This window comes from Candoia aspera, chromosome 2, assembly GCF_035149785.1.
Source record: "Candoia aspera isolate rCanAsp1 chromosome 2, rCanAsp1.hap2, whole genome shotgun sequence".
Classification (NCBI taxonomy): Eukaryota; Metazoa; Chordata; class Lepidosauria; order Squamata; family Boidae; genus Candoia; species Candoia aspera.
In genome coordinates this window covers 182,358,851-182,419,798 of record NC_086154.1, presented here as the reverse complement: position 1 = coordinate 182,419,798, position 60,948 = coordinate 182,358,851, and the positions used below count along the sequence as shown (strand labels likewise).

At 38.6% G+C, this 60,948-nt stretch overlaps 1 protein-coding gene across 1 annotated transcript; it reads right to left on the bottom strand.

The window, feature by feature from the left end:
- Positions 1–472: 472 nt before the first annotated feature.
- On the bottom strand, positions 473–15,301 carry C9orf72 (C9orf72-SMCR8 complex subunit). Its single transcript, XM_063294994.1, has 11 exons — positions 15,193–15,301; positions 11,658–12,144; positions 9,439–9,498; positions 8,632–8,727; positions 6,051–6,115; positions 5,121–5,193; positions 4,354–4,470; positions 3,886–4,121; positions 2,968–3,025; positions 1,621–1,730; positions 473–1,518 (listed from the first exon to the last, which is right to left on the bottom strand). The coding sequence occupies exons 2-11, from the start codon at positions 12,099–12,101 to the stop codon at positions 1,332–1,334; spliced, it is 1,446 nt and encodes a 481-aa protein (XP_063151064.1). The 5' UTR covers positions 12,102–12,144; positions 15,193–15,301; the 3' UTR covers positions 473–1,331.
- Positions 15,302–60,948: the final 45,647 nt, after the last annotated feature.

The following is a 60,948-nucleotide window of genomic DNA, read 5'->3' as shown; positions in this document are numbered from 1 at the left end:
TGACATCCACAGATTGACAGAGATTGTCTTGCTGATTTCCTTAACAGGAAAAGTTTGGCACTCACAATTTCCCAAGATGCAAAAGTTAATGTGGGAAACTTTTTCTAATAGCTCTATGTATTCATTTCAGCCATCATACATAAGCTATACCTACCAGATCAGGAAAACTAATAGGTTCCCCTGAAAACACCAGTTCATACTATAGAATGCTGAAAAATAGCATTAAAACTTGACCTTATAAGTGCATTTCCCAAATCATGTTAAACACACACATATTGCACTTAAACATAGCTGCCTTTGGCAACCTCCTTTCACTATAATTAAATTAAAAAAACATGCACTGAAACACATAATTACAGATATTTAGATTTTTTTACTTTATGAAACCTGCATAATAAAATCAATATAAATATTCAATATCATGCAGACATGAAGACTAGAAAACAAGCTGAAGCGGATGTCATTGTTATTACCATCATCAATTCGTAAATATAGAATAAGTAGATTTATTTGGCTTTCATTCAGGGCACAAAAGAGCTACTTAGCTGCTGGCTTTACCAAAAGCCTAGCTTTTGTATTTATTTTGTCCTCTAAATATGTACAACTATTGTCAGTCATTGAACAGTGTGGCATCCATTATAATCTAACAGAATCAGCAACAGAATGGATTTGCTGGGCCCTAGTATGGTTGGTGATATCCTACTAACCTACAAATACTCTGCAGGGTCATGTCCAATTCCAGTCATGTCCAATTCTACCTATTCTAAGAAGTCATTTTCTAAGCATAGTGTTTTATAGCTATATTTAAATAGTTAGATACCACCACAAGTTTCTGACAGCTGTTGAAAAGTATGGAAAGAGGAAGAAAAGATAGTTGGTACTATCTAAACTGGATACCCATTGGAAATTATAGTCTTCAGTTGACATTAGACATTTGTTTATGGTCTAGTATCTCCCAAGAGAGAAGGGGGAAATGTCTCATTCTGCCCAATGCCAAAAGCAAGAACGAAAAAGATAAAGCCAGTGTGCTCTAACAAAAACTATTTAAAAATTTGCTTTGTTGTTCTGAAAACTCTGGTTAGCATTTTGACCACACATAATGATATTTACTCTTACTATAAACAAAACAGAGCCTTTGATGCCTGCCTAAGTTGAATAGTTGATTTGACAGCAAATTGTACTCCCTCTTCCTCTTTCTACAGGTTGTAGTGTAACTTTACATTCAGTTGCAGTGGAGAGCAGCATGTGATTACAAAGAGAAACCTTGCATTCCCTTTACAAAAACCTTTGAATAGTATCATGAGGCTGTACCACTCCTCATTAAAAGATCTTTAAAATGACATTAGGACATCGTGTTCCTGCACGCTGGTGTAGAAAGGTTGGCCAAAAAGAAACGAATGTAATCCAGGCTTGAGCTTCTCAGCAAAAGCCATTATTATGTTAAGATCGCCCTCTGCTGTTAAGTCCAGGTCTATCTTCAGGTTACGGAGAGATTTAAAAGGTTTTTTGCCTTTTTGCCTGTAAGTTGGAGGATAAAGATGTGGTTAACCAGAAAACTTTAAAACTATGCCAAGATAAAAGATACCCAACCCCGCTGTTCCGTTTAAATTTACAACTCACGTATCATCCTCGATGTATTTGATGAGAGTTAAGGCTTTTCTGTGAAGGACTAAGAGGAACTGTGCAAGAAACACGCTCCTTAGAGACAATCCAGGTTTTAAATGAAAGACCTGTTAAGAATTGCCACACATAAAAATTGCACAATGAAAAATCTCCTTTAACTGGAATTCTCTCAGTGCTCCCCAATTTTCCTGCATACTGTCCTGACTAGGCAAGAACCATGCTGAGACGAGGAAGAAGTCTCTAGTGCTTTTTTTTTGCTACAGTAGACAGAAAATCCTACCAAACTGAAGAAGCATGGGAAACCCCAGACAGATAAACCCCCAAAAGTCAAGGCAGGTCTGTTCTGTGTCTCTCTGGATGACAGCTCAAACTCTCTAAACTACGCTTGCGTTTTCGCCCCTGGATAGTGGCCCCCTCCTGCTCACCATCAGTACTCATGACACATACATTGCCTTTATACAGGTCTATGGGCAGTTAACACCCTTCACATTAAATTGTAATATAAAATAAATAATAAAATAAATAAATAATAAAATAAAATAAAATAAATAATAAAAAGGCTGGGTGACCTTGGGCCAATCACTCTCTCTCAGCTCAACTCACCTCACAGGGTTGGTGTTGTAGGGAAAATAGGAGGAAGGAGGAGTATTAGGTATGTTCACTGCCTTGAGTTATTTATAAAAATAATAAAGGCGGGATAGAAAATGAAATGAAATGAAATAAGTATGTTGAGATTTAATAAGCAAATACAGTATATGTATTACACAGTAAACTTAAAAGAGTTGAATATAAGTTAGGAAGGAGCTCCTTATTCCATTTCAGAATTGCCACTGAAATTAGAGTTTTGGGGATTACTATACTATCACCCTTAAACTATTTAAGATATTTTAAAGACCAGGTAGTCACAATGGCTGGGGATAAAAGGAGGCATCATCTACACATCTGGAGGGTATTAAATTGCGGAAGGCTGGAATAATCAAGGTGTATGGACTCTTGATTGATATCCTCTGTATGGACATCATTTAATTTCCCTTCATTTTCTCAGTACAAATCTAAAGTAACACAGTCACACTTGATTTAATTTAGGATTGGAGTAGGCAATCTATTGTTTTTAAAATATTTTGGACTACACCTCCAATAAGCCAAAACAAGCATGGCCAATGACCAGGGATTAATAAAGCCTATCCCCAAATACCTGGAGAATTACCCAGCTTTCCTTTATATACCCTAAATACATGATTAATCATTACACATCTTTCAAAATCACTTTCATGGAAAAGGAAAAGGAATATTTAATAAACAATTTGCCACGTACTTATTAATTTTAACTAGAATCATAGTTACCTGATCCAAGAAAGCTTTTACTAAAGTATCTTGGTGCTGAACATCTTGGAAAACATTCCTGCAGAAATACAGAGGAACAAAATAAGGCATAAAGAGAGAAAATTCTAGAACATTGGGGACTCTTTCAGCTTACAAAAAAAGGCGAAGGAGGGGGGACATAATCAAAATGGTTAAAAAAACATGCATAATATGGAGCAAGCTCATCCAATGAAGCTAAATGTAGGGAGGTTTAGAACAAAGAAAACTTGTTCACATAGTACAGAATGAACTGTTGGAGTTCATTACAAGAAAAAGTGATAGCTACTAATCTGGAAAGCTTTAAAAAAGAATTAGATACTGTAAATTCACAAAGGACAGGTCTATCAGGGACTATTAGTCTTAGGAATCAAATACTATCTCCAAATTGGGGGCAAGTTATCTCCAATTCCAGAGGAACATTGGTGGAAAAGGAGTATGTCTCCATTACTTGCTTGTAAACACTTCAGAGGCATCTTGTCGCTTATGTGAGAAACAAGGTACTGAACCAAGGTGGGCCTTGGCCTGATCTAGCACAGCTATTAACATGGAAAAGGAAGAGAGAAATCAACAACAGAAACATAAATGTCTCTTAGCAAAATGTGTTCAGTCAATTCTTTGGATAGGATGAGAAAATATACATTAAAATATATGACCTTACTCATGAAAAAAAAAGTGATGCTGGCTTTCAACAATTACTTTCATGATTTGGCAAACATCAGTGATAATTTGGTGTCAAGAGAACCTGAAAGTAAATAGATAGGCAAAAAGGATACAGATACTACATCTGAATCATGATGACGTCCAACATAAAAATGCAGATCTATATTCAAATGCCTGCTGTATTTACTCACAGAGGATGGTACTGAGTAACTCTTTTGTAAACTCCACAAGAATACATACAAGTCAGGAGTAAAGCTTTCATCTGTATGGATAATGGTATCTTGAGGCATTTCTTCATCCAAAGTAGCTCTCCAAAATGCTGTTAGTTCAGATCTCATGTACCGCCGTTGATTATAAATATGTTCATGGCATGGAGGCATCTGTTTCACTGTGTTGACATCTACATCTATGTGTGTGGTAGGGTATGGGGCATACATCACTTGACGGAAAGGCAACACAAAGCTTCCAGTCACATCCTGCCACAATGAAGTTTCAAAAATTAAAGAATGCAAAATGTTATTTTGAACATAACATACGAATGAATGTAACCATTTACTTTAATAAAAGCAGGAAACAATTACCCTATTTTCCATAGAAATATCACTTCAAATAGTGCAAATTCGAATAATGCAACCATTTCATTGGATACATTATCAGCACTAATCGAGACCTATCTGTATGCAAGAGGAAAGAAAGAAAATATCTTACCTTCAGCAGCCCTTGGACAAAAAGACCTGACTCATACTTAAAAGAGGTTTCATTTCTACAAAGGCGAGAACATTTTCGCTCTGCTGAAGTGAGAAAGAGGCATAGTGTCCGTACTATCTGTAAATAAAAATATATATGCAGTATATATACTGTAATACTATAGGAAAACATTATAGATTGATGGTTCTATTGTACAGCGACTGGGCCATTCTTATTTGTCATTTTATAAACTTACTTTTGAGTCCTATATGGCACAGTTACAAAAGTAATTTGCAGTCGCTTTCTTCAAGGGTTTTTTTTTTTCCAACTTGCCAATCTAATTTACCACCCTGGATTTCCTAGAAGATTCTCCATATACATACTAAGAGGGCTAAACCATGTTAGTTTTCTAGATCAACCCTTAAAGGGTGGTTGTTCTGGGGAAAATGTTTGCCGCCTTGAGTTCTTGAATGAAAGGCAGAATATAAATCAAATATGTAAATAGTACTACTATCCAAATCTTGTGCATGACTTTTCTGTAACAGGACCACATTATATAAATTTATTGCATTTCAAACTCAAGACAAAATCTGGAAACTGCAGATTTCCATGTGCAAATTGGATAAATCCATACTAAAAATTGAACTAAATATATTTCTCCTTCATCCCTAGCTTCTGCCAAGGTATTCAATATTTCTGAAGACAAAAAAGAAATTATTACTTCTATGATTTTAATTAAAACACCTTACCTGGGAAATGTTTCCCATCCACTTATAGGGAACACATACCTTATTAACTTTTTCTGCGCTACTTCCGATAACAACTGAGCAACCACAGGTCTGCAGATGTGAACTTATGGCCCTGAATATTAAACACAGAGATGAATAAAGTGATATTTTTAAAACATCAGTTTTACAAGCTGGCACAAATTTTACATATTCCAAAATCTCATTTTTTAAAATTAGATAGCTAATTAAAATTAGAAAGCCATACATCTAAAATCTGAGACTTCACACATATTCATATGCAAAACAAAACTTGAAAACAAATTTCGAGAGTACATATGTAGAAGAAAACCAGGTAAAAAGAATAGCTTGCCATACTCCTGGAAATGACCCAGATTTCCTACATTCAACTCTGTTACCACACTTAGGTTCATAATATCATTATGATCAAATCTCGTTTTTAAAAAATCCTTTCATAAGGTTATCCTCAATTCCATTAATTATATTTTACAGTTAGTCTGAAATGAGAATTTTAAAAAGAAAAACTACAAAAAAGAAAATACCCCCAAGCTCCTGCTTGTTGCACATCTAAGCTCTACCAGAAGTACTACATCAGAAGTAAAGTTAGCCTGATTATACCTTTCCATTTCTTTGTGCCCCCCCACCATAGGAAGCAATTATGAAGTAAGAAACTGCAAAGCCAGCCAATATAGTTGTTATTCCTTCTCTTAAGTAACGTCATTTAGCATACCCCCTTTGCATTTTACACCATACACAACCTTCCATATTTATGTCTTTTGTGTAAACAAAGTTTACCAATATTTGCTTGAACAATTCAGGCTCTCTTTAAAAACCAGCTTCGAGTATCTGACACATGTCAGAAAAGCCAATCAGTAGACTTTTTATCCCAACAAGTCCCCTATCTACTGGGTCTACCATTAAATCTCCACTTTCAATGGATTTTCATAAAAGTGTAATAGAAACAGAACATACTTAAGTAGGAAACTTTCATGACAACTATCACCAATGTCATCATCACTAAGCACTGTATCACTTATCTGGAATATAATGAAAACAAGGAGAAGAGGATTTGTTTATTATGAAAATGATCAGATATGAACATATTATTGATTACAATAAAATTTTAAAAGATCTCAACATCTTCTGAAAATTTGTTGTAGTAGAATGTTAAAAATAATACCCTGCAGCCAGCGTTAATAAGCATTTCTGCCAGCCTAGGAAGCATACTGTCAGTCAAATTTCTTATTCAACCCAAATTTTGCAGATGTACTGTTCTATCCCTTTCTTGCTAATATAGCACATGACATTTCAAACCTGATATGCCATTATGGCTGCAGCTGAAGTCTGATTAAGGAAGGTAGAATAAAAATTATATGGAAGATAGAGAGGGATACAGTAGACTCTCAGTTAACCGCACCCATGCAGATTGGTAGATGCTGGATAAATGTAATTTCTGGTTGCTTGAGAGTTACTATTAAAAATAGGCCTAACTAATACTATACCCCATGGGTGTCCAACCTTTTGGCTTCCCTGGGCCACACTGAGTGATGAGGAATTATCTTGGGCCACACATAAAATATAGGTGGGATAAATAAATAAATAAATAAATGCTGGACCGTGCCTTTTAATACACCCCTAGACCCCCCACCTTCTCTTATGCCCCTCCCCCACCAAACTCAGCAGTGGCCCCAAAAAACGTGTGAGCCCGCCTCCCAATTCACAGGACCGCAGCTCCCACAGTCCAGATGCAGCCCCCTAAGTGCTCCGAAAGCCAAGCAGTGGGTGAAGGCCTCCTCTCTCCAAGGATAGGCACGCGGGGCAAGGCGGTGCAGTGCAGCAGGCGTGGGCTTGACGGGCCATCGTCGCAGCCACATGCGCTTCCTCCTGGTGGCCAGGAAGGGAAGGAGGGACGGTGGTGGCCAGGGAGGGAAGGAGGGAGGGTTTGCGCTCTGCCTGCCCCGTACTGGGCCAGCCCCCCATCTGCACGCCCACCTTCCTCTTCCTCCTCCACTCACTCGCTCGCTAGGGCCTTGTGCATGAAGGAGAAAGAGCAGCAGCAGCAGCTCCCCGCCCAGGGGAGGAGGCTCAGCCGCCTGCTCTTCTTTCCCTACCCTGCTCACCCCCCAGGAAGCGGCTTGCTCTGTGCTCCGCTCTCTCTGCCTCGTTTTCACTTTCCGCCCCTTTTTCCTTCCCCCTTTTTCTTTTTTTCTCCCACTTTCGGCTGCGCTTGGCTTTCACTCCCAGGCAGCGACGGTGAGAACAGCAACTCCAACAATAGGCGCTGGCAGTTTGAAAAAAATGCTGTTCAGGGCCACATGTGGCCTGTGGGCCGCGAGTTGGACACACCTGATTTAAAGTATTATTTCAATTTTTCTGCCGGTTGCTTGAGAGTGCCGGTTGCTTGAGTTCTGGTTAACTGAGAGTCTACTGTATGCTATAATACAACCAATTTCCTGGAACTAAAAAACAAACAAACAACATAAAACCCCACGTATCGGAAAGGAAGTTTTGCATTACTAAACATAAATGTTTGTACCCTTATACACTTTTTATCATATCTATATCAATATACTTGTTTCACTGATATCTTCATAAACGAGTAGAAAATATTGTGAGCTTCCCAGAGCCATTTGGGAGTCGGGTGATGCCTAAACTGAATACATAAATAAATATTTCAACACTCTAAAGCAGTGTTTCTCAACCTTGGCACCTTGAAGATGTGTGGACTTGCTGGCTGGGGAATTCTGGGAGTTGAAGTCCACACATCTTCAAGTTACCAAGGCTGAGAAACACTGCTCTAAAGATACACCAGGATTCTCTCCTAGAATTAAAACTTCTACCAATTTATAATGAATTGCACTTTGATAAAACTGTGCATCCTAAATATTCACATGTTCAAAGGTGGACTAAAAATGGCATCTAGTGCTACTCAAAAAGAAAAAGGACAAAGTGGTGGAGATTGCATCCATGCACTCTTCTTGGCAGTGTAAACAGCCTGCCACTGCCTTCTTTCAGGATTTTTTTCTTTTAATTTTCCAATCTAGTTAATAGGCTTGGAATTCTCAGGTTGTTCACCACCTAAGCACCAACCAGGTTTGACCTGGCTTAGTTTCAGATATAACCAAGGTCAGCCACCTGCTGGGACTTGAAAAGACATGCTTCAACTTTAAATCTATACATTCTACATTTCTAAGCAGGCAGAGGTATAAACTGTACTTTGTACATTGATATTTGCCTAAATATAGTTCAAAATAGTGAAAAGAACAAAAGGAGTCAGCTGCTTCCTTTCACGATGTGTGTGTTTTGTGTCAGTCTTGACTCCTGGTGACTGCCTGGACAAATCCCTGCAGTTTTCTTGGCAAGATTTTGGAAGTGGTTTGCCATTGCCTCCTTCCTAGGGCTGAGAAGGAGTGATTGGCCCAAGGTCACCCAGCTGGCTCTGTGCCCAAGGTGGGACTAGAACTCACAGACTCCTGGTTTCTAGCCTGATGTCTTAACCACTACACCAAACTGGCTCTCCTCCTTTCATGATGTATTTCACATAAAGGCTTACATCTATTTCTTCTGGAACACTGTGTGATTTCATAGATGATAGGAGTTCCATTACAGGAATAACTTCCCCTGTCAGCATTGGAATGATACTCTGGCCCTGTGGAATAAATACACGTTTTATCAAATAAGAAGTTGAATTTAACAAAATTGTAAGAAAGACTGAGAAAGAGACTGAATGGTTTTTGAAGAAGAGAAATTATAGGTTATTTGGGAAAATTATTTTTTTTGATTTATTCCAAAATAATCATTAAAGAAATAAGAAACCAAGCGTATGAAACTGTATAGGTTTCACACCGGTGGGTTAATGGAATTGAGTTGGTGTGAAGAAATCTGATCTAGGACTGAGGCAAGCTAAAGAAATCAAATGCAATTAACATATAACTGTACTTTACAGTCAACAGATTATAAAGAGAAAAGTTTTAGGCTTCATTTCTTGTTAAATATAATGTAGTAAATCTCAGCTAAGTATAATTCAACATTCACATTGGCAATTCTTTTTCTGATAGATGAATGACATGGTAAAATCTTCTATTTTGATAGATGGTTCTACTTTGTCAGGAAATGACTTCTAAAGACACTCACAATTCATCTTAATTGTTTCTGTGGAATAAATATATAAAAGTATTTAGATTTCCACTTTGCTCCAAAATACAGAGTAGAGAATAAAAAAAATATGTTCTTTGATTTATTTGGATTTCTTAACATAACTTCATATTGCTTTTTTATCCAAATATTCCAGAAGAATCTACAGGAGCAAATGGAACTTTAAATTATACTCATTTTTTTTTGCTATATGTGTTTTTCTTACTTGGTCTTCCACTCTTTCTGCACCTTCCATAATAGACTTCTGGAAATGTTCTTGTCTTTCCTAAAATAGAAAATATTTTGTTTTCAAAAATAATAAAGAGTTTTACTAATTGCATGCAGATTTAGATATTACATATACGTGATTTTGTACAGAAGTATAAAACTAAGTTATCAATGTGCTCAAAAGAGATCACAATGAAGTGAAATTATGCACTGTAAACCAGATATGGAGTAATGTTTTCAGATTCTTGCTCAGCCATAAGAACTCAAAATTACAACCTATTCTGATTTTTTTTCCAATCTATTCTATTCTATCAAATTGTTGGCAATCAGAAATGGGATAATACTGCCACATATGCTACTGGACTACAACAAAAAGGTGCAAGAGTGCTTCACTTTGCAAAACATTTGAATTATGTTTGAGCACAGAATTACTAGAATCCAGAATCACCTTAGAATTATGTTGCCAAACATTTCCCTCAAACTATAATTACACTTTATCTTATTAATCTCATTCTAATACTTTCAAAATAAATAATCCATGTTAAAATCAAGAACTATAAATGTTTTTCATAATTATCAAGATAATATATCCTGCATGAAAAAAACTAGTGGGATTTAAAAAAAAATACTATATATTATTGAATAAATGGCTATGCTATATGGTCAGTTGGCAATAAGCAACTGGGTGACCTTCCAGATGTCCTGGGCTATTAACAACCGTCTGTCTGTCCATCCATCCCACCTTTCATTCAGGAGCTCAAACTGGCTTGGATCCTCCTATTTTTCCCAATGACAACCCAGGGAAGTAGGTTGGGCTGAATGAGTATACTTCTGTGGCTCAGAGTGATCTAGAACTTAGGTTTCCCTGATCCTAGACCAAGACATTAATCATACTTTCATATGTTTGGTGGGACTTATGGGAGTTCTAGTCCAAAATATCTGATGAGCACCAGCCTGACTATCTCTTTTTTAACAGGAACTCCTTCATATGAAAACACTTTTTATATTGGCTATTAAAGACTATATATTTCTGAGCAAGATTACATCACATGCTACATATTAGTTATGCATATGTAATGAACTTTTTCTTTCCAGAATGACTGCATATTATTTATTTAATCAATTTACATGGCTGCTCAACTTGCAATTGCAACTCTGCACAGTCAACATAGTATTACAAGTACAGAATCAAGCAAAATAAAAACAAAATTAATTAAATAATGACACAATTGAGGCCAGCCCACAATCATTCTATATCAGACCATTACAGATGGGCTAAAAATTCTTAAATGTGTCCTGTAGGGTTATTATTTCAGCTTTTAAAACCCTGAATTGGTTCCACATTAATCATACTTGAATAAATCTATGGAAATTAAAAGTAGAATCTCCTTCAAGTCAATCTCAACTCCCAGTGTGTCATGTTCACTGATTCAATGTAGTTTATACATCGTAAAATTTCACATGCCATGGCGCTGACGCGCGTTTCTGTTTGGGAGGGAGCTGCTGTGAGACCTTGTACCACGCTCTGTATCTGAATTCATTACAATGGAACGTGTTTGGGTTATGTTATCTGCTCAAGGCCTTTTCCCACAGACCATCAGAAGCCGTTAGGAGCACCTGGGATTGTGAGCTTGGGAAGATTCTACAGGGGGAGGGATCTCATTTGTACCCAGGGTTTTTAGTTTGAATTTGGTGCGCTTTCATCATTCTCAGCTTTCTCTGTGATCCTGCATACTATTCTTTAATCAATCAGATATCTTTGTGATCCTGCTCATGAGTCTGATGGTGTTTTAGAATAGGCAACCATTACACAGTGGTTTCATGAACATGGTTTATTCATACATTTTTCTAGTCCACCCTTCAGTCCTGAGATTTCCTGGTTATCTCCCACCACCTCCTAACCAGATCTGACCTGGCTTAGTTTTCCGAGAACAGCCAAGGTTAGCTGGATGCTGATCAAATTAATTTTGGCAAAAAAGTTTCACTGATTTCAATGGTCTTACCAAAGTATGACTAAATCTGGAATCCGCAAATTATGTTTACTTTTCGAATGGATGAGGCTATCAGGACGCCAAAGGCAAGAGAAGGGAGAGCTTCAATCTGTTTTGTTTGCCATTTGTTAGAACGTGTAACATGTAACAGATGAGGATAGACAGATCTTGTGACCTAAACTGTTTTAACATGCTCAGAAGTAATTGCAATGAAAAAACAGCCTACCTTATGCATCCATATCCTTCCTTTCCTTATAATGTGCGTCAATCTATCAACACACACTCTGTGTAGGGGAAGGTAGAAACTCAGCTCACTCTGTGGAAGTATTATTGATAATCCATATGTACTTCTGTCTCCATTCCAATTTCCATCAAAAATTAAGGACACAATAATGACCCCTTTCTCAGACAAAACAAAAAACTTCACATCTATTGCACCACTCTCTGCATTTCGAAGGATTTCTCCATTGAGAGTATGATTTGCCAGGAATGTTATTTCTCCATCACTGAGAAGCTGTTGCTCTGTTTTTGGCGCCCAAATATGTCTGACTCTGGGACCAAGAATATTATCCCAGTATGCAAATGTGGCAGCCAGTAACGGTGATTCTCCACTCAGCGCAATTTCTGTCTTGGCAACGGCAGGAGAAGGAGGAGGACAGAGAGCAGACATGATGATCTCAGTAGTCACATTATTGAAACCTAAAAAGTGTGTGCTGGAAAGCAAAGCAAAAAAGTTTATACAAAGCATCTCAGTGTCCTAAATCTTGAAGTACAATTTTAGCATAAATAAAATTGATGTGCATATAGCAAAGTTCATGATAAAATACTAAATGATATTGTTACTCTACTTCTAGCCTGTGCAAGTGCCCGCTCCAAAAATTTCCAATAAAAGCATGTGCAGGTAGTCCTTGCTTAGCAACTGCCTCATTCAGTGACTGTTCAAGGTTATGATGATGCTGAAAAAAAAATTATGACCAATGACCACTTTTACGACTTCCACCCCCCTTGCAGAGCAGAAAGTTTGGAAGGGAAGGGATTACAAGAGAGTAAGCGGGCACACAAAGAGGGGGATACGCATCAAAAGCAATTCAGTGGCACCAGCAGCTTGGTTTCCCCCCCTGCCACAAAGCAGAGAGATTGCTTAAACAGGCGGGGGGGGGGAGGAGGAGAAAAAAGTTATTTCTATAGGCAATCTCTCCTGTACCTGACCTGTTCCCCCACCGAGTGGAGAGATTGGAGAGGAAGGGATTACAAGAGAGTCAGCAGGCACACAATGGGGAATACACCAGGCTGTTTGCATGGCATGCTCAGGGCTGCCAACGACAGCACACTCCTTTCAATGTATATTCCCCTTTGTGTGTCTGCTGACTCTCTTGTAATCCCTTCCTCTACAATCTCTCCACTCTGTGAGAGGGGGAAGGAAGAAAAAATGGGTCAGACACAGGAGAGATTGCCTATAAAAATTGCTTGGTTTTTTTTCTCCCCCCCTCACAGAACAGAGATTGGAGAGGAAGGGATTACAAGAGAGTCAGCAGGCACACAATGGGGAATACAACAGGCTGTTTGTATAGCGTGCTAGCAGCTGCCCGCACCAGTGCATTCCTTTCGATGTGTGTTCCCCATTGTGTACCTGCTGACTCTCTTGCAATCCCTTCCTCTCCAATGAATGTAAATACAAACATTTATCCCGTTCTTGCTAATTATCCCAGTGCCAGGGTGAGCATTCCAAACGGCAGGGGGATGGGGAAAAGGAAAGCACAGTTGCGGTCCCCTGATTTCCCACTTAGTGACTGCTTCACTTAGTGACAGAGTTGCCAATCCCAATTGTGGTCACTAAGCAAGGACTACCTGCATCAGACTGAACTACAGGTTGCTAAGTTTGATAATTAAACAGTACAATGGTTCTCCATCATTACAAATATATTTAAAAGTGACCAGAATGCATCTTAAAGTGCAGCCCTGTGCATATTTACTTAGACTTTACTAGTGAGTTAATATGCATAGGACTGCTTTCCCTCAAACAAAAATCAGTGGTGGGATGAGAACTATTCATCTTACCAAACTGTTGGTAAAAGCCTGCATGTAAACTCAGTGTCAGCCAACTAATAAAGAAGCATGAAATTTAAAGAGAATTTCAGTATGGCAGTACTAGTAAGTACATAAATCGAGGCAGAAATTAATCTTCTATCAACAGTTCTAAAATCATCTTTTCCAATTTTGTTTCTACTTTGGCTCAAGCAAAGCATTTCCACTAATTTCCTTCTATGGTGCAAGCAGAAAAAGACCCGCACTTTGAGGAAGTTTTCTAAGAAAAAGGAAGCTGGGCTTAGTCAAGATGTCTCATAGTCCAAGGTTGACTCTCACCTAATTAAGTAATTACACGCTTGTACAGAAATCTGGTATTCCATCCAAAATATGTCCCTTTGAAAAATATTACTATTAAATTTGGTTGAATGTAATCCTGGGTTGTAAACAGAACTACCAGATCTAGGCCGCAAAAATCCCGAAGAACAGTAGGATGGCAGAAATGAAATACAGAAAATTCTCTTAGCTGCCATTTAGTGGTCACGCAGGTTTTTACAGCCCAAATTTGGTAGCTGTGGTATAAGATGTCACTGGAATTCATTCATAACTTTAAAAAAATGTTGCAAGATGTTATGTGTCTATGTTATGTTATGTACATTGCATTACCATTCAGCTGAATAGGCAAGAAGATATCAACACTCTCTGAACTGGGAAATATTACTAACAGTGGGAAAAATTTATCAAAGTGACTGCTTAAACATTTATTATTTATTTATTCAATTTGTATGGCCACCCATCTCAAAAAGTGACTCTGGGTGGCAAACAAAATTAAAAAGAAAATAAAAACAAGTACAGTAATACAAACATTAAAATACATAAAATGCATAGCAGCCTAGAATAAATCATATTCAATGCAATATGTCACTGGGGACCTGTTTAACTGAATGCAAATATCCATTGGCTTCATTTCCCCTTGCATTTTCAAAGTGCATTACATTCAAACAAACTGCATTTCATTATTATAAAGTATACTGTAAAATCCTATATGCCCAAAGTGCCAGCTTTGAATCCTCACAGTCTGAGAGGGGCAGAAACCAAGTCTCTCAAATACAACTTTTTTCTTAGAAAATATTTTAATCCGATAGACCTCTCTTCTCTTCCTCCCAAGAAACCCACGTCTTCTAGTTAACCTCAGACGCAGATCCACAGGGAAAACAGCCAGTTTTCTCAGACCAAATAGCTTTTGACCGCAACCAGAAACAAATTTTGGAGTGGACTCCAGCTATCATCTCGGCCAGCCCTAGACAACACTGCTGCATTTCTTTCCTGTTATGCTCCGAAATATTGTATTTTCTTTTCTAATTTCCCCATCCGGTGGTCCAGATTTAATTCTAAAACAGTAGCAGGCGCATTCAAGCCTATTTTCAGTGCGAGCAAAAACAGACACCATCAGTTTAAGGGTTTTCTCTCTCCACCCCCACCCACACCCACACCCACACCCACACCCACCCGCATCCTTTTTCGTGATTTATTGGTGCTCAGGCAGATGGCTCCTAAAAGAGGTCCGGTCGGTTTAACAATCTGAAAGAGAGCCGGAGGTATCCCTCAAGCCCCGCAGCTATTACCCTGGGAAGCGACCACCCACCCTCAAAGGGAGATCCGATCGCGACTTCTGGGGGAGACCAGCGAGACGAAGGCGCGATAGCCCCTCCCCATCATCATCATCACCTACTTACCTGTGCGCGTATCTACCCGAACCCCGCCAAGAAACCACGTTACCCCCCTCCTCCCTTTACTAGCCATTCCCGGTTATAAACACAACCAACCCATCAGCGCGCGTGCGCCTTTCTGATGGTTCTGCGCTTTACACCGACGAGCTCCCAGCCAGTCTGAGGAAGAGGGGGGAGGAGACTCCAAGTGACGTAAGCGTCGAACAGTCTTTTAAAAAAAGTAGTGGGAATGCAATATAGAGGGAAGAATGGTGGAGAAAGAAGACCTAGCTGTCTAACTGAGGTTCTTCGGCGGCATAAGGAATAGCCCAAAATACCTGTAAAGCGCAGGAGGTTAAGGAAAGCTACTATCCGTGGTTATCCACGGGCTAAGTTGATTGAGAGCCATACGGAAAGCAGGAGTTACAGGCGTGCATATGATTTTTGGGGGTCTCAAACTCTCCCCGCCATTCATTTATTTTTCTTCCTAGCAGGCTCCTGCACCTTTAAAAGTCACGTGACAGAATAGGAAGGTTTCCTACGGGGAGGGTTACAATTAGAGCGCGTGGTTCAGCTAGGAGTCTTTAACATGATAATTATATCTCCGTTTCATTAATTATTGAAAATATTTATCTGGCTGGCTTATGATAAGGATAAAAACCATTGCTTTTTTTTTTTAACAGAAAGATGCGTGACTGTTAAAACCAGCAAAAACTTTCAGCACGTGAACCCCTAACATGGAGGACTCCGGACTCTCATTGAGAGCCTGAGGTCTTTATAGAAAGCCACTCAACGCGTACTCCCTACCGTATAACGCTTAGACCCGCCCACCTGGGATTCTGACGGCCAGGAAGCATGGAAGGAAACCGCGCAGGCGCGGGCTGGTGGTCGGGGTTTTTGCTTTATGCTTGAGAGGTATTTTTCCATGTTGTAATTGTGAGAGTTCCAGCTCGTCTGGTGCTGTGTCCGTTGCGAGTACGTGGGGAATGTCATGTGATTGAACTTGCTGCGGTCACTTGATTTACAGCAACCTTTGGGCGATTTATCATTACAGTGACGATATTTTCTTGGAAAAAAATAAAGGACAAACCTGAAAAAGGGGCAAAACTGAAAGAAGCTCATAAGGATAAAAAAATGTAATTGTCTATGTTTATAACTTTACTTTTGTTGTTGTTGTTGTTTATTCGTTTACTCGCTTCCGACTCTTCGTGACTTCATGGACCAGCCCACGCCAGAGCTTCCTGTCGGTCGTCAACACCCCCAGCTCCCCCAGGGACGAGTCCGTCACCTCTAGAATATCATCCATCCACCTTGCCCTTGGTCGGCCCCTCTTCCTTTTGCCTTCCACTCTCCCTAGCATCAGCATCTTCTCCAGGGTGTCCTGTCTTCTCATTATGTGGCCAAAGTATTTCAGTTTTGCCTTTAATATCATTCCCTCAAGTGAGCAGTCTGGCTTTATTTCCTGGAGGATGGACTGGTTTGATCTTCTTGCAGTCCAAGGCACTCTCAGAATTTTCCTCCAACACCACAGTTCAAAAGCATCGATCTTCCTTCGCTCAGCCTTCCTTATGGTCCAGCTCTCGCAGCCATATGTTACTATGGGGAACACCATTGCGTTAAGTATGCGGACCTTTGTTGTCAGTGTGATGTCTCTGCTCTTAACTATTTTATCGAGATTGGTCATTGCTCTTCTCCCAAGGATTAAGCGTCTTCTGATTTCCTGACTGCAGTCAGCATCTGCAGTAATCTTCGCACCTAGAAATACAAAGTCTTTCACTGCTTCTACATTTTCTCCCTCTATTTGCCAGTTCTCAATCAAACTGGTTGCCATAATCTTGGTTTTTTTGAGGTTTGGCTGCAAGCCAGCTTTTGCACTTTCTTCTTTCACCTTCATCATAAGGCTCCTCAGTTCCTCTTCGCTTTCAGCCATCAAAGTGGTATCATCTGCATATCTGAGATTGTTAATGTTTCTTCCAGCGATTTTAACTCCAGCCTTGGATTCCTCAAGGCCAGCTTGTTGCATGATGTGTTCTGCATACAAGTTGAATAGGTAGGGTGAGAGTATACAGCCCTGCCGTACTCCTTTCCCAATCTTAATCCAGTCCGTTGTTCCGTGGTCTGTTCTTACTGTTGCTACTTGGTCGTTATACAGATTCTTCAGGAGGCATACAAGATGACTTGATATCCCCATACCGCTAAGAACTTGCCACAATTTGTTATGGTCCACACAGTCAAAGGCTTTAGAATAGTCAATAAAACAGAAATAGATGTTTTTCTGAAACTCCCTGGCTTTTTTCATTATCCAGCGGATATTCGCTTTTTGGTCTCTAGTTCCTCTGCCTTTTCTAAACCCAGCTTGTACATCTGGCAATTCTCGCTCCATGAACTGCTGAAGTCTACCTTGCAGGATCTTGAGCATTACCTTACTGGCGTGTGAAATGAGTGCCACTGTTCGATAGTTTGAACATTCTTTAGTGTTTCCCTTTTTTGGTATGGGGATATAAGTTGATTTTTTCCAATCTGATGGCTTTACTTTACAAAGGAAAATTCAAGAAAATAAGTAAATTTAACAAATCCAAGGACAGTTTTCTGAAATAAAGGACTGTCCTTTATAATAAAGGATGTTTGGTCACTGTACTTATCATAAAAAATGTAGACTTATCCGGGGCTGATTTAGGACATTTTGATGCCAAAGGACATTTTGATGTGATTTCCACTCCTGTAGCTGTTTTTTACCCATCCCAGTCAAAGTGGAGCATTTCTTTCATAGATGCCCTTTCCATCAAGGAACAAATTGTGTTTTTTACCCAAGACTGACTCATTCTGGCACTGAGGCAGAAAACTTCACAGCAGAGACATCTTGTTCCTCCTGTCTGCCTTCAGTGGATGATTTCTTTCATCTGTATCTGCCCACATTTCAGGTATGGCTTAGGGCTTTCAAAAGTTGAAAATGTCCCAGGCCCCTCTGAGAGGGCCAGGAGAAAAGTCACGCATTTTACAAAACCTGCTAATCTGGTTCTCTTTCTGGAAATAGTTATTTAAGTGTGCTATTTTTCAGTTTGAAAGTTCAAATAAAGCTGTAGATGGAGTGGAATGGGGGAGATGTCGAGGAAGACCCTCATTTCATTGCACTTGCCATCTATCTTTATTGTTTAAGTTTTATTGAATTTATTGTAATTTTTTTATTGTTATGAGCTGCCTAATGTTGATAGTTAGGCAAAATGCAAGTTTAATAAATAACTTGTGAGGTAACTTGCAGTTGCCAGCTTTTAAATCATTGGGGCTTGGAACAATCTTTTTACCAGTAAAATAATCTGAAACTAATGTTATCATGATGTGATACCTTGTCTGCTTTTAATTGCTTTTAAAGCTGTTGTTAAAGGTATAAGAACTAGTTAGGAGATTTTTCTTTGTCTAGTTGATAATGTGATAATTGGACATCAAACTAATTTGTTAAATGTTAAAATAATCTTCCAGGAAGGTGCATTTGTATTTTTTCTGCTCAATTCTGCTATTCTTAAATAATATTTGGCATTAAAATTTGCATTGTTATATACTCAGATACAAGTAGCCTTAACAAATGAAGAAACAGGCTAGGATCATGCATCATGCTAAATTATGGTCTATTTACACATAAATTATTTGCCTCAGCTTGGATAGTATGCTGCTCTAAATTTTGTTTAGCAGTGCATTACAGAACAGTGGGATTAAGTCAAAGCCAAACCAAACACATTGTGATCTAGTGTAACAGTCCAGACTTAATATGCCTTTGGAACAAAATAGCGGAAGGGTTGTTTGGAAGGAAGAAAGATTTGCTAAGATGCTTGATACAAATTCTGGATTTTTGTAAAATCCTAAGCACTGAATGTGTAAATTTGGTACCATATTTTATGCTCAGGGATGCGGTGGCGCTGCGGGTTAAACCGCTGAGCTGTCGATCGGAAGGTCGGCGGTTCGAAACCGCGTGGCGGGGTGAGCTCCGTTGCTCGTCCCAGCTCCTGCACACCAAGCAGTTCGAAAACATGCAAATGTGAGTAGATTAATTGGTACCGCTTCGGCGGGAAGGTAACGGCGTTCCGAGTCGTCATGCTGGCCACATGACCCGGAAGTGTCCTATGGACAACGCCAGCTCCAAGGCTTTGAAACGGAGATGAGCACCGCCCCCTAGAGTCGGACACGACTGGACTTTACGTCAAGGGAAACCTTTTTATGCTCAAGTTATATAAACACACACACACTTACATACATACATATTTAATATTTTACCTTAGTGCTAGGCTGATAAAATTTAATTTAACCCCTCCCATATAATTACAGGTAGTCCTCATTTAGTGACCAAAGTTGGGACTGGCAATTCCATTGCTAAGCAAAGTGGTTGCTAAGTGGGAAATCATGTGACCACGACTGTGCTTTCCTTTTCCCCCTCCCCTGCCCTTCTGAACACTCAACCTGGTGCTGCTAAAGCTGGCTCAAAACTGACAAAAACTAATCAGTTTCACAACGTCCCCTTTTGTTTGCCCCTAACCACTCCCCCTCCCTTTGGAATGCTCACCCCAGCGCCGGGATAATTAACAAGGACGGAATTAATGTATGTATTGACATTCATTGGAGAGGAAGGGATTACAAGAGAGTAAGCAGGCACACAACTGGGAATATACCGGGCTGCTTGCGTGGCATGCTCGTGGCCGCTGCAAAGGTTGTAAATGCGGGCATTGGTCGTAAAGTTATTTTTTCAGCACAATCGTAACTTCAAACAGTCACTGAACAAGGCAGTCGATAGTCAAGGACTATCTGTATGTATGTACATGTGTATATAGTGCCTTCAAGTCAGTGTTGACTCCTGGCAACTGCCTGGACATATCCCTGCAGTTTTCTCGGTAGCATTTTCAGAAGTGGTTTGCCACTGCCTTTTTCTTCCTAGGGCTGAGAGAGAGTGAGTGGCCCAAGCTCCCCCAGCTGGCTTTGTGCCTAAGGCAGGACCAGAACTCATGGCCTCTAGCCTGATGCCTTAACCACTGCATCCAACTGGCTCACTATGAAATAAATAGTTACGATATAAAATAAAAACACATTAAATGATAAAACACAGCTATGGTAAGTGAAAGCAAGAAATGTATAACATCACATACATCAACAAACTTTTAATCCTTTTAATATTTCTGGGCTATATATTACAAATATTTATGCACACATACATGTATAAATCATGCTGGACTAGGAGTGGAGAGACTCATGTTCTAGTTCTCCCTTAGGTACAGAAGTTGATTGGGCAGCTGGCCTGGTCACTCCCTCTGAGGCCTGGCCTGGGAAGTCAAAAAAGATCTATCTACCAACTTGCATTGGACCAGAATGGTACTGTATATTACAGCCCATAACCTTCAGATAAGAGACCTTTATTCTGCAGTGGATTAATGCAGGCTAACAACAAGTACCTATCTGTCTACAGCACCATCCATTGAGGGGTCAAAAATGGATTGCAGCTATATGATAGAGGCCCACCCATTTTGATGCACAAATAAAAGAGGTGGGGCTACAATCGTGTGATCACCACCCTCATCTTGCCTTTTGTTACTCCCCCTGCTAACTATCTATCTATGCATATAAATAAACTATATATATTTATAATTCTATCACATATTTATATTATATGTAAATACGAAATACATATCAATACGTTTATAATATAGACTTTATCATTGTACAATAATTATAAATAATTTTTTTTATTTTGGTAGCTCTGAAAAGTGTATCTCCATGGAGAGGTGTTCCACAACTGGAGCATCAAAACAAAACAAGCAATTGCACGTCACGTAACGTACCAGGGGTATTTGGAGAACCCAGCCGATCTTCAGATGAAATCAGACTAGTACAAGAAATGGAACTTATGTAAGTATCCTGCGCCTGAAGTAAGTCTTTAAAGATAAGCACTTTGCACCGGGCTTGGAAGCAAAGAGATGGTTAGGGCAGCTGTTTTAGAATCAATGTAAGTCTGCCAAGAAAACATCACGAAAGCGGCGTCCCCCCAGAGGGTCAGACATGACTCACAGGGGACCTTTCACCACCACCAATATAATTTTACCTGCCTGTACCTGTTACAGTTTCAGCTGCCACATTCCACACTCTTTGAAGTTGAATTTGTGAGTTGTCTTCATGTGCTGTCCAATATGCAGAGAGGTGAAAAGTAGAATACCCCCCAGTGCTATTCTTTTTTTAGTCTCACAAGTTGATACATTTATCTCATTAGGAAAGCAAGTATAAAAAAAATATGCAGTAAAAATGGAACAATATTATCATCATCTGGTGGCTCGATCCTGGATTCTGAGCATCGTCTAAAGTTAATTGCACAATTAAAATATTGTTGGAACATCTCTGTTCTTATTTCAATGTATCATGGACTCTCAGCCATTCTGATTACTGGAATGTTCCAGTTAGATGCAGTTACTGGAACTGATGTTGTTTTACCCAGAAAGGTATTCTAATTGTAATCCAGATAGAGCTTCTTATGGATGTGATTTTTCTAGCAACTCATTTATTTAGCAGTAAAATTAAAATCTACATCTGAAAAAGTAGAATAATGAGAACAGTCCTGAAAATAACATCTGTTGTGAAAGGAACATAAAACTTTTAGTCTGGTAGTGTCTTTGGATAAAAATAGCTGACTTTATTGTGTTGAATCCCTACATCCTCTTCAGTTTAAGGGAAGTAAGATTCAGTTGTGGAAGTAGTATGCAAGATGAAACTAGCAAAACAGCTTTGTTTTAAGACCACTGGCAAAATATATGACATAATTTAGTTTTAACAGGGAATTTGGTTATTGTTACCAAGATTTTAACTAAAACAGGGCCACAGTGAAATGAAGGAAGTGTGAGCAGGTTTGGGGAAAATCCAAAATGCCAATGTGCCCAGTAAAAAAAAAAACACACAAGCACACACACATCCCTAAGAGGCAGTCTTCCTTCTTAACTTCCCCTACCCCAAATCCTATGAATGAGCATGCTCAATAATATGAAATGCAGAGTGACACTGAAAAGTGAAAAATGGAAGTATCTATGGAATATGCTTGGAGGGACTTCCAGTGGGGACATGGCAGACTGAACAGCTGTGCCCACAAGCTCAGCGGGCAGAACTGACAATGCGGCAGTTTTTTCAGGCTCAGGCAAGTTTTTCCTGAAGCCCAGGAGTGTTTTTCAGGAAAAAGGAAAACACCTGGAATCACCCCACCTGCCTTCCAGACAGCTGCTTGCAGCCAGAAGAACACAAACAGCATTAGCGCTTGACTGGTAAAAGCTAAACGGGAGGCTGGGACATCACCATTTCCAAGCTGCACTGTAGCCTTAAAGGGACACTAAGACCAGCCACCCCATTTCTAAATTACCCTATTTATATTTCTTTTAACTTTGCATAGCCTAAGAGAGGCTTTCTACAGCAAGGAGAAGTGGGCTTTCTTGGTGCTTATTGTTATTTTGGGGATTAATTTTTTTAAAAAACTCTTTTTAAGTTTCAGACTTTGTTTTCCCTCCAAATATTAAGGAGGATTGAGAGTAAATGATTTTCTCCCTGTTACTATTTTTGTATTAAATTTGAAGATATTAGCATTTTCCTACATGTTGAATCGGCTGTTTTGAACTTTCACTTTTCTGCTTCTATTTTCCCTGGGGAACTGTCTGCTCTTTCACTTTCACTTGTGTAAACACAGTCTGGAATTCTTTCATATCTTTGACTTTCACTGGTTTAGCTCCTAGGGGGCACCATAATCTACTGCATGAGACATGGAGGATTTTAAACAGACTTTCTATGACTTCCACCAAGATTTTAAACAGATTCTTTCTGACTCCTACCAAATTTTTATGCAAGGCATTCAGGACATTGTGGAAAATATGAGGTCTAAAATGTGTCATCTGGATGGGGATGTCATGGATGAAACTGATGAATGTAATAGTGACAGAAATGTCTCTTCTAAAAGTGAGATTGGGATTTCTTTTGAAATACTGAATGAAGATTGGATAGTCGAGTTGGAGAAATTTAAGGGAGAGAACTAGTTGCAAGCCACAACTGATTTTCTGGTGGAATGCCATGGAAAAGAAGGGGTTATTATGTATGGGAGGTCTCCTGAAGAGAAGTCAGAATTTTTGAGGGGGGAAGTTGGGCTGTTTGATTTTTTCAAGAGAAAAGCTCTGTGTGTATTGTGGGGATATATAACTGCTCTGGTTTATTTTGAAGTGGGATAAGGGTTTAGGAATATTTATCTGGATTGCTTTTAGGGTTTGGCTGATTTCATTTATCTTTAATGATTTGATTAAGATTATTAAGGTATAATAAAAATGTCTATTTGGATGGTTTTGGATTTAATATGATTAAGATTATTAAAATTGTTGAACTATTAAGTTTAATGGCAGACAATTTATGTGCTTTTTAGTTTGATTTTTATTATAGTAGACAGAAATGTATAGAATAGTAGTAGGAAGGGAATAATTAAATAAGTGCTATCTTTTGTGGGGGAAGTTGTTTAGGAGGTTCATATGAATTTTTTTTTATTTCAATATAAGGGGAGGGAGTAACTTCTTAATGATTTTTATAATGTACAAAAAAGGAATGATTTATAGAAATAATGTGATTTTGGTTTAATACAGAGTAAGGGATTCATTATGGAAATTTTTGGATATCCTTGCTGTTAAAAGTCAGAAGTCATCTCTTTTGGTAATTAAAAAAAAATCTTGTGTTTCTACACTTTTTTAGTTTTTTCTCTTTTTTTCTTTGTAGTTTTTTGTTTTTATGTAGCTTTTATCTTTGTTTGAAACTTAATAAAATTCTTATAGGAAAAAAAGGAATATGCTTGGAGGGAATGCTTCAGAACATTTGAAGCATACCCTACAACTTTTAGTTGCAGGATCCAGTTGTTAACATGCATTTTTAAAAATATTTCCATTCCTCTGCATACTATTTTTTTCTAGAAGGAGACTTCTATTATTAGATTATTGGTGTTATTCAGATCTGTTTCCTCACATTCATAAAATTAAGTTATACTCTGACACTACTGAACAATCTATATGATACTACCAAATCAGAATATGATTTATGATAATATTTTAGAGGATACTGCTGAAAATTATTTACTTTTTAAAGTGTTTATACCCCACTCTTCATCTGGAAAGATTCCCAGAGCAAATTATGTAAATTCAATTTAAAGAAACAGGATTATGATCTAAAAAAAGCATAACACATCAGATTGTAAAAGGTGAGGAAGGGAAAAGAAGAAAAATAAATTGAAGCTGCAGTTCACAAAGTTATAAAAAGCTTATCTTGATGGGGCTGCATGGAGATGATGAAGGATTTCAGAACCAAGCATAGTTGAATTTTCAAAAGAGCCAGGAGGCCTTGCTTCCTGTCTATCCTGTAGTAGCTGGGTATTCTGGCACCTACAAGCTGTTATTACAACATTCTCACCTGCACATTCTGTAATCAGACTGTATTCAAATGCAGAACTAGCAATCCTGAGTGCTTTTGCTATTTCCGAGATTGGAGATTGCAACAATAATTCTTTGTGAGCATCCTGCTGTATATTTCATCTACAGTTCCAATCTTACTTTCAGAAGCCTTATTGTGAGCAAAAAGAATATTTTAGAATGCTTTGAATGAACTGAAACTAGAACTTGTTTAAAGAACTGGATCAGTGGGCACACTATTTTAAAATTTTATTAAAATGAAAGTTGAAACCAAACTATTCTCATGAAATCCATAATGCATCAAAAACAAATCCACAACAAACAAGGAAGCTTGGCAGTATAATTTGAAAATAATAAGAACTGACTTTAGAAGACTGACTTAACAACAGCTGACTGATGTACGATGAATGTGAAACAAAATAAAAGCAGACAGTACATCCACAACTGTGGCTTTGTGATTCATGTTTCTCAATTTTTTAATCCTGCGGGTTAACTTTTCAGAGAGAGCCAAGTTCTGTACTGGTTGGCATCCAATTTTGTCAGGAAAAATTTGCTGCTGTCTTTCAAGAAGATGTAATTGTATTGTAATTTGTATTACTTCAAGTAACGATTAATAAAGAGAGAAGCATTGTACCACAGAACAGAATATTTTGACCAGTTATAGTGGCAACAGTTTGTAAAACTTCTTCCCCAAAGCTCTTTATATTGGCCAAGAAAGCCACGTGTGCAGTAATGTATCAGCTTCCCCATAACCTCTTCAACATGTTGATGAAACAGAAGACAGCGTTCACTGTAATGTGTTGGGCGTTAAATGCCATCTGTGCTCTGGTTTTAATGATGTTTCTCAGAGCTGAAGTTGTTTTTATTGGCTGCTGATTCAGAGTCCTTTCCTATGAGAGTCAGAGAAAGACAGAGAAATATCATCCACACAGATTATAGGTTTCCACATGAATTGAGCATCTGCTCACCAACAATACACTTCTGAAAATATACCCTTAAATAACCCTTCTGGTGCTTTGCAAAATTATTAATATTAAATATGATATTAAATATGACTGAGGGACTGAGGAAAATAAAGCAACTGAAAAGACTCCTTGAGTGATAGTGGTGCAAACCTAAAGATGAATGTGATCAAGCACTGGCAGGACCTCAAATTTAAGCATACTTGGCAATAAGAGCAGCGAAGCATCAATTCATGTATTATATCTGCAGATTCTTCTGAGCTTCTTGAATTTGAAGAGTCTATAGCATGAATTCTGTTGCCTGTGGGCTCAATTAATGCTCCTCCTGGCACTTTCAGGCAGCCAGACAAGGTGTGTATTGTTGGATCTGGGAGATGTAAGTGCTTCTCTGAGGGAGAGTGTTGTGTCACCTGCCTTGAAAGAGTTGGGGTACACCCTCTTTTAAAGAAACCATCTCTCAATCTGGCTATAGTAACAAATTTTGCCATGCCTCTAACCTTCATTTTTTGGGGAAAGTTACTCCAATGTGCTCAGTGCTTTCCTCTATGTTATTTAATACCTAAAATGCTGAGAGAGGTCATCTGCTAGTTTGCGGTGAGATATTATCACCTATTCAGGCTGAGCTGGAGATGTTGTAGAAGTCCTGAACAGGTGCTTGGAGGCTGTTAGGGGTTGTCGAGGGAGAGACAAGGTCAGATTAAATCATACCAAGACAGCATAGCTACTTGTCCATAAACATCAGAATAATTTGGTAACATTGTTCTCAGTAGTTACTCATGATTGGGTTGTGCTCCCTTTGAAATAAATGGTCCATTACATGGGGATTCTTCTGGACTTGTAGATCCAGCTTGAGGAGCAGGCGCAAGCCATGGCTGGGGAGTAGGCTTTGCCAGGCTTTAGTTGGTGAGCCAGTTGTAGCCCCACTCAGTGATGTTAACTCATATCCTGGTAACCATTCAGCTGAACTACTGTTATGCACCCTATGTGGGGCTGTCTTTGAAGACAACCTGGAAACTGCAGATGGTACAGAATGCAGTGACCAGGCCATTAGTGGGACAACTCCACTACAGTAGAGTGCCTTGCCAAATGTGATTCTGCCCAACAGGTCCAAATGTCTAGGGAAGGCCTGTTAAAGATCCCAACCCCCATCAGAGGTGCATGGGGTATGGACCAGAAAGCAGGCATATCAGTAGTAGTCCCTTTGCTTTGGAACACATTGTCTCCTGAGTTGCCTCTTGCCCTGATTCTTGCATTTCACAAAGTTCAAGCATGCCTTTGATTTGGAATGACAGGTAGCCATTAATAAATGAATTTATTATTATAGGATTATTGTGTTATTTATAATACATTGATTGTCTGTTCTTTTATATCACAAGAGCCAGTGGTAGATCAATCTCCCCTCTCCCCCTGACAGACAATGCCTGAATGCCAATCTGACCTCAGAACTGCAAAAACCTGGCTAATTGATTAGGCCTTTGGAGATGTTAGTCTGGGTCTGCCTCAGTGGATGGCATCATTATTATAGTATCGTTTCTTATTCTTTTGTTCCCTATTTTTTAATGTATCATCTTTTCTTGAAAGTCATTCAGAGCCAGTTTGGAAGACGGCAACATACTGTAGCAATCTAATAACCAACCAACCTTCCCATCTTTTTTAAAGTGAAGGAAACTTTTTTAAAAGTGAGGTCAGAGGGGGCAGAGAGAGTGACAGTTCCTAAGAGAGATGTGTACAGGTGTACTGATGCTATGAGCATCAAGTTGCCTACTCCTGAATTATACTGCGTTCATTAATTATTTTTCAAAAACAAACACGAAAACTGAACATTTACCGTCAGAATAGAATGGGGCTAGTGTGGCGATGCCGTAGAATATTTATTTATTTATTTTATTTTTATCCCACCATTATTATTTTTATAAATGACTCAAGGCGGTGAACATACCTAATACTCCTTCCTCCTCCTATTTTCCCCACAACAACAACCCTGCAAGGTGAGTTGGGCTGAGAGAGAGTGACTGGCCCACGGTCACCCAGTCAGCTTTCATGCCTAAGGTAGGACTAGAACTCACAGACTCCTGGTTTCTAGCCCAGCACCTTAACCACTAGACCAAACTGGCTCTAGTAGTAATTATTCCTTTCACATTAAAAAAATATTTTTTCTTGATGAGTGGAAACATCCAGTGTTTAAAGCCTGATTCTTTATCTGATGTCAGCATTACATGGTTTAAACATACTGTGTAGAGTTTTAGAATTATGAAGTTTAACATTTACAATTAATGTGGGAAATCGTGACTTGACTGTAATTTTTAAAAAAGTATAGTGAATACTGAATCATATTATTATACAAAGTATTCTTAATGTACGGTATGATGTCCTCAGTTTCCACCACTTCTTTTTTTAACCTTGGTAAGATACCTGATAGGTTTGCAGGCCTACTGCTATTTCTTTCCATTTTTTTTTAGAATTCTGGATAGGAAAGAATCAGAATAATTTGTGCATTCAGGCTGTGATTTTGGACCAATGCTGCAATGCAATTACCAATAATAATAATGAAAAAAGTTGTACATCTGACACCTGTATAAATCTCCTTTCCAAAATGCAGTGCTTTTTCTCTTTTATAATGTGCCATTTGGTTGGATTTATTAAACCATAATTATAAGCATCTAAATCTAATTTGACTTGGATGTGGGAATAGATTTTCTTTCCAACCTCTCCAGTTCTAAAAAGGAAGCCATTTATTATGTTCAATGAGGATCTGTTTATGCATTTCCGATTGTGTCCGTTTGGCAGCTACTGGTTTCCTAGAGCACTCCTTTTAACCTTGTTCAAAGTCCGCTGAAATATTTTCCAGTCATGGCCAAATTCTAGGGCTTACTCAAGTCAAATGGAATTTCTTTGGTGGGTACAAAACTGAACTTGGAAGCAAATAGACAGATTCCACCAGCTGTAAAAACAAACAAACAAACAAACAAACACACTGTTGCCAGCACCGCAATTCACTGCAGTGCAGTAAATTATAAATCCTGACAAAAGTGGAACCAGACCTGGGTGGGATGTTGACATATCTTTAACAGAACTAGTCCAAATAAAGAGTCTGTAAAGCTTGGGTTTGCAAAGAGGATGGTATGCAGCCTGCAAGACAAATAAACAAGATGCGGACTGGACATGCTACCTCAGGCATTTAGCGACAACCAAATAGAGGTAATAATGTCAGGCACTACAGCCACAACAAGACAGAGTGAAGATGGCAGGATTGCAATTCACAGCACAGTTTCTAAGAATTGAGCTTCAGTTATTCAAGATTAAGCTGGAAGAGGAGGAAGCAAACAATCTATAAGAGCACCTTTTCTTCCTAGCACAGGAACACTATTCTGCTCCTGAAGAATAATTAATTACATGTGGTCTGAAATAAACAGAAAGCAACTGTGCTCTTTTCCAGAAAGTCAGGAGTGGGCAATCCCAAGGCAGCACTGTTTCCCACGATTCTGAAACGTAAGCCATAAAATATGCTTAATATACTTTTAAAAATCAAAGAATTCACCCGTTACAAACTAGAAAAAGGCAGAAAATCCTGACTGCCCTCAAGTGTGGGTGTCACAACATCTCTATTCATTTTGTATACAGCCTGCCTATGGCAGCCCTCACCATCTCAAAGACATGTTAAATGACACCTCCCAACACTAAACTGCTCTTCACCCCATTCTAGATCAACAAAGAAATCACAGTCAGTTGTGGTTTACTAAATGTGTGAACCCAGCCATTGCTGTTTATAAAACAATAAACTATGGTAAACAAAGGTTCATACACTTAGAACAGTGTATGAACCTAGGACTGACTATTTACAGACACTGTAAAGCTATGGTTTAGTTAACTCCACTGTATTGAACAAGCTGCAGTTGGGGTTCATATAACCTGAGCCATAAACCATGACTTACAAAATACAATTACTGTGTTCACACAACATGCTATGCCAGTTTGTAGTTGTGACAGGCAGATATAGACAGAGATAGACCTTTCTTGGTAGAGCTTTAAACCCGGATCAACAACCAACAATGGTTTGTTTTGTCCTACTACAATGTACTCAAATATTTACATTGTTTACACTGTTCTGGGGCAGATCCCTGAAGTAGAAAGTGGAGGACTGAAAAGATGGCTGGATGAATCCCACCAAATTGAGTATGTCATTGCCCCTTCCAATGGGCCAACTGACAGCCAAGCAGATGCATTGGTCACTTTAATTGCTTTAAAGATGTTTTGTTGATGCTGGTTTTACACAGAGAAGATCCAGAAGCAACTTAAGCAGTTGTTAGGTATCATACTTCTGGAGAGAGAATCCACATTCAGAGTTGCATCCTGGCATTGGTTGCTCTGATCTACAGTATTTCTCCCCTTCCTTCCCAATTCTTTCCCTCCTCACCCATTGTTGACATCTAGTGCAAGCATGGAGGTGTGATGGATCTTCAAGGTAGCTTCTTCTGAGTACAAGAAGTAACAGGAACTTCCCCCAAAATATCCTCCTCCTGATCCACCTCATTAAACTTTACAGTCCTTAAAACCTTCCATTTTTAAAAAAAGGTTTAATTTATATATCAAGTAAGTGATCAGTGACAATTCCAAAGCTTTTAATGAAATAAAAACAAATCATCCCCACAATCAGCAAGGCCTACCCTCATAAAAAAGGAGATATTTTTTTAGAAAATTATACCGAAAAGTACTCTGTTAACATCTGCAGGAGAAATAATCAGGGACCTATCTATCATGCTTTTAGAAAATAAATTTTCAAAACTTCTTGATCTGATGAAAATTATAGATAGATTTGTTTCTTGTCATAACTAAATTCAGCTTCATTAACAACATAAACTAAAAGCATGGACACAATGGCAGTCCCTCACCATCCATTGTATAGAGGTGATGGGGAAGGTAGTTGGATCTTAATCTCAACACTGGCTGTGGGATAGGGCTTAAGCACTTTAACAGCTGCAACACAGCTTGGGTGAAATATGGGTGCTTTCCCTTAAGAAAGGGAATTGTTGGAGGAAAGGCTGAGGAGCAACATCTGCTCCACTGCTTAATACAGCAGATGGAAATAGGTTGCACTTTGTTCCTCTTTCCTTTTCCTTCTGTGGTCATGCTATGAAGATTCCTTCCACCCCACCTATTATCTCTTCTCCTGTATAATATAGCTATTAAACTTGCTTACTGAGTTTTTGAATAGGAGCTCTCTGAGTTTAAAAGTAATCTCCCCTTTCCCTCCAGGGTTAAACAATAAACCTCTCCTTAATTATGCCTCACCCACCTACATTAGGAAGGAAATAACTAAAATGTTTGAGAACTGCTGGTTTAGGGGATTTTTAATGTAGTGCAGAATTGGTTCAATACTGGTTGTCAGAAAAAAGAACAAAGAACCCAATTTTTATCTAGCTATTTAACACCTTACTCTTTATTATTTTATGATTTTTGGAAAGGGAGGAAAGGGAAGAGGGAACATTTAATAGCAATATACCTTATTTTAAAGTAGCATATGCCAACACTAGAAAGTAAACAAATCTAGAAAAATAGTTCTATCAACCTTGTACCTTTTATGTATGTGCCTTGTACCAATGGAATGCAGCATAAACATCACTGAAGCCCAAGAAAGTTCAGCAGAAGAATTACTATCTAAAGCCCAAGGTATAACATTTGCTAGAGCAAAGATTCAACTTAGTTCAGTCACAACCTGGCAGCTGCCTGGTCACTCCACTGTCAAGTTCAAACTACAACCTTAAATATTCTCACTAAATATGCCCTAGTATTTACTTTTGAGTAAACATGTACAGTTTCATGTTTCTACTCACAAGTAGGATGTATCCAAAAACACTACCCAATACTATATGCTTTGTTATTAGTATCTAAAATCAGGTAAACAATGATACTGCATCTTAATATTACAAGTAATTGATGTTTCTGCTCAACCCCATCCTTCAGTGTCGCTGGGAGTTGGGCGGCATATACATTTAATAATAAATGTATCAATAAATTTAATAAATAATAATTATTGTTATTATCTTTGGAGGACCAATTTGTATAAGTCATCTACAAAAGTAAAGTTGGATATATAAGGCATTTCTAATATTTTATGCAACGTAGACTTAATAAAACTCATACATCAGCATTTTGTTGTATTGTCTGTGGTTCATCAGGGTGTAAATAGACTTCAAGGTAATTTTTAATCTATATGGAAATTAGGTGTTGTTACCAAGCCACCATGCAAATCAGTCAACACGGGAAAGGGAAAGAAGCATCATTTGTTAAAACAGTTACCTGCAGATGGAGATGAATTGCATTTATTTTAGGAATGCTTTTGATGAATCTGTTAACACAGTGTTACAGCTTTCACTTATAAATTTGTTTCTCAGTGTGGAAATGGCAGCTGTTATTTATGATTTTTCATGGTATCGTCATTATATCCTTCCAGCTGATGCACTTTAGGATTAGACTCCCCTATAGGCTAAGAACAGCAACAGAATAACTTGATTTACCCATTTCCCTAGATCTCAATGTATTGATTAGCCAAAGTGTATTCTGAAAATGTTAGTCAAAGCCAAGAAATCCAACATCTGCATTCTAGCATTTTATGGAAACGTACTCTGCATCCTAGCAACTGCACAGAACGTAACCCCTTCTTGTCTCAAAGTCACAGGGAAGCCATTTCAGAGTAAAATTTATCTAGCCATTGTGTACTATTTATCAGAAACGTAGAAAAATAGGATTATGCATGTAGGCATATAGATTTTACCATTTCCTCCAAAATTCATGCCTTAGTGACATTGCCTTCAGAAGACTTGTCAGAATGTTAAATACAAGCCCCTAATATTTATGTCTTATTAGACCAAGAAAATCCCCCTAACGCTTAATATAGCTACTTCTAATGGGCATTCTTATTTCAGATCATCTGAAAATCATAGACTTAGATTTTTTTTTTTGCTGAAACAATAGGCACCAGTATCACAACTATCTCTGACACAGTCTGGCTACCAGTAATTCATAAGAATCTGCACATAAAACCTGGTGGGAATTCATCTGTATTCCTCTGAGTTTTCCTACTCTTTTTGACTCCAAGAATTACATGGGCCCTATATGCCAGCAGTACGTCAGCCACCTCTTCCATAGAATATAGATGCATGCTTCAATCTGTCCTCATGTTATCTTCCACCCAATATTCATTTTCCCCACTGACTGCTTTTGTAAATAGATTCTTTAGGGAAACTGCAGTTTCTATTTACTGCTGAGTACAGAGTACTATCATAATATGAGATACTGCTAGAGGAAAGTGTTCAGGTACAAAGGAACAACAATTCAACCTGCGCAACACGCACAGACAGAAAATTGGACTAAAAATGAGGTTCGTGGCAGTTATCAAAGCTTGCAACTATAATCATATTGGTTCCCTTTCCAGTAGAATTACACCCCCTACGATTACAAGGTACTTGCTCACATGCTAAACACAGGAAACATTGTATCCTACTGCTAGCTGCAACTAAATTTGGAAAACTATCTCCATTGTAGTGACTCATATTTGGAAGAGATCTGTGTAGGTCTCCCAATTCTCTGCATTCGTCTAAAAGGAATTGGTAGGAATCTTCTAGCAGTGGCTTTAGTGTTCTCTGTTTGTTATATTGACATACCTTTACTCTTTGCTCTATTCACCTGGCTTATACATTATAATATTCTTATAAACCTCTTTTTCTTTTTTTCTTTTTTCCAAAAAAGATTTTGGAAGTGGTTTGCCATTACCTCCTTCCTAGGGCTGAGAGAGAGTGACTGGCCCAAGGTCATCCAGCTGACTTCAAGCCCAAGGCAGGACTAGAACTCACGGTCACCCGGTTTCTAGCCTGGTGCCTTTTCCATTACACTGGCTCTCTATAAACCTTTTACTCACTCAAATTAATGGATGTTAATAATATTGCACATGGGGTAGGCTTCAGCATATCCTTGCATCAAAAAAGTCTCATACTCACTCTTTAAGTCATAGACCCATTTGTGCCAGAGAGAACCAGTGCCTTTCCTTTATAAAGTAGTTTTATCATTTAAGAATGTCAAACTGGTCAGTTTGCTGGCTTTATGTTATACATACATTTCTAATTACTTGGTGAGGACATAATTGATTTAAAATGGACAGCATTACACAGTTTTTTAAGAAAAAAAATCCTTATAAAGGAATATCTTAATATCTTTTGTCCATTAATATTTTCTTCAATGAATTTTTAGCAGACTAGCCTACATGCAGGATATTTCGTTTGTCATAATGTAGCTGCTGAATATCCTCCAGCAACAATCTGATAGGAAATTGCAGAGCACAATCTTTTGTGACAGTTGAGATTTTTTTTTTTAAAGAAATCTATCTATAAGATTATGGGACAGGAAAAAAAAGTCTAAACTTTATTTCAGCAGGTATTGTTGATTACACACACACAATTTAATTTCTAGTTTCTGATGCATGTATTGGTGTAATATACATTGCTGCAAAAAATTTTGCATGTATCAACATTCTTGAAATATGTCTGCTAATTAATGATTCTCATTAAAAAGGTGATTTTTGTAGCTGACAATAGATGGCTGTTCTCATTTCACTGGACCTAAAATGAAACAGAGATAAGCCCTTTGTACATGCTGCACACATCTAGAGTATACCCATACTTAATAAGCAAAGTGTGGCTGATTACAAATAAGGGGTAGAGCGAGGCTGTTCTCAGGATGATGGGATAGAATTGACAGTTTAGTTTCATTATGTATCCCACTGTTTAATAAAAGCATAGGGTTGGTATATGATGAAGATGCTAGGTTGCAGTTGAATAGAATAGATACCAACTAAAGCAAAACGAAAAGCAAAACTAAAAACTAAAATTCTGCATCAAGATAATTCACATTTTGTCCTAAGTATAACTTGTGTGGTTTTTAATACTTTTTGTATTACTTTTCTTGTTTTTGTCAGTCAAGGTCAGGAAAACTAGAATTGTTAAGGACATTGTCATCCCATTGTCCATATTCAGCAAGCTCTCTGGCTTTGTCGGATCTCATCAGACATTCCCTAAACCAGTCTTTCTCCACTTTGTGACCCTGGAGGACTCTAGAGGAACCCCTGAAATATTTTTCAGGCCTCAGGGAACCCCTGCCCATTCAGGCTCAAATATAGGCCAGAAGTTACAAAATTATTATATTCGTTTCATGGGTAGGCCTATATATATGCATTAACAGTGTTCTTAAACTAAAAATGAAGAGTGAATTTTACCTCTTCAGTGGGAAGTTGCCTGGATTTGAAATAATTTTTAAAATAAATTGTGATCTCCCAGGGACCCCCTAGGGACATCTCACGGAACCCTAGGGTTACACAGAACCTGGTTGAGAAACCCTGTCCTAAACAATCATAACAGTAAATCTATAGTAGAGGCTTTCTGAAGACTACTTTTTGCCAATTGTTGAAAGAAGTTGCCCTGTGTGGAGTTTGCATCCTGGTCAAAGAAGAAAAGTGGAAGATCTTAGTCTGGCTTTATTTTACTAAAGGCGCTTGAATCTATTGACTACCAGCCACTGTGATCATTGTGCAGTGAGAACTTCCAACTTGTTTTGCCCTGTTTTCCACTTTGGGCCTTCAGTAGGAAGCAGAGACCCAATGTGTGATTCACAAGATATAGTGCATACCAATAGGCTGCTCTTTGGGACTCTAGCCATAGAAAGAGGCCCTGCATATATACTAAGACTTGCATCCTAGCCTTTTTCACTCTTCTAAGTTTCAGCTGTTCTTCAAAATCAATTATTGAATATGTAGCTGTGAACAAGTCTGCTTTGTGTGTTTCTGAGGTTCTCTTCTAAAAACTTCCAGCATCCCTGCATTAGGAATATGATTTAAGCCAACTAAAAAAGAACTGGACCCTCCTATTTAAGAGTTGCAGGTTTATTTTGTAAGCAGAGGGACTAGTTTCAATTGGAGGTAACAAACCAGAGAGCACATTTGCTAATAGTAAGCAAAGACAGTGACTATAATTGGTGAGTAGACTCAGACACAGGAATACATTGTAAGTGTAAAGCAGAGGATATGTGGGGTTAGACAGAAATGAAAAAGACCTGGAAGATAGCAAGAAGAAAGAGCAGGAGCGCCTGTTATCTCATTCTCCCAGTTCTCCTTCTCCTTCTCTGTTGTGCCTTCAATCAGTGTTGACTCCTGGTGACTGCCTGGACAGGTCCCAGCAGTTTTCTTGGCAAGATTTTGGAAGTGGTTTGCCATTGCCTGCTTCTTAGAGCTGAGAGAGAGTGACAGGCCCAAGCTCCCCCAGCTGGCTTTGTGCCTAATACAGGACTAGAACTCACAACCTCCTGGTTTCTAGCTTGGTGCCTTAACCACTACACCAAATTGGCTTTCCTTTCAACACCAATGGTGTTGCCAAATTTAGATCTTATCCTTATTAGTTATTACCTTACCACTCTCCTGCTGTCCTGCTGATGTTGTTGTTGCTCCGTCCTACTGATTCCTAGCTTATTTGACTTGTGTGCTTTTTTGCTTAGTTAGAGTAATCAGTCTCTTAGAAATAAGCAATACAGACAGGTTAATATTAGTGTTATTATATTGTGCAGGAGTAGCAGAGAGGGACCGAATGTTCAGATATTCTTGGTCTCCACGTATATCTATTTTTTTTTAATCTGTTCAATTGTGTCTGATTCTCAGATTGCCTGAACAAATCCCTGCAATTTCTTGGCGAGGTTTTGTTTTTGAAGAGTTTTGCCATTGCCTCCTTCCTAGAGCTGAGAGAAAGGGACTGGCCCAAGGTCACCCAGCTGGCTTTGTGCCTAAGGCAGGACTAGAACTCACAGTCTCCCAGTTTCTAGCCTGGTGCCTTAACTACTACAGCAAACTGGCTCTCTTCTATATCAATATAGTATCTCCTACATTAATTCTACCAAATTAATGAATACAAATGGAAGAATTTACCAAATCCAGATTTCAAGACAATAGCTGTCTTGAGTGCTGTGACCTAGTTCATGTCATGCTCCCCGTTGCAAGGCATCCATGCATCACAACGGGGAACATGCCTTTCAGGAAGAAGGAAGGGATAGCCCTAATCCTTTAAGCACTCAACCACTAAAAGCAATCAAAGGACAAAGGAGGCACACCTTTGCCAGAACCAGAAGGGCCCTCAACAGATCGATGGAACTTCCACACATTACCCCGGGGCACGCACCTGCAACGGATAAGGAAGAGGAGACAGAAGAAACCAGCGGTGATCACCCTAATCACCCATCAGCAGACCGGTATCGCTTCCAGATCGCCCATCAGGGATCCGGATCCAACTCGAGGGACAATAGCGGGTGGAGGGGGACAAGGTCCGCCACGCGGGTATATACGGGGTACCCCGCAGCCACGCCCGCATTCCGGGCTTTTTGCGCGTATGCACTCTGTATTCACTAAATGGAAATCCTTAGCCCCAATCTAAGTGAGTCCGTGCCTTACTGGGTAACGAGGCAACCGTTACAGTTCATGTCCCTGAACCTACAAAACCCTTGTGACAAAATGCACTGCATCAAAGCAAACAAACATTTCCCTTTTGCTCAGAATATTATGTAATTTAATTCTGGAAAGTCAACGTTCTAAAATAATGCAAATTGTTGTGTAAAAGTTAGGTTTAAAAATAAATAAAAAGGAATGCAAAATGTGTCAAAAGGCTGGCTGCAGGGAAAACCTTCCTTTATAATATGTTCTTGGTTGCTATCATTAAAACATAACCTCTTTCCAATATCCAAGAAGAAAGAAATGCATTTAACAACTCAGTTCCCATTGGGTTTTGTTTACTTGCATTTGCCTGATAAAGAGTCAAACTGGCTTCTTTGTACAAATCAATATGTTCATACTTCTATCACTGAAAAAAGTCACTGCTTTCTATAGACTAGACAGCACATCTTATACTTCTGCTTGGAAAGCAGATGAAATTTTTATTGAACATAGGGTGAAAATAAACATAGTACCTTAAAGCAACTCTGCTTCACATTACTACTTGGGAATAACTCCGCTGAACTCAAGGACTGTGCTGTAACTTTGGTGGATAGTTTGAGGGCCAAATTCTGCTTTCCAAAGAAAAATTATATAATTGAAAAAGCTTCTCCAGTTATTAGTTATGGTTTAGTGTGAAACATAGAAAAGCAACCATAAAGCCCTGTCGGCTTATACAAACTGCTCTCCTTTCAGATTTCTAGAGATAATTTAGAACAATTTTATAAAACATTGCTTTTTCTTTAAATTAGGATGGATGTCCAAAAATATATGCAGTATTTTAAAATATAAAAAATATCCACCAACCTGATGCACAAAGTATAGAAAAAGATGGTAACTAGTGCTCTATATGTATGCTTCAAAAATAATGTAGAAATTATTTGGTTCTTAATTAAAGCACACACATTTTTGCAGGGTTTTGTATGAGCCTGAAAAAGGACAGCAGTGCTTCCAAAGTTGCATTAAAAACATCCTTCTTTAATTATTCGATTCATTAAAGCAGCTACATCTTTTTTTCAGGCTTAACCTGATCCCTGAAAAAAGACATGTGTGCTTCAATGAGCAGAATGGTACACCGCCCAAAGCACTTACCCTGAATCATTTTTGAAGCGTACACAGATACAGATACAGCTCAGTTTTTAGTACTGAAAACAACTCAACAATCTGGATACAGCTTGCAGACAGACATTTTGTAACACATGGTGTACAGCTACATTCCTAAAAAGCCTTCCTGGGATAGCGCCTAGGAATGTGCTATACTTTGGGTGCAAAGCTAAAAAGATGCTTGCAGTGGCATAGATTTGCACATCATACCATACATTCTCCTTAAAGAAGCTGTGTCTTTTCCTGGACTCCCGCAGTAGCCATCCCAAGAAAACATGTTAGTCTTAAGGAGGTGCCAGTAAGGTATGCCATGTTGATTTGGAGTGGGTTGTGATGCCTCCCGTGCCTTCTTAATTCAAATGCATATTTGAAATACATAAACAGGGAGCAAACCCCACACTCAGTAGCACTGATGATGTTACCTAGTTGGGTAATGAAATGTCTGCAAGCAAACAACCAAGCTCAGAGAGCACCAAGGACTCCACAGTTCAACCCTTACAGATATTCTCTTCTATTGAAATGCATTTTTTCCTGCAATCACATGGTTACCTTACAAGCCCAGGAAAAGATGAAGCTTCTTTAAAGAGGTGATGACAAGTGTGGTATGTACCCATCCCTGCTCCAAAGTTCCTTTTTTGGCCTTGGATTCAAAGGGCTGTAAATTCACCCTTAATTCAGGGATTAAGTTTATGTCAACTGATGCCATGTGTCCTGTTCAGACTTGCAGCTCTCCGTTCTCTGGTCTACTTCTATCTGCTCTGATATCTGCTGCAGGCAGAAGAGGGGATCAGCTTCACTAGCAGATGCCTTTTTATCAACAGATGGACACAACTGAGTTCCACTTTAGGATATTACTAGACAACCCGTGACCCGTTGGGTCATCACTTCAGAGATATTTCCTTACCAGATTACTCAATGCCTTCAACAATGGCAGAGCTTTGAGTACTGCCTTCACTGGAGAAGTTCTTAAAAATTCATGGAGATATTCAGAGATTCATCTGCCTTGCAGATAGCCCATGTCATTCATATTGAACTATATAACACAGTCAAACATCAGGAGTCGACCACAGGAAATGTTATATGACATTTTGTATTATGTCATAAAATGTTTTATAATTTTTATGTCATAAAATGTTTTATAAAATTTGCCAAATTTCTGTTTCACGGGAGTCATGGGACCTGGATTTTGGACACATTCTTTAAGTTAGCCCATTTGAGGTACCTTGGTTCAAAAATTGTTGCCCTACGATGCGCCGCTTTGCCTAGTTAAAGGTTACAAACAAACAGACACGAGAGTTTTAGTAGTATATAGATACTGGCAACAATAATAGTTTCCCCCAAATGCTTTTTCCATTTTAGTTGCTGTGGGTGCTGGGAATTCTCTGTTCTCAGGAGAGAAAGAATGCATATTGAACCAGTAAAACCTTGTTGCAGGTAACTCTATATAGATCAGCATCAGCTGTACTAACTGCTTCCAGCCTTTCAGTGCTGAAGTAACAGATTTTGGAAGCTGATCAATACTCCAGTGAGGGGAAAGATTTATTTTCATCAAGAAACTGCAAGAAGATAATGAAAGGTTCTTATGTCAAGGTATGCCAGAGATGATAAACCAGTAAGAAAAAAGGAGCTAGAAAGTGTTGGAAAATTACTGTAGGTAATTTCCAGCTTAGTTTGCACCCAGCACACTCCTTTTCTCCCTCCCTGCTGGAGGCTAACTGTGAGAGAAAGTTCTAGCTGTCAAGATAGTTCAGCAACAACTTGGTGCACAGAATATTCCAGTAATACATCTTTGCAAGTGGCTGGTTTCAGTTGTGCAGAATTCACACAGTTCTGATGAACCTGAACTCACACACTTGTGCTGTTTTTCACCCATAGTTCTAATAGTTTGCTATTAGTAGAAGCAAGCAGCGTAATTAAATTTTTATTATTTAGTTACTAAAGGTCTTTATCTACCGCTTCTTATTTTAAAAATCCCAAAGTGCTTTCGAATCATTATAAAGGAAAATAGAAACAGCATTAAAAGAGTCAGAACAGAAGAAAAACAAACAATAAAAGGAGAAATATAAGGGGAGTTCACAATTACAGAAGACCAATATAAAAAGAACATTTTTCTAAAAAATGCCTAAGATATGTCAGTATAGAGCCTTGTATATCACAGATGGGAGTTCTTGTCATAGGTCAGTTGTCATAGCAAAGAAAGATTTTTTCTGCACCACCACCACCATCAAGCATCCTATAGACCAGTGTTTCTCAACCTTGGCAGATTTAAGATGGGTGGACTTCAACTCCCATGCTGGCTGGAGAATTCTGAGAGTTGACAACTACCTATCTTAAAGTTGCCACAGTTGAGAAACACTGCTATAGATACAGTAGTGGCAACAGGATTTGTCCAGGGACTGTAGATCTTTGTGAAATTCTAGTTGTTTAGGGCTTTATATAGTAATACATTATGCTTTACAGTACGTTGTAATTAAGCATTTCATTATACACTCAAATGAGGTTTTCTTCCCGCTGAGGCCAATATTTTTGAATTTCATCATCTATGAGATGTATTGGATCATAAAGAATAAGATATTACTGAGGCAAAGGGGAAGTTCTCTTTCTTAACTGGCTGCAATGAGTCTAAGGGTCTGCAGGCTAGCTGGTGAATAAGTATTCTGTAACTCAAGACACTGTCCTCTTCCAGTGAGAAATATAGGGTGGGATTCAAGGAGAGAGTCAAATATTTCTTTGCCTGCAAACAATCTTGACTAGAGGCCCAAAAGGAGCAAGGACTTTTATGAGCAGGCTTCTTGGTGGGGCAACGAATTCATGCCCTTTGCCCCAAAGCCATGGGAGAAATGCAATTGGTAGGGCAAAGGTATCAGGGAAAGTATATTGCTAATGTGTGAAGGATCCTTCATGCTCAGTTTGAGCTGTTTTACTATGGTTCTTATTCTGTTTCTTTCTCAGTTTTTTTACAGTGACAATGACTTCTAGCTCTCGTATGCAGATCTCAGTCTCATGTAACTTAGTGAAAGGTGAAAGGTCCCCTGTGCAAGCACCGAGTCATAGAGCTATCCTACTCTCACATGGTTTCCAGGTGAGGGGAAACTTCTCTCCTCCCTCGAACTGGTGTTGGTGAGAAAAATACCTGCCTGTCTTTCATATGCAGGAACAGTTACACCCCAATATCCTAGAACTCAGATAAGGGGGGTGGGGTGGATATCCCAGCAAGATCCCCCATCATCTACACCAGTGTTTCTCAACCACAGCACCTTGAAGATGTGTGGACTTCAACTCCCAGAATTCCCCAGCCAGCATGTCGCCTGATGAATTCTGGGAGTTGAAGTCCACACATCTTAAAGGTGCTTAGGTTGAGAAACATTGATCTACACATATATGTTCTCTGTTATTTTGATTCAGGTTAATGCTGTGATTATACAGCAGGATGGGAGTAGGCAACTTTTTTGCTGTTGGAGGTTATACAGTACATAACAATGGGCAGTGGATCAGGAACTACATACATATCTACAGCTACACTATAAATACAGGCGAACAAACCTCTTTCCCTTTGTTCCCCCTCAGGTGTGCTTCCACACCTACACAAATGCTCACATACTTGCTTTCTATACTTTCTCATGATTGGAGCTTCTTTTTGAACAGAGACAGATTTGGCATCCTCTATAACAACACTTCCTTTTTTTGTACATCTTTGGCAGTATCTGGAGCCTTGTACATTTTTTTTTAGCTCTTCACAGGAAGCGAGTTCCTGAATTCAGAGTTATTAATTAGGTTTCAGAAATTATTTAAGACCAAGAAGTCCAAGTTTAAATGCTACCACATTTGTTCCTTGATTAATCAATTACATTCAGCTATTATTTTCTGGAAAAAAATTCATCAGGCTTAGATACCCTTTGTATAATAAATATAATTAAGTGTTTGCCTGCAATTCTTTATAAAGATTTATTATACAAAGAAACAATTAGTCTGTGAAAATGCACATTACAGTACATCATTAAGGTCTGCAGATCTGATGCTTCAGGACAAATATAAATCAGACTTCTATCGTGTCATTTTTGGTGTATCAAAGCAGCTGCTAAAGAGAATTTAGAATCTAGAAAAAAAAGTAAGGCACATTAGGCAGATACTATATTGGTGCCAAGCGTCTGTGGGCACTTTGGCAGTTAGTTTATATTTCAGTGTGTCATGATAACCCAGAAAATGTGGTTAGTTGAATCAACCAAATTAAGATAATTAAGAAAACCAGGTTAACTGTGGTGAAATGAATGAATACAGTCACAGAGAAATTCCAAGCAAGAACCAGAAGGTTTAAATCTCAGTAGAGAAACTGAGAACTTCAAAATCCCTTCCTTATCTAGGCTACCAGATGTGGGCTGCAAAAATCTGGATGACTAATATACAGTACTAGAAAGTGTTTTCTGCATCTTCTTGCTGCCATCTTGTGGTAATCCAAACTTTTACAGTTAGTTCCATATCCCATACTACTGTATGCATATACAGTACAGTATTTGCTCCAGTAGCTGGCCATTATCAGACTGGTTTGACTTTTTAAACCCAGTAACCCCATCCTGGGGATCTGATGGTCAAATTATTGTAGCAACTGTCCTCAAGGTGTTGCTGGTAAATATCAAATGTGTAATTATAACTCTGTCAGTTTAAGACTTGGTAGCAACCAGGCAGATCTGGCATATATTACTAAAGTCTGGCTGAGTGAGGGCAGTGATATTGCCCTATTGAAAATCACCCTAAGTAGGTTTTGGGCTCTGTATCAGCCTCAATGCCAGGGCGAGTGAGGGGGTGGCATTGATCTATCATGAGACCTTGTCTATGATGGTTTGTAACTGCATTGGTGTAAGGTTAGACCACAGGAAGAAACTAGGCTTCCTTTTGGTGTACTGTCCACCCTGCTGCCAATTGGAATACCTTCCTGGGCTCCTGAACCTGGTTATAGGGCTGATGGTATAGGGCTCCTGAACCTGGTTATAGGGCTGATGGACTTCTACTTCTGAATGGTGAGGGATGGGTCTAGTAATGCCCAGAGATGCATGGCTTCCATGGCAATCATAGGCTTGCTCCAGGTAATTTTGAACATGACACATAGGTGGCCACATATTATACCTTGTTTCACTTTGAAACAGTTGTTCTGTGTTATGGAGGATATTACAATCCCCCCTTTGTCGTGGTCAGATCATTTCCTGCTCTAGATACAACTGACATCTGCTCCATGACATCCACAGGGCCAGACTCATTTGGATGATCCGTCCCAGGCTGTCGCCGCTACCATTTAATATTTGCATGAATCCCTTGGGAGAAGCCATCCAGCAGTTCAGGGTTCAGTATTATTAGTATTTTGGTAATATTCATCTTCACATCACTATCCTGGGTTGTACTAGTGATGCTGTTGAGGAGGCTGTGAGGGTTTGGATGGGAGATAATAGGCTAAAACTGAACTTAGCAAGATGAAGTTCTTGTTTGTCCATTCGAGTTCTCTGGCAGCTCCATTGGTGTCTCTGGATGGGGAAGCACTACTCTGAAGGAGCAGATCATCTTCTAGCGTGTTTGGTATTGATGCCCAGATTTGGGGGTTTTAAAATAAGTTTTTACAGCTTCTATTGTTGTTTAATGTGGATGCTTTAACAGTTGTGTATTCTTGTAAAGCCACCAAGAGTCCTGAGAGACTGTGGCAGGGTACAAACATAATAAGTAAACACACAATTGTTCTCTGCCACGCATGCCGTAAAGAAGTACATGTCCATAAGAACCCATTTCTACCTAAAGGGCAAATAAAGGCCTTTCCTCCTTAGCAAAACAGTGTTTTCTTTGGGAAGTTACCTATTCATATTTCACCAACCTAAATGCATCATAATTAATAAGGTTATACAAAACAGTCCGCCGAAGCGGTACCTATTAATCTACTCACATTTGCATGTTTTCGAACTGCTGGGCTGGCAGGAGCTGGGACTAGCAACGGGAGCTCACCCCATCACGTGGATTTGGACCGCCGACCTTCCAATCGGCAAGCTCATCAGCTCAGTGGTTTAACCCTCAGTGCCAGGTAACGGCGTTCCATGTAGTCATGCCGGCCACACGACCACGGAAGTGTCTACAGACAAACACCGGCTTTGAAACAGAGATGAGCACTGCCCCCTAGAGTCGGACACGACTGGACTTAATGTCAAGGGAAACCTTTACCTTTACCTACAAAACAGTGCCACACCCAACAGATATGCTAACAAATTTCAGCAGCACAATGTGTGGGGAACGTAGTAGAGGAATGTTCTACTGATACCAAAAAAGGGACTGTGGTTCCAGGCAACTCATAAATTGCTGACTTTTAATCTAAATATTATCACTCTCATGGCCATGAGCAGGCTGGTGTTTAGAGACAACAGCAGTGGTAGACCAATAATGCCCTTTGCAGGAGTAGAGGAAGAATTTTGTACATAACATTGTGGACATATCTTCCCATGGATGTAAAGCTTTCAAGCATTCCAACACCTATTATCTGTATCATGATGGCATTTCTATAACCACAGAATATAACACCCTAATATTGCTCCTGGAAACAGCTATTGTGTTCGTTAGCACACATATTTATGCTTTCACCCTTACATTAAAAAAACATGTATGAGAACACATAAATGCTATTTTCATTATCTAACACATTAGTTGCAGCTGTAGGAATGAATTAAGTCCATATGAAGATACAAGGTTATAATCATCTTCCCTAATAGGTTTTGTTGGTTTTCAGCACTGTATTTCATTTGTCATCTACTTGCAATAATGATTCTCTGTTGAGCTATGCAGACCACTTGTTATTTATTTCCTAAGTGAATTATAGATGGGTATACTCTAAATAGCTCAAGGAAATTATATGCATTAGCTGCAATCTAGTTTGAATGTCTGTAGAAATCAAGATTATAAAGTGAATTGTAAAAATAACACAAATAATAATTTGAGAATCAGTTTCATTTTAAAATACTTGGAATTATTTCTGGAACTGATTTGCTGAGGGCTTCTTTCATTACTCTTGGGAGGCCAAATGGAATTTGTTATTAGAAATCTAAGTATTTTAGCAAAACACTGTCAGAGATAAAAGATAACAAAACACATTTCTACCCTAAGGGATTCTTATCTCCCAGCCATTTCTATCATTTTGGCATTGCAAATGTATTTGTATTTAAAAGATTTTTTTTCTGCTGCAAGCTCAAGGTAGCTGACAAAGATAACCTAAAATCATGTTAGGTTAGACAGCACCCACAGCTAATAATAAGTTCATGGAACTGAAATTAAAATCACAGAAAAAATTGTTCACAGCAATTTTTATATAAAATTTATATTGACAATTTACTGCCCTTCTTAGATAATTTCTACAACCCTTCTTAAGGAGCATATTCCTAAAGATTTTATAATCCACTTTTGGGAACATACTTCACAACTTTCATAATTTATTCCTCATATACAGATGCTTTATTTCAGTAATTTTGGGGTAAATTGTTCTTCTACAGACCTCAAGTACAGACTTGCAGGGCCAGGAAGAGCAGTGCCAAGCTCACTGATAATCTTTAACCAGTTAAACAGGTTTTCCAACTGAGTAACTACTTTTTTTAAAAAAAATGACACAGATTTGCATAATGAAAAAATCTACTCAAATATCTTTTAAAGCCCCCTATATTCTCTTCACATACTGTATGGTTCTTTTACATACAGGAATTTCTTACTGCCCACTCAAGATTAATAACTTTTGCTCCTGATAACTTCAGATCTATAAAATGATTTTACATGTGTTGATAGTTGTTTGTTTATTTATTTAATTATTTGACTATACAATTTATATGGCCACTCATCTTATAGCAATGACTCCGGGCAGCATACAAGAAGCTAAAACCAAGCAAGAATAAAATGGAACAACCAATAATCCAGAAAACCAAAATGCGAATGAAGAATAATTGCCAATTGATCACAAAAAGCAGCAGTCAAACCAGCAAGCCAAGCAGCAGAGCTCATTTAATGTTCTGCCCAAATGCCTGACGGTATAGCCAGGTTTTGAGCGCCTTACGAAAGGCTAACAAGGTAGGGGCCACCCAATCGCCGGGGAAAAGCTCTCCCACAGGGCAGACCCTGTGACAGAGAAGCCACGACCCCTGGGTCCAATGAAATGACATTGCTTAACAGAAGGGACCTGAAGCGTGACCTCCCTGTCAGATCTGGAGGAATGAGCAGAAACAATCAGAGACAGGCAGTTGATTTATATATGGATCAATTCACATTTGACAATGAACTGAATGCAAGTACTTTGGAAATGGAAAGAGCTGTTCTTAGACATGCTCCTATGAAGTATTTGTGCAAGTGAACATCCTCTTACATACCTTTGCATTTGTATCTCTCACAGGGTTTCTCAATCAGGGTTCTATGGACCCCTGGGGTTCCACAAGAAGTCACTAGGGGGTTCCCTGGGAGATCGCGATTTATTTTAAAAATTATTTCAAATTTGGGCAACTTCACATTAAAGAAGTAAGTTTCATTATTTCTTTTTAGTTTAAGAACACTTAACGCATATATACAGGCCTACACATGAAACAAATGTAATAATTTTGTAACATCTGGCCTCTATTTGAGCCTGAATGTGCAGGGGTTCCCCGAGAACTGAAAAATATTTCAAGGGTTCCTCCAGGGTCAAAAGATTGAGAAAGGCTGATCTATCACCATTTGGGTAAGTTGAACGATACAGTTTGGCTAAAGTAGGTACCCATTCCTTTAAATAAACACTAGGGATGAGCGCAGATGCCTGGAGAAATTCCCCAGCCAATTTGTGGACAAAGAAGTTGGATGGATGACTTCTTCAGATTTTCCAGGGGAAAAAGGCATTTTCCAACAATTCGTCAAGGGAAGGATTTTGACTTAGCAGTGTAAGGAAGCATTGCTAGTGAAAACACCTGGTGGAGGGAGTTAGCTTCACTGGGAATTTAGGAAGCCAGGGAGGCTGCAGATCACTAGTGAGATAACTGTACAAGGCAGGACATCAATGTATATTTCTTGGCCTCCTTGAAATTAAATGCATGCAAGGACACCATACGCCAGAGCAATTCTCTTATTCTTTGAAAGGATTCTTAAAAGAAATTTTAGTTCATCAAACTAAAAACTAAAAAAACTCAACAGTTACTTTTTGCTTGGCACAAAAGACTCTTACTCTAAAGGTTTCACTAAAATACTTACCTCATATTGAATTGATTGATAACAAAATACAGCTTTCATACCCCAAAAACAACAACTCATAATCCAAAATATTTCGGTTACACAGCCCACATACTTTTTGCAATGTGGAATTAAGATTTTTTTCTCCCCTCCCTTTGGTTCTCTGCATATAGAAAAACACTTTTTTTGGCTAAAGATGCAATAATTATGCATCCTTAATTGGATATATAAGTAAAAACTACAAGAATAAACACACATAAAATTGGGCTGTAAGAAGTATCAATAGAAGAGAAGGCAGAAGACTAGCAGAGTGCATCCATGAACACCAACTGGCAGTCAGAAGACACGATGAAAACCCCTTAATCTCACAACAGATGCACAGACTCAACCATACTTTCAACTGGGAAACTGTGAGCATCCTAGACCAAGCCAAATCCAAAAATGCTAGGGAATTCCTGGAAGCTTGGCACTTAGACAAGTCAGCCATCAACAGGTACATAAACAACATTTACATACCATTCAAAAGAGACAATAAAAAAGCTAAAAAGGAAACAGACCAGAATAGCACCTTGCCAGCAATCAACACCCAGATAAGCAAAGATTAACACCAGGATTAACAGCAGATGAATAATCAAGCAGTATACAATATCCTAATCAAGGAACTACCAAGGAGAGAACAACACCCCCACCAACAAAAGCAGGGCAAGCTACTTTATATAAACAGCAAACCCCATTCCCTTCTTGCATTGAAGATGTTGCCTAGTCAGACAATGAAACGTCTGCAAGAAAACAACCAGGCTCAGAGAGCACCAAGGATTCCACTGTAAGAAGTATTTATACCTTTCTAGAGGAAAAGGATAAGATTTCTATGTTAGAGATAAAAATCCCATGCTGTTGGTCTGGTAAAATAACTTGGGTAGTTGGACTATAAAGCTATAAAGATTCTTCAAATGGCTTTGGAATAATTTGGATTCGATACAGGACAATACCTCCAGGATTCAGCATTTATTAGAGTGCTTTTCTTGGGTCTATTAAAACAGATATTGTTCCTTACTGCAGTGACACCACTATGATGAAATATGTGTTGTGACATCATGATACATGTTCTTTCCTTTCATACTTGTGTTGCAATATCCTCCACTAGTCCACGAGAGGAGAGTTTGCATGTTTCATCATTTGTCCCCACAATCTCCCGAGGTCAATTTTGAGTAGAAAGCCCACAATATTATACCCAAGAGTTTAATTTCACACAGAGTGAACTTCTGCTGCTAGTATATACTCAAAAGTAAGACCAGTTGATGTGTCTCCCAGGTAATTGATTGCAGGTAATAAGACTTTAGCCTGGCAGAACAAGCTACCAGCTCTTGAGAGCTCTAGTACAATTTAAGCTGCTTTGGGTGTTACTGGCAAGACATAAATGGTGCCCCTCAGCTTTTCCTGGCATCCCTCCTTTTGTCCTCTCCTGATTTACAAAGAATCAGCTCTGAAAGATTCTAGGAGGTGTGAGAGAGGTTCTGAGGTCAAGTTTTCTCAGAGGGAGGACCTTTTCTCCATTCCCAGAACGGCAGAACCGAAGAATCTCCTGGCCGCAAATGCACTCTCCCAAGTCCCCTACAAATTGTGGCCTTAATGTGTCACTTACGATACTTAGTAGAGATTCCATAGTTATACTTATTATGTGGAAAAACAACCTTTCACAGCCTGTCTCACTAGCATCTAACTGTGGTACTAATATGTCCTGGAAACTACTTTTTCTTCCATGTCCTCATGATGTTGTCTTCATTTGATCCCAAGCACCTAAGGCACTCTTAAGTTATCCTTAGCTGTTCCATGTTGCAGTAAGATTTTCTTCCAGATACATTTTTTGGTACATACCACACCAACCATTCTGTTGGTGGCAGATTAGGTAAACTCTGGAGGTAGGATCAGCCCTTTTCATATTTGTCTCCTTAGGCTGGTGTGGTTCCTTTGTCTAGTCCCTGGGCCCTAACCTCCAGGGCTATTCTGGTTTGGGTAGTGGGAGATCTTTCAAACCAGCTTCTTCCCGCTTGGAGTCTTGGCTTTGAGAAAGGGACCAGCCTGGCTAAAAGATGGCAGGTGCTGGTGGGGGATTGTGTAGTGCAGTGGGAGAGCTCCCTAATAGCCACCCATTATTAGGGTTACTTTTAAACATGGATTTAACATTCTTTCAGAACCCATGTTTAATAATAGCTGCTTGCTGAAGCAGGAGGGAAACTCTGAAGAGCTCAAGGGAAGGAGAAGGTAGATGAAGAGGGATAGCTGGTTTCTTTGGTGCCCCCAGGTCTTTGATCCCATGATGTCCCCCTTTCTCCTTCCATCCCTACCACAAGGTTGTTCAAAACCTCTTACTGAGTCCAGTCAAATTAAGGAAAGTGGTTAGTGGATGGTTTCCCATCAGCTGATGATATTTGGTGGGAAGAGAAGGAAAAAGAGAGAAATATCTACCAATCCTTTTCCTTAACTGGTCCTGCATACAGGGAATAAGGCCACCAACATCTGGCAACATCGGGCCTGAAGCAAGATAGGGATTAACAAGGGGTGCAGCAAATGTTATGCTGATGTAGTTTTCTGCCAGCTCTATGATAGGTGGAAAGCACTTCAAATGAACTGAGAGGAACAGCCCTCAATGTGTCTGTTTCTTTAAACGTAGGCTTTAATCTGATTATATTAGAGCTAAATACTTTTCAAACCAGTCTACTTTATAGAAACATATATATGTACTTAAAAATCAATTTTGGGACAGGGGAAGAGGGTGAACGATCATATGTTTATCCATCCTGTGGCTAAAATGCAGCAACTCAAAGTACTTCCAGTTTGTATTCATCATCATCATCATCATCATCACCACCACCACCACCACCACCATCATCATCATCATCATCATCATCATCATCCTTCAGGTGGTCCCATTTCTCTTTCCCCTGTTCTTTGTACTTGTTATTTGAGCCTTTGCTCTCTTCAGACACAGTGTTTCTGCTCAGTTCACTTAATTATAGCAACCACAGCCCCAGGAGGTAAACAGCGCTGACTCATGGATTTCCAATCAATTTAAAATTGCTCTGAAATGCAGCCCATTACAAGAATCTGTTCTCAGGTTTTCTCTCTCCTTGAATAATGGCACTTCTTTGATGTCAAGTTTCTTCTATCTTTTAGCAATCGTTCAATGTTTAGGTCTTTTTTTATCCATAGCAGTTTTGCATATTTTAAATATTTTTATACTATCTGAATTATATGTGCGTATTTCCACTACAAGCATTTTGTGATAGAGGTTATCATAAGATATGAGATGTGAGAACTGCCTCTGGCAAGTCCAGCTCCTTGGCTGGCCAAGAAGCAACTGGAGGAGCAAAGAAAAGCATCACTGGATAGGATGTTCACTTACAAATATCCAAAGAAAATAAGTAAAATGCACAATCAGAAAAGAGGCCAGAGATCTGCAGAGCTTGATTATACCTTGCTATCATTTAAATAGAAAGACAACACATCTCACCATAATAGTGAGATGGACATAATAGGACATAATCATTATGTCTTGATGGTGTGACAACAGCCTCACGCACAGAACACACAGTGCATGCTCTAACCCATCTACCAGATGCTGTTTTTCCAAAAAATATATATCACCCCCCTCCCCGACTGCTTTATAACAAGCCTTGCAAAAAATTGTAGCTTCTGCGCACTGCCAAACACAGTGTATTTCAAAGTTGTGGGACAATATGTTTTCCTTCTAGATGTTGCTAGCTGAAGGAGCCCGCTACTTATCTCAGCAGGGAAAATCAAGCTGGGAATAGACCGGGTCTCTGATAAGACTGGTTTATGAAATGGATTATAGAGTAGGCAAATAATAAAGTAGGCAAGACATCAAGGAAGGGGGGCATCTTAAAGGACTGATGAGCAAAAAAGGACTGATGTGTCATTGATTTCTTCTAAAATAAAAGCTTGTGCCAAATGTTCAGGATTGAAAGAAAGAAGCTTTTTATCTATGTACAGTCACAGACAGAAAAATGAACTAAAACCAATTTTTCAGTACCTCCTTTTCTCCTGTAGGGACTGATATTACATTGTACCATTAGTTTATGGAAGAGCTATTCCATTCTGAGAACTATCATCATGCTTTCAAAACCACGGTGCCTCTCATGCAGAAAAGGGCTGTTGGTGGACCTATCCTGGTAACTTGAATACAGGTTCAGGCTGCTATCCAGGTGCTCATTGCTAATGGGCAACTTTAAGTCCTTGGCTGTTCCTTCTTTTGATTATTTATCTTTAAATTGGTTTTGATTTGGACAGAACCTCCAATATAGCACTACACTGCCTGACAGCCTTTCAGATGAGGCAGGATGTACAGACACTATCCACGTATCTTAACGCATTTCACCAGGGAGTTTCCATAGGTAGGTCTGAAAGGAGCCAATCCAGTCATCTCACCTTTCTCGGTACCAACCTGTAGTATACGATTGAAATGGGAGCAGATGAATGTTTTTAAATAATGTTTTTCCCCAAGGAAAGTCTCCCTAAAGGCAAGGGACTATAACTAGCTAATCTCAGCTGATCTTGAAACATGTAAGCAGAATCAGAACCTGGTTAGCATTTTAATGGGAGATAAACCCCTGCCCTCTCCTCCTCAAAGTCCCAGGGCTGTAGACTACATTGAAAAGTAAAAAAGAAAAAAAATCTCAGGAGAAGGGAATTATAAACCACTTCCATATTTTTGCCAATATGCACATGTTGCTCAAGAGACTAGGAATCAAACTTGATTTGAGGAAGGTCCCCCAAGTATATAACTCTTCTTCTTGACTAACAATATTTATAAGAAAAATTTCCCATATGGATGGTGCTACATATTTTCCCATTGATCCACCTGTATATTATAATCAAATTCTTAGCCTACTTTATCATACATTCTTTAACCCGTTCTTCTTCTGTTTCAAATTTCAACAAAAGTTTGTACATTTTAGGAATTACATGTTCATCATCAGTATACAATTGTCTTTCAAATTCTGACTTACTTTGCTCCATACCATAAGTTTTTTTATCCATTTAAATCTTTCAGATAACTATAAATGGAAAGCCATTGACAACTATATCCTTCTGCTATTAATTTTTCTCTTAATTTGATTTTAAATTTCCCTTGATAGTTTTCCATTAAGTCCTGATACATCAACCATTTATCTTATGTGCCATTTCTCTTCTATAATATGCTTCTTGAGTTGAGATCCATAAAGGTGTTTTTGGGCACAACCTGGGTTTATATCTGTTCCATATTCTCAATGATTTTTAAAGTCCACATTAATTTTAACTTTATCATACCATAAATACCCATGCCAGCCAAAGCTCAGGTCATGACCTTTTAACTGTAAAAGTCTCTTGTTTCTCTGCAACATCCATTCTTTCATCCAGACCAAACAACAAGCAGCAAAATACAATTTCAAATCTGGTAAACCCAGTCCTCCTCTTTCCTTTGCAACTTGTAACACTATATTTAACTCATGGTTTTTTCCCTTGCCATATAAATTTAGATATATCTTTTTGCCATTGTTGAAATGGTACATCTGTTGTCAAAACAAGTACTGTCTGGAACAAAAACATCGTTCTTGGCAAAACATTCATTTTTATCACAGAAATTCTCCCCAACAGTGACAATTTTAATTTCTCCCATCTTAATGTGTCCTTCTTAATTTCTATGTCTTAACATAATTATTTTAAAATAACATAAAATTCATATTTGTCATGTTAATACCCAAGTATTTTACTTTTTTCTCAATCTTAGAACCAGTTTTCTCCATTAATTCTATTTATTTGATCTTCTAATTTCATATTTTTTGTTAACATCTTTGTCTTCTGATTATTAATCTTGAAACCTGCTAATACACCAAAGTCTTTTAATTTTCCCATTAAGGCTTCTACTTCCTCCAGCAGATCTTCTAAAATTAAGACCAAATCATCCGCAAATGCCCTTAACTTGTAAGTTTCTTTTTTAAACTTAACTCCCATAATTCTCTGATCTTGTCTTCTATATACTTTGATACAGAGGATTTTAAAGATCAAGATTCAATTGAAGATGGAACTTTTCCTTTTAGAATTAATGCATAAAAAGTTAGAAAAAAGCCATGGAAGATTGTTTCAGTATATGATTACTGAAGTGAGATTAATATACGCACAGAGATGGAAAGATTCGATACTACCCACTATGGAGGATTGGTTGGTGAAGTTGACAGATTTTGCTGAAATGGATAAATTGACTTCTTTGATTAGAGAAAAGACACTGTCTACATTTATTGGTGGCTGGAAGCCTCTTATTGACTTTTTGCCTAAAAATGAAAAAAATGAACTTGTGATTTATGGTTTTGATGATTAGACAGGATAGATTATAGAAAGAAGAGTAATGTGATGTAACTTTAGGGAGAGAGGTTAAAATATAACTGTGTGATAACAAACTTTCCAGATGGCTTTATAAATCCCCTGCCCTCTCACAGTATGAGAAACTGAATATACAGTATGTAGTGAATGATATTTTTGCTTGGATTTGTTTTATTGAGGTAATAAAACTTCGTATAAATCAAATGCTCTCCTGTATCAGAGAAGGCTTGGACTATAGCAATATAAGCACTGTTGTTGGAAAGGCTATGAACGGCTTGCCTGAAGCTTGTTGAGAGAGGCAAAACCAAAGCGAAAGCTATTTGCTCTTTTTTTGTTAATATAATTTTTATTGAATGTTTTAACTGCAATAGTAAGAAACAATACAAACTAAAATAGAACAGAGAAAATGAAAAAGAAAGAGAGAGATAACAGAAAAAGCTAAAAGTGCAATAAGAAAAAAAGGAGAAGTAGGGAAAAAAGGAGAAAGATATAAAGAAGTGGCTTCCGATCTTCTTCACAGCAGTTATAATTATATTTTAATCCTTCTCTCTCTAAAGTTACATTATGACTCCCTCCTTAAACTATTTGCTCTTCTGATTATCTTGCTTGCTGTAGTTCCCCACATATTTGGTGTGTAATACAGACCACACACTGCTGGGCCTTTTTCCTTCCTCCCAGTTCTTCACCAGAAATGGAGAATGTAGGTGGTTTACTATTTCCTTGTCCCTTCCTTGTACAACCTTTGATTTTAAATCAGTAGAATAGGTTGGAATCCTTTCTGATGTTCCAACTTTCAACTCTCATCAGTCCCAGATGGAAATTCCAACGGAAGGAACTTGGTCCAAAACTTATTGTGTTGTTGTTAGTTGCCGTCGAGTCATTTACGACTCATGGTGACCCTCTGTATAACAGAATGAAGTGCTGTTCGGTCTTGCGCCATATGCCTGACTGTTCCAATGTTTGCATCCATTGTTGTGGTAATTGTATCAATCCATCTCATTGAAGGTCTTCCTCTTTTCCTCTGGCCCTCGTCTTTACCAAACATGATGTCCTTTTCAAGCAATCAGTCTTTCCTGATGATGTGCCCAAAGTATGAGAGTCTAAGCCTAGTTATCTTCACCTCTAGGGAACATTCTGGTTGTATTTCTTCTAAAACTGGTTTGTTCATTCTTTTGGCAGTCCATGATATTTTCAATAATCTTTGCCAACACCACAATTCGAATGCATCAATTCTTCTTCTATCTTCCTTTTTTAATGTCCATCTTTCACAGGCATATGTGGCAATTGAGAAGACCATGGCGTGAGTCAGACGCACCTTTGTTTTTAAACTGACACCTTTACTTCTGAAAACTTTGGATAGGTCTTTGATGGCAGATTTTCCCAGCACAATACGTTGTTTGATTTCTTGATTACTACTTCCCCTGGCATTGATTGTTGATCCGGGTAGACTGAAATTGTTGACGACTTCAATTTCTTCTCCATTTATTGTGACATTGTTTATTGGTCCATTTGTGAGTATCTTCGTCTTAAGACAGCACAAAATCACAGGAGTTCTAAAAGTGAGCATTCTTAATTAAGCATGACACATTAGAGGACCTGAAGATAGTTCTTTGGGTATGCAGTATTCATTTGCTTCCAGAATCATTCAGGAAAGTCAGTAACTATATATTTAGAACTGAAAAAAACATAATTGTTTAAAATTGCCTACTAAATTTTCTTTTGGATTGCTTTGGAGAAATGGACATCACAATGCTGCTTTCAAATAACAAGGAAAAATATCTCCCTTACAGCCTTATACAATGGACAGCATAACCAATAATGAAGTGCATTTTCTAGGTTATTATGCAAAAGGAGTTGTCTTGATGAAGATTGGAATGCTATCCTATTACAAGGGCAAAGGGTGTCACCTGAAATCTCAGTTTGGTAAAAGCCATATGAATTTCAGGGTAAAATAGAATCTGAAAACAGGCTGTTTTACAACAGATCACTTTTATGAAAAAAATCTGTCTCAAGACATGAGAATCAGAAATCACACCTTATTTTCCCTGCATCGCGATTATAAATCTAATTCCTTGGGGCAAGGTGAGAATCACATGACAAAACACCTTCTATATGAGGAAGTATTTTTGTATCTGGAACAGGCAGCTTCACGGCCACCCACCATTTCTCAATTGCTCCACCCAGTATAAATTGGGAGTTTAGTATCTGCCAGGTTCAAAAGCCTGCACCAACATTTCAGATAGCACCAATCTATTCTTTGTACAATAGATAGTAGCCTCAATTTTGTCCTGAGAAGAACTGCGGGTGTCTTGTGAGGGAGACTCAATGCTTACCTTTCTAAGGAAACCAAGAATAAGGTATTCTTTGGGGTGGGTTAGGCTGTTCCAGATCAGGAATGTGCTTAGCAGTACATTATAAAAATTAAAGTACATTTAAAAACTTTTCTTCTGGTCCTTGTGCACTGTAAGTACAGACGTTATAGACCAGTGTTTCTTAACTTGGGTAACTGGAAGGTATGTGGACTTGCCCATGATGGCTGAGGAATTCTGGGAGTTGAAGTCCACACATCTTCAAGTTGCCAAGGTTGAGAAATGAAACATAGATAATAGCCCTACACCTATAAAGGGCTTGCCTAAGCTAACAGCTCTAAACCCCTCCTCAGAACAAGAAATAAAATAAAACTAAAGCTTAGCACTACAGAGCAATTTGCAAAGGTGTTAAGTTAACGTGCTAAGCAGTTTGTGATGTCAGACATGCAATCAACATGGAAGATAATAAAAGGCACTGTAATTGATGATTAAATAGGACTGCAGGGATATAAAGCACAGGGGGATCCTGCATAATTAAATTCGAGAAAGGACTGATCTTTTTGTAACAGGGTGTTTTCTGAAATCCATTTGTTCTTACCTTCGAGTTTTTTAAAAAAAAAAATCTGGAAAGCTTGTTATCACAGTTGACATAGTTTTTGAAGAGATCTTTCTGGATGCCTCTCACATCACATTTGTAAGATCATACACAAAATTCAGCACTAAATGACTCTTAGGAGGTCTAATACATCAAATTGCTATAGTAATGGACTTCTGCACTAGGCAGGGGGTTGGACTACAAAGTCTCTTTCAACCCTTGCATTTTCTATGATTCTATGAAATTCAATCCCCCTATCTCTTCATAAATGGATTCTTACAAGCTAGATTCATTCATTCAACTGTCATGATCAGTTGTAATCATGGTTTGTTTGGCAAGAAAAGGAAGGAAATATATTCTGCCAAGAAGACTTTAAAATTGTAAGTTGTAATGTAAATGTGTACAGTACAGAGTTGTTGTATTTCTAAATGGTAATCTTGTGCATGATAATGAGTTGTACTAAAACCTGGGATAAAGTACCAATTAAATATAATTATTTAATTAATTATATATTTATAATTATATATTTATATAATTATGTTTGGTCTAGTGGTTAAGGCAACGGGCTAGAAACCAGGAGACTGAGTTCTAGTCCTGCCTTTGGCATGAATGCCGGCTGGGTGACCTTGGGCCAGTCCCTCTCTCTCAGCCCAGCCCACCTCACGGGGTTGCTGTTGGGGGAAAATAGGAGGAGGAAGGAGTACTAGGTATGTTCACCGCCCTGAGTTATATAAAAAAAATAATAAAGGCGGGATAGAAAATAAAAATAAGGTTTTCCCAGGGTGAAATACAGATCTCAAATATTGCTGCTGCTGCTGCTGAGGAGGTGGTAGTAGAGACAAAAAATTGAACATTTATGTTATGCTAAGCACCATCAGTCTAAGTGGAGGTTTGAACTTTTATTTCTCCTTTCTGAACGGGGAAACCAGATACATAGCAGAGTAAATGCATATGCTGAAATCAAAGTACTATCCTATGTTTAAAAGTGTTTGGCATTTTAGGACTGTTTGGAGTAACCTCTAAGGCCCTTGGAATTTGGAGAACCAATTCCAGTTGCTTTTCAAGACCATCAGTATCTGCCTCATTTGGTGTACAATGTAATAAGATCAGACAGTCCTGACTTTCTGAAAGCTCCTTTGTAATTGCTGTGTCACCAAGCATCACCCTATGTAGAGTTTCTCCTTAGGCTTACATAAATGAAATGCACTACCTTTTAAGGAAGACACTTCGTCAATGGAGCTTTTAGGCCTGACATAGACAGATCACACCATTGAAGCTATATGGATGGTGCACAAGTGTATTCCAACAGAACAGAGAATGATTATGTGCTTCCATTATCTGTCAAAATGATTATACCTAAGGAGTGGTTTATGGCTGAAATAATATACTGTTTGCAAGCATATATGGTACATCAACAGACTATCTATACGGTTTTAGATTGGGTTGTAGCTAAGCAACAATAAGGCTTGTTAGAAGTGTGATTATTTTATCACTTAGAACCAGCATTTCTCAATTTCATGTCATCTATTTGTTTAGGGGATTGCAATTCAATTATAAATATCATAGATTGGAATTAATATTATTGTTATTAGTAGGGTGACTTTCCCTCTACCTGATCCTGAGGCACTCTGATAGTTGCCAAGGCAACAGAAGGATAATGTCCATGAACTATTGCCTGCGGATTAAAAAACCAAGTCTGTAAAAATATTACAGATTTTTGAGACCATGCAGATGGAATGTATAAATATATCCACTGAATTTGCCAATAGCTAGTTATATGAGTGAGCCCAGTATGTAAAATAAAGTAAAATAATATAAAATGGGGGTGACTGGAGCTTAGTAGCAAAACATCTGCTTGGCTTGCAAACCATCTGAAGTTCTATTCCCAACAGATATCTCCACAAAGGCTGAAAAAAAAAAAATCTTAAACACCAGAGAGTCACTGTCTATCACATTCCAACAATATTGTTCACAATTGACGGAAATTCTGGCAGCCTCTATGTTTCTGAAATAAGATTGCAAGTATAAATACAAATTTCATTAGACCGACAAGAATTAAATGCATGAGATGAAAGTTTGGATTTCAACCACCTGAACATGAAGGCAAAATTTTCATTCCCAGTATCGAGCACATACAGCCTCTGTAGATGGAGGTGTCCATAGAAATCATAGTTAATATCCATCTGTACCCAAATCATGATGAGACTGAGTCATTCTGTCTTTTTTTTTAAAATCAGTTTAAAATTTTAAAAGAAAAATATCACCCCACACAAAAGATCAAAGCCAGTTTCATGTTATATAATCATAGATTAGATTAGATTAAGCTAAAATGGGGCTGGGTAATTTGTAGTTCAGTGTATTGTGGGAAATCTAGTCATTTTCTTAGTATGCTCTGTGAACCAGGCCACCGTATGAAGCCACATCAAACATTTGCTTGGTCATAGCATGTATATGAACACAGGAACTGTGCTTTCTCAATGTTGGTTCTGTGATAAGCACTGAGTCAACCTATGAACCCACCTTGCCCACCATTTTTGACATTGACTAGGAGCAGCTGTCCAGGATTTTACAATGATGGTTTTTTCTAGTGCTACTTGGAGATGCTGAAAATTGAACCTAGGATGCTGTGAATGCAAAACAGATGCTCTACCACTGAGCTTGAGTCATAGTCTAAGCCTGAAATAGTGTTAAAACATCATTATGACAATTTCATATATAGTTCCCCATGTATTGTTCGTAAGCGTCAACATCAAGCATCTGCCAAGACCAAAAGGTTCTACATTTCTGGCAGGGCTTCTGAATTCCTGTAAAGTCTTTCTTTGCTGGAAACTTAGGAATCAGCAGCAAGGTGTCAACCCCATGAGGTAGATCAGACCAGGACATCAACTCCACATGAAGGCTAAAACTACTTTTATTGAGATTGGCTATTATAGCAGAACCTTACAAGTCTGATTGTGCTGTTCCTCCCCTCCTTCTTATACTCCAGTGAGTTAGGGAGGCATCTGTCTGAGCAGCTTCCAAATGTTATCTCATTCCTCAGGGCTTAAAAATATTTCAGCCCCTTTTGCCTGGGTAACAATTCTTGCATATTCCCATCAAGGTCACCTTCCTTACTCTCCACACCAGGCTTTCAGGGTTGATGGCATGGCTTCTGAGAAAGCCTGAGTCTTGGCTTTTCTTACTTGAATGACACATTTCCAGTCCAACAACAGCTGAAGCTGCATGCAGTGATCTGATTCAATCTATGCAGGAATAACCTCTGACCTCCAAGAAGCCAAGAAATCTTCAGCTCAGCAGCAATTTCATATGGGGGGGAGGGGGAATCAGCAACACTTAAGGATGGTATTACACTATTTCAGAAGACACCAAAAGAAAAAAACTACCTGGATTTTTTTTTTTAAAAAAGACTCCTATATATGTACAAGGGCCTGTGTGTGTTAGGGTTGTGCAGTGGTTGAGACTCAAGGGGAAAAAGGTGAGTCTGGGTGTCAACATTTCATCTGTTACTAGATTTGGACAACGTTGTCCAGTGGACAAAACAGCACCAGAAAGGCACCAACTACCACGATCATCTGAGTCTCTGATTTTCTCTTACTGCCTTGCAGCTACTTACGTACAGCCTGTTCATGTCTGTTCTAATGCTGCATATCACAATAGGCTAGAGAGGGACATTTATTGTACAGGACATTGTGTTCCTGCTATTAGCAGCCAGCCTTCTTTTTGTGCATAGCCTTACTTACCCACACCTTTAAGAAACCCCATCAGCCAGCAAAAGCGATTTTGCACAGCCATCTATAATGAACAATTATTTCTTCCAATTACCTATTCAGTGTTTTCCATTCCAATTACTCCAGCGGATGGAAATTAACAAAACAGTAGCACTTTTAAACCTATTTACACTGTATGGTTACACCACTAAAATCCCATTTACAAAAGCAAGCCAGATAGGAAAGAAAAAGAAAAAAGAAAGGAGGGAGGGAGGGAAATCAGGTACAGCACATCAGTGTTACAAATAAAAGCCAGACTCAGGCTTTGACAATACTAGGCTATAGAGTAGTTTGGGCTGTTAAACTCTTCTATATTTTGGTTTGACCTGATCATTATAATTATAAATTGTTTTAGACAATTAAAGCACCCAAATATAATTGTTGCTTTCTGCAACCTCATTACATCATGATAACAGAGGAAATCTAAGAGTTTATTCAAGTAGGGCAATCAGAATTTTTCTGGAAAAATTTGAACAACTGCTAAATCACAACAAAGATATCCCAATCCCATC

Excerpts from the sequence above, each read along its gene's own strand:
- C9orf72 (XM_063294994.1), bottom strand. The coding sequence starts at position 12,101 with ATGTCTGCTCTCTGTCCTCCTCCTTCTCCTGCCGTTGCCAAGACAGAA. Across the intron at positions 5,194-6,050 it reads CATGAAAGTTTCCTACTTAA|GGCCATAAGTTCACATCTGC; the intron begins GTATGTTCTGTT and ends TTTAATATTCAG. Across the intron at positions 1,731-2,967 it reads TAAAAGCTTTCTTGGATCAG|GTCTTTCATTTAAAACCTGG; the intron begins GTAACTATGATT and ends AATTCTTAACAG.